Genomic DNA, 72,089 nt, shown 5'->3' on the forward strand with positions numbered 1-72,089 from the left:
AGACAAGCATTTAAAAAAAACCTCTTCCCTAGAATTCAGATTGTTTTTACCCTGTGCATCAAGAACAAATAACAAAAAATTCAGCCAAATTGCAATAGAAAGCATAAAGGAAGCCCTGAACACAGACTGCAGCTCAAGGCTGGCATAAGAGTGTTGGTGACGGCACAGGGCTGGGCATTGCACCCCTATGGGTGCACACAGTGGCACAGAGAAGCACCAACATCCCATCATCTTAACTTGGGAGCACCCTGTACCCTCTGCTCCTTGCTTGGGGACCAAACTAATCAGCAGTGAGGGCAAGTAGGAGGAGCTGGAAATGCCTGAGCCCTTCTCACCTCTGTCCCACCAGCCCTTCCAGCAACTGAAACTGGTCCCTATGCAATACTCAGAGCTTCTCTCCTTCCCTAATAGTGCCCTCGTGGGGCTGCTCCCCAAAGCCCAGGCCATGCTGGGCATTTGTGCTCTGCTCCATCTGTCTCAGAAATCAGGTTCAGGCAGGAGCTCTCCTCTAACGAGCTTTTATTAAAAGACTCTGTTACAAATAGCCACTTAAGCAAGTGAACCTTTGGAGCCTTCAGTCCATGATGTCAGTGCTGTGGCTGAATGTTTCCCAGGAGTATTAAACCCGATGCTAATATAGGTCTGCACTATATGACAGCTATAAAACTCCTTAAGCACGCCAGGCAAGAGGCCAGCATGGCTTTTTGTTGCCTATCAGGGCTTGACTGAAGGCCTCATGCACTGAGGCAGCAGCACGGCAGGAAGCCAGCTTTTGCTCACCTCTATTACAAGGCTGAAATAATCACAAGGATGGGAGATCCTTTCCCACACTTTCTTTTTGTGGGCACAACCCCCAGTACCATGCCATGCACCCCCAAGTTACACTGCCATCCTTCATCTTCCTGACCATGACTGTGGCCCCCTGCCACAGGAAAGCCCAACCTAAGCCAAGTAGGCTTCAACTGTTTGTCTAAAAGCACCTATTTTCCCAAGCCAGGTTTCCAGCCTCCCACTCAAATCTGCAGACCTGCCCTCTCTGCACACACATCCCCAGGGCTCTATGGGGCCACTGCCACAAGCCACATCACTGCCACTGCTCTGCAAATCACATCCAAGATACACGAGGAATGCAAACAATGTTTGCCAACAGTAAGCGATATGAAGACCAACAGTAGAACTGGTTTGACCCACCTGCCAGCTGGAAAATGAGAGGCAGAGGGCACAATCACACGCATTAATCGTGTTATAACCGACTACTTTCCGCCGATAGGTGGCACCAGCAATTTTTGGATAGGTTGCAACATGGTGCTCACGGCCCCCTTCCCACACAAAGATGGATGGGGTAGCATGACAGCACGTGGCCCCTCTCCATCTGTTTGAGTTAGGAAGAGGTTACAGTCCCACCAGTCTATTTCTCTTTCCCAGAGAAACCCATTTTAAAGAGCACATCTTACCTGAGTATTTCAGGGAACAGAAGCCTGGATGCAAAAAACTTCTTTAAAATGGAGGCACAGCTTCAGTGGAAGGGAAACAGAAATCATACAGCTCAGCACAGCGAAAGCCCAAGCTTCTTGTAACCAAGTGCTCTGACCACTTGTGTGAAAGCATCTAAACGAGAGACTAATGCCATTTAAATACACCTGGTTTCAATGTATTACCTTGATTAGCGAGCCCGAGAGAAGGAAGCATCAGGCAAACACGTGCTCCATCCTCACACACAACATAAAGGAGAACAACCCAACCAAACAGAGCTCGCAGCTCAGCAGCCTGACCCTGTGCTGGGGAAAACCCACCCAACATCCTCTGCCCTCCAGCCCCACACAGCCTACAGGTGCATTGGATCTAATGACTTCAGCTTGCAACACCACGCAGCTGAATCCAGCCAGTGTAAATTATTTAAGAGTCTGCAGAACATTACACAGTTCATGTAGTTAATGATTATAGTTCAGCGTCTAGGTCAGATATAATTAGATGTTACATTAAAATAGCTTCACAGAGCCATTTATTCTGATTTAATTACTTAAAATGATAGTATAATGAGCAGTGCTTTCAAAGAAAAAAAAAAAGAAATCTCTTAATGAGCTCATTTTAAGTTAATATAAGGCAAATTAATCATTTAACAGAATGTGGTGAAAAAGACAAGTTCGTGTTTTAAAGCGTGTTGTTCCCGTGTCACAGAGCTTGTTGTGATGGCATGCTGGGAAGGACACAAACGGACGGTGCTTAGAACAAGTGCGTGTGCTGTGCATCTGGAACATCTTTGCAAGATGCTTTCTGCCTTCCCCAGATGTACCTGGACGCCACAGCCCTTTGAAATGCAACCTGAGCGGCAGATTTACGACCATCAAACCGCGTCTTTATCCCGACGTGAAACAGAGCAATGGCTGTGCGAAGCGGTTATCCGGAGGGGGTGAGCTTGTGACGGAGGGTTAATCACGGGGAGTTCCATTAATCATTCAGCTGCTGGCTCGGAAAATTAGCTTCCACTTGTTTGTTTGCTCAAGAAGAGATAAGCCGGTTCCCTTGCTAACTCATCTATTTTCTTCCCCTCGCATTGTTTTAGAGATTTTAATCCTTTCCCATTTCTGTAATCAGTCACTTTGGTCTTTTAGCAGCGCGGCTTACAAGCAGCAGCAATTACTGCTTGAGAGCCGGCATTTCTCTGCAGGAGAGGCAGCAGGCACGGATTCCCCCCGGCAGGAGCAGCCCCGTCCTTCCAGCAGCCCGAGCTGCAGCGTTCACGCCGCGTCCCGGCGGTTTTCCTTCCCTGGAAAGCCAGAAAGTGCCACCTTGTAACCCTTCTCGCTCTCAACGTTTGAATAACCACCGACAGCGGGTCAAACCGCGACCAGAAGTGCGTTCCCAGGGTCACACCCCAGCCACCACTTGCCCTCCATCCTCCCCTGAATGCACGGTGTCCCTGAGGGCAGCCCGATGCCCCCAGCCCTGACCTGCTGTTCTCCCAGAGGAGCCTCACGACTTCTGCCCCAGCCCGCCCGTCCGCTCTGCTCCCAGCGCCCCGCAGCATCACTCAGCCTTGTGTGAACCATCCCTACCTCCCTCGGTTCGGGCTGTGAGAGCACCGGGCTTGCCCGAGGAAAGCCTTCAACCCTGGCTGCTTTTGCAAAGCTCCCCGGCGTTTCACACTCGCTCTTTCACAGCAAAACTAAGCTAGAAATGAAAAGCTGATATTTTTTTGGAGGGAGGCAGAGGGAGTCCTGCTCCCAGCCTGGGTTTCTTTGCAACCATCAGCAACAAGCCTCCCTCCATGAGCTGCTTGCGACCATTGCCATCGAACTGACTGCAAAATGAGGGGTCTTTAGCTTAGGCATTTGCTGGATACCTTGGCAAAAAAAAGAAAAAATTAAAAAAAAAAAAAAATCCATGAGCAGAGGCTGACTGCAAATGAGCAGTCACAGCTCCCACAAGGGACGTAAATAATTTGGGGCTGCACTCTTTTTTCTTAATGCACGGTGTCTGTTCCCAATTAGGGAAAACCAATGTCTTGCAAACGCTTTGCTTCCCCAGCAGCAGCTCCAGGGGCAGCAGTGTGGTGCTATGACAACACTGTGCATTGCAGGTGCGTGCAGCACAGTTGCACCGATCCATCAGCTTCCCACTCCATCCTTCCCAGTTGTTGGGGCTTAGATGCAGCAGAGCTGGGATATCCCTCTCCCTTCGCTTTTTTTCCATCAGGCTTTTTCTTTGCTTTCCCCCTGCCCACCAGCTGCACCCTGCCAGCATTGCCTTGGCACTGTTCCTGTGGCACCAGACCAGAGACGGCACAGTGCCGTAGGGCTGCACACCAACCCTAATTGCAGCTCCAAGCACCACTGCTTCCCCTTTGGGGGTTAAAACCTGGATTTCCAAGAAAAACACAACATTTCAGAGTGGCAAAACTTGCATCTGATAAGGATTTCCAGACAAAATCTGACTGGATTAGGAAAAAAAAATTAGGAAAAAACAAACAAACAACAGTTTCTGCAACAGAGTGTTTTCCTTGTCGTATTCTCTGTAATTAATTTCTAAAAGTAGATCATTTTATATGACGCAGGCAACAGCGTTCCAGAGCTCATCAGGCCGTATGTTTTCACATTTTGAAAGGAAAACTAATTAAAAAGAAATTGGAGAAAAAAAAAAGAAAAAAAAAAGAAAGAATGGTTGGTGAGGAGGGCTGTAGTTTGGGTCAGAGAGGAGCGGTGAAGGAATCCTTCAGGAATGTATACATTCACTCTGCTCTGCGTTTTGTTTTCGGAATTGTTTCTGGCAGAAACCTAAAGAAAAATATGAACCAGATGTATGAGGAAATAGTTTCTTCATCAGAGAGAAGAATAGCTCTCTGTCTGCCAGGAGGTTTCAGCCTCGACATTTTCAGAAGGTGATGTTAAAAATACCTTCCAAAGGTGGCTGCTTCTCCAGCAGAGTGCAGGACGTCCTGAACATGGGAGGATGAGCAAAGATGGAGAGTGGAGATGGGGAGTGGTGCAGGGATGCAACTGATGGATTTCTCTTCCATCACCATCTCCTCCATTTGCCACTGAACTGAGGACACAGAGCATCCAGAGCTCAAGGCAGACACAGCAAGAGGCAATGGAGCAGATGGTGTGATGCTCGAGTGCCACCGTGCCCCATTTCAGGGCATCACGCAGCCCCTGCTGGGGTCGGTGGCTGGGAACAGGGAGCTTAAGCAGGAGTTAATTGGGGCTGGAAGAGAGCAAGGGAGAGCAAACAGGGAGCTTTAATCTTGTTAAATTCACCTCCAGTGGCTATACCTGGTTCCCAGTGGTGAGGCGAAGAGGAGCCTCTCTTACTCCCAGCCTTCCCACAGGGGAATGAGACTCAGGGGGACTTTCCCCATCTGTTTGGAGCAGGTCAGAGCCTTCCTCATCCCTCCCCATGCACCCAAGTTCTCCCCTCACCAGTCGCTCTTCAGTGCCTCACAGAGAGCAGGCTGTATGCTCCCAAGCACCGATGCCCATCGGCACTCACTCACCACAAATATTTCTCACCCTTCCTTCCCCCAAAAGCCCCCTCCGTCCTGCTGCTTTCTGTTCACAACAGCACACACAGCTCCAGGATGAGTTCGAAAGAGGAGGGAAAACACACCTAACAAGACGAGTCACGCGTGGGTGATGCTTTTATCTCCTGAAACGGGGGATTTTGGGGGGAACACAACAGCGCACAGGAGCGGTGCTTCTGGTGAGGATTTCCCCGAGCTGCCAGTGATGGCCTCTGAGCTGAGGGCTCAATCTCACCCATGGCATCACCACTGCATCTGCAGCTGTGGGCTGCCTGGAGCAGAGGGCCGTGTGCCTCCCAGGCTTTCAGAACTAAAGGTGAGAAAATCTAAGGCTTCCCTCTGGTAGTATCACAGTGCTGCTGTGTTCTGGCCAGCTCTGCTAAAAACAAACAAACACTGCGAGCTCTGAGCTTGGCCCAGCATTTGCTTCATAAGTCACGGGATGGGCTAACCCTGACAGCCACGAGCTCCATTTTCCACACTTAAAAAACAAAAACTAGAGAGCTCTGTCTGTCTGGGAGCCAGCAGCGTTCACATCCCGGGTCCATCCCAATTCCCCATAAATTTAGAAAGCTTTGCTGTGTTTCGTGGAGCATCTCAAGCAGCAGAGATCTCCCATGGGACACCAACGAGGAAAGCTGAGCAGTTCTTGTTTGGTGGTGATTGGCAAATTATCAGCTCGCCGCTCCAACTTCCACAAACAGCATCAGCCAACAGCAATAAAACACAGGTCGTGGTCCCGGGAGCTTCAAAACTATTTTCCAGAGCTCGACTTCATGACAAGATGCTCACTGCGACACCACAGAAGCACTGAGCTGCTTGATTGGAATAACACAGATGCAGTGCAGTTTTCAAGTCAATCAGAACAATAAATTTAGAAGTGCCAGATTTCTGCAAGAGTTGCTCAAACTTTTTGTTTTTTTCCCATGCTTTTTTCTCTGTAACCCTGGAGAACCACATCTCTTCTCGGGCAGAGCAGCATTGTCAGCTCTGAGCATCCACATGTGAGCTGCTCTGTGGGTTTGCCTCATTCTCTGCTCAGCACCAGGAGATCTCGAGGCACACAGCTTCCATGCACATCCACAGCTGATGGCAGAGCCAAGGTAATTGTGGGGTGAATATGTCCAACCTCAACATTTCCCTGACAACGATATCAAGAAAACACTCTGGGGGTTTTGCTAACAGTGAAGCACTTCAAACACCTTTCATTCCTGGATTTGAGCAGCCTGTAATCCTGGGTTGGTTTCGTTGTAGCTGGTGTGAACAGATATCAGTGAGTTGTTATCCACAACCCTCACCACTGTTACCGATGCCTTTTATTTTTCCAGTCCTTTCTTGAAAAACATTAAGCTGTCCTGGATAAGCAGAGGAGAAACAGCTTTCCCCAGTGCTGCAGGTGCCACCAGAGCCACACAGTGCTTCCCATCCTGGTGCTGTATCCAGTGATCCCACGCCCTGTGCACTGCTAGGGGGACAAGGGAGTGCCATTGGTCCTGAAATTCCTGCTCAGGTGGAAGGGGAAACATCACCTTATTCACTGTCTCTCCTCAGATATGATGGCTGAGCATGCAATGCTCATGGCTGCAAAACCCAACCGCGAGCACCATCTTCTGCTCTTCGTCTCAGTACCAGCACAGCTGACCTGGAGTGCTGAGGATGGAGCTCTCCTGCCTTCAGCTGCGGAATGCTGGCTGCCCATGTGCTGATAGCTGGGTGACATGGCTTCATTTCCCCGTGCTGCTGCCTTGCAGCGCTGCCAAGAGGGCCAGTGCTTTTAGAAGTGCCCCTGCCTCCCTGCTTCACTTTCCTGCTGAAAACATCTGGTCCACTTGGCACCTCTGCTCCAGTAAATATAGCATAGCATCTTGCTGGCGGGCACAGTGCCACTGCGACAGATGGGGCTGAGCACAGGCAGCCAAGAGACCTTGTATCAGCATCAAGTGTGTGTGCAGAGGGCAGCATTTGCAGCCAGAAATGTCAGCGCGGCTGCAGCTCCGTGCCTTCAGATACCAGGGAGGCGAGACTGTGCCGAAGCAGCTCTGGGCAGGATTAGCTTTGAAATGAGGGAGGAAAAGCTAATTTCTGTGGCTGTGGAGCATAAGGTTCTGGTCGCGTGGAGTCGGATTAACTTCTGGCTGAGGGATGGTACCGCTGCCTCGGCTCTCCTCCAGGGGAGTGAGCCCACAGCCAGTGCCCAGAAGCCCCAAACCCCACAGTCAGCAGTGGGGTGCCAAGTGAGGTAACAGACTGTGTCCCACCAATGTCAGGTTGCTTTACCAGGCACAGGGAGATGCTTCCCATCGGGTGCTTGCAGCAGGGCAGAACAGCATGGTGCAAGCTATGCACACAGGTTTGCTGTGAATTAGGGGTAGCAGAGCTTTCTCCCCCCTCTCATTGTCATATCCTTTGCTTTGCTCTTTCTTGATACTCCAAGAAAAAAAAAAATACAACACAGGCCCCTGATTGAGAAAGGAAGGAGAATTGGCAAGAGCCAGCATGTCTGCACTTGTTTTAAGTTTTTATATTTATTAAAATACTCTGGAAGTGTCTTGCATTCCAGCAGCCTCTGGAACAGCACTGAAATGAGTTGCATATTGGAAACGCTCAACTTCCAGCAGCCCACAGCCCAAGGCAAGCATGGTCCCAGCAGGGAGCAGCTGGGATGGGCACAGGATGGGTGCTGCTTCATGAAATACCTGCACACTCTGTAGGGGTTCTGCAGTCTGAGCCCTTTGGGCTGGGGCAGATGTCACCCTAAGCTTGCCCTGGCATGCGGGTGATGGGACCATGGTGCTTCAGGAGAAACTTCCGTCCATCTGAAAGATTCAACCTTCATACCAGTGAGGTCTGGGCTCTGTTTTCACACAGAAAATTGGAGCCTATCCATGACAGGTAAAAGACAAAAGCCCATTGAGTCTGATGGGAATCTTTCCCTTGGCTTATGAGAACTTCTGGTTCCAGCAAGCTGCCTCCCTGTGCCTAAGCCAGGCTTGGTGCTGGTGCCTATCATTGCTGTCCTTCAGCCTCCTTAAAAACACCCCAGTTTCCTCAGCTTCATCATCCTCTGCATTTTCAGCCGTGGATTTGCAGACATTAAAACAGAAAAATATTATTTAAGAAGAAAACTAAAGCAGGCCCAAGGGAAGCAGTGAAGGCACATATGAGAAAAAGGAGATAAAAGAGCAGAAAGTCATTCATGCAGCGGAGAGGAAAGGACAGAAGGAAACCATTCACACAAGCACTGGATGAGGAAGGAGCATTTTGCACAGGAATGGCATAAGATTGTCTCTATCTCAGCAACGCATTTGCTCAAGATCCTGTAATTTAACACAGGCACCTTTAAAAATGTCTTTGCTATGTGAAACTCAAATGCAGAGCAGATTTGGAAAGTCCATAGCAGCCAATAGCTGTGTCCTGTGATGAGGATTGGTTTCCTTTGTCCCCCTGCAATTACCTTCACACAGCTCTGTCTTGTTCAGTAGCTTTGTAGTCTCAGACTTCGGAGATTTACCTCTTCCATGCACTTCCCCTTTTTAAGTTGTGAATATTAAAGCCTCTGAGATAAAAAGAAGCCAGTGCAAAAAGAAGACTTTACCTGGGAGGTATGAACAAAAGGAATAAGAGGGAAAAAAAAAAAAAAAGAAAGTTTCTCAGCACATCTTCTTTGCATCCATCACTTTTCCTGAGATGAACCAAAAATCCTGGTCCCAGGACACCCATCCACAAAGTGTCACAAGGAGCTGGTGCTGCTCACAGGCACAGAGAATTAGGCACATACAGCGAAGAGCAGGGATTTGTTCCTGAATGCCAGCACAGACCCAGGCATGCTACTAGAAAACATTCAAGCGAGACCTGGAAGGGCTGCAATCCCCCGAGCTTGGTGGAGCAGGCATCTAGCTCAGCTTCCTTCTGGTGCTAATAATTAGGAAGGATTGCGAAGCCCAAGGGGGAGATTAGGTTGTTTACAGTTTTGCCTTTATCAAATAAATTAAGGTCTATCTGAAGCCAGCACAGATTTCCCACGAGGGCCGCATCTCCCGCTGCGTGCGTTTGCACTGCACCTTGGGCTGATAGAGAAAACTGCGTCAGGGTACCAATGGGAACAGAGTTAGCATGAAAGCCCAGGAAGAAAAATCAGCAGCTGCACGGCTGCAGCCAGAGCGCTGCTCCTGCATGTACAGCTGGGACATCACCCAGCACAGGATAGCAATGGTGCCTCCAGTTTGCTACATAAGGCGAGACTGTGTTGCTTGTCTCCATTCTCCCCTCCTGGTTTTGCAGGCCTGCAGTGCTGACATATGATGAGGCTTGAGCAAGACCAACCTCAGGTGATCTTTGCCCTGAAGATGACAGTGATGCCGTGTGAAGGACTGCCCCAAAACTATGCTGCTGTGGCCTACTCCAGTTAACCTCTCCTCGTTAGTCCTTCATATCTGAATTTTAGAAACCAATTTTCTTATTCGTCTGGCTTTTGTGAAAGGAGCAATTATTTTTAATGGCCCTCACTGCTCAGAGAAGAAGCAAGTGAATATCCTACTGCTTTATGTCCTGCACCTCAGGTAACTGCTTTGCACTGCAGCAGAGGCTCACTCACATTTTTTACTCCATTGGCCCATTCATTGCACCCAAATTTGCCCAGGGAAGGGTTGGAGTCACCATCCTTGCAGATCTTCCTGAAAAGGGTAGATGTGGCACCGAGGGATGTGGCATAGTGGGAATGGATTGACAGCTGGGGCATGGTAGGGATAGGCTGACAGTCGGACTTAATGATCTTAGTAGTCTTTTCCTACCTTGATGATTCTATGAGTCAAATTAACACACAGCCCTGTTACATCAAGGCTCTTCCTTGCACACAGCTCATGGATCGTCATGGTAAGCAGGACACCCAATGGGGAGATGTCACTCAGCTCCAGATGGTCTGTGGGGTCCCTAACGCACAGACACCAGCCATCCCCACTGCCATACCTTTGAGTTTGGTCACCCTGTCGCTATCACACTGCATGGCTTCACTCCTTGAAAAGGGGCAGAAGAAAGAAAAGCATCTCCCCCTCCCCACCTCCCATCACCCTCCCTGCTGGACAGCAACAGAACCCAAAACCAGAGCATTTCTGTACTTCTGTAACCATTTCATTATTTTGTAAGCTGAGAACAGTGAGTGTCATTTGGGTCGATCTAAAAGCAGAAGTAAAAAAAAAAAAGTGCTAAGGAGTGGAGTCTGAGAAGGGAGAGGCACAGAGGTAGGAAACAACCTACTGCTTTGCAATAAAGCTTTTAAAGAAAAGAAACGGGGGTGGGAGGAGCGGTGGGATGGAATGTGGAAAGAAAAGAGCAGCAGGAGGCCATCAAAGACGATTCTGCCCAAATTTCTGGTGAGAGGCCCACCAGTTGGCCGGGGGGCTCCCAACAGGGAAAACCTTCAGCAGCTCCAAGAGAGGCATGTCTGCTGCAAGAGCAGCCCTGGGAGCCCACCCTCAGCACCGCAGTGATGGAGCCCAAAGGAGGATCCCAGTCCTGCTGAGGGAGGACCTGAAGGTTTCACCTATTCTCCTATTTCCAGAAAGGATTTACAAGGAGATGCATAGACAAGAGGTCTGGTTTGGCTACTGTGCAGTCAGAGATGAACTCCTGGCTCCATTCAGGTCAGCAGCAAAACCCAAAAGGGACATTAACCTGGAGTGCTGCTTGAGCAATGCACATTGCAGTGACCCTGGCATGAGGTGCTCTGACAGCAGTGCCTGCAGCCTACTAACACGCACCCTTTCCAAAGGGCATTAAATCTTGTGGGGTCACAGGAAAAGACACTGCATTAAAAGAGAAGAGCATAAATTATTGCAGCCTTGGGGCAGCAGGACTTGCCTTCCTGCCAGTGAGCTCTGGAGACTTTATGTATTCGTTTACTCTGGTGATTAATAAAACATTCTGCACTTAATGCAATGTGTCAACCTCTGCATCCCGGAGATCAGCAATGATGCTCTCAGTGCTATGCCTTCCCCAGTGTCCCGAGTGGCATTTGGGATCTGCACAGGGCAGGGCTGGAGCAGCATTGCTCCCATCTTACACCATTGCTGAGACATACTGTGAACACCCAGCATGGATGTGAAGCCAAGCCAGGGAGCTCTGACCAAGCTGCTCTGATACAGCCAGACTGTACTGCCCTGCCCTGTGGCTGGAGCAGCAAAGCCCCACTTACCAGGGACCATGGTACACAACTGCCTTTTTACTGCCCATATGGTTTCCAGCTAAGCTTCCCTCTGTGAGCATTCATCAGCCCCACGCTTATCTGCATCCCAGCCTCTGCTTGCTTCGCGTTTTTAAGATGTCAACAGAGGAAACATCACACGCAGGTACTTTAGCATCATCGTGTGCCAGAATCCCAAGGTCTGCAGATACGCTCCCTCCTCCCTGAGCTCACCAAGTAAGCAATTTTACACTTCAATTTTCCTTCCAAACCTTTCTTTCCAAGCTAATCTTAATGCTCTAGAGAGATGCAGCTTGGACAGCACACAAGAGCAAAACATTCTCTTTCCATAGCTGTAGGCATGCTGTTAGATGCCTGCAGCCACTGCCCCAGGAAAGCCTCCATTGACCCCGAGCATCCTTGTGTGCAGTGGGACAGGGAGGAAAGCAGCAATGCAGCAGCCCCATGGCCACAGCTCTGCCTGCTTTGGACTCGCCCCTCACCTTTGTCTGCAACTCACCCTACCGCATCCCTCAGCTCTCAGTTCAGTGAGCGGTGACCACAAACCAGAAGGCAACAAACGGGTTGCTGAATGCTCCTGGAGGCAGGGACTGCAGAGGGCTGTTTGCAGCAGGTTGTGGCCTGATCCTGAAGGAATGGGCTTCTTCAATCATGCAGCCTGTGAGAGGGAAAGGGTCACTGCGTGCACATGCCTGCTCTGGATTAAGACACACACCATCCAGGTTGGTGTTCAGATTGCTTTTCCTAATGGACCTCGGGAGACCTTTGTTCCCAGGCAAGAGGATTTGTAAGGGAATGGAGATTTAATCTATTATTGATTATTGCATTATTAAAAAAATAAAATCAAGTCAGTCTCTCTGAAGGACAAGGTAATTGATTTTAAGGAACTCTTACATTTCACAGTAACTCCTAAAAGTCTTTATTGCTATTCCCTTTGCCCAACACAAACCTTACTGCCTGAGGTGAAGTTTTACTCCTGCGTTGTATTACATCCCGCTCTGTGAATGCCCACTGTGGTCCCCACCATCACCAGCATTCTCCTCCCTTTGAACAACAGCTGGGTCACCTGCTGGTGCTGCACAGTGATTTGGAATAGGAAGAACATGGCATTGAAACACTGAATCGAGCCATCCAATGCATTCCTATAGGCAGAGGGCTGGAAGCAAGATCCCACCTGCACAAAGTTATGCACAATGCATGCTGGAGGTGGGAGGGTCCATCTCATGCAGGGCCAGCAGCTGTGCTGCAAGTTGGGGACATTCAGTGGTGCAAAAGCAGCCTTTCTCCCCTAGCCAGACCCACCCTGCTTACACTGTTCATTCTTTATGGAATGTGTCTTTACAAGCAAATTGATATTAAAGCCAGGGGTTCTTGGTGAAACACATTCAGGTTAATGTCATAAAGATACACAGGATATGCAACAGTTAGCTTACGGTGATTGGAACCCTCCCTTTTGGCATGCTTTAGACTTCTTTTCCCCCAGCTAAAGTAATAAAATATATTTAAAATTGAAGCTCTATTTTTGCAGAGTTCTTACTGCCCATCTCCACCAGTTCCTCCTCTCAGCAGTGGTTTGGGATAAGGGTGCAGCAGAGATCTGAGCCTTGCGCTGCATTTTCCCTCATCACCTGAAGGACCGCAAACAGAACTGCACAGCTCACCTCCAAAAGGCAGATCCTGGCACAGAGAACGCTGCTGGGGGCCCAGAACAACCTGCATGGATCAGAATGGACGTCACTATGAGATATCAGACTAGGAACATACAAGATCTCGCAGAGCACAACAAGGTAGAAGGAAGGAAAAAAGCAGAATGAGCACTGCAGTTGTTTGCAAGCAAGCATACAAGTGTTAACTGAATAAGCAATAAGAGAGGCTAGGTTTAAATGAGCCACACCTTGAGATACTCAATCAGTTAACTGTTAGCATTTGCTTCAAGCATTCTGGCAATTAGTCCATGAATAACTTCTTTCATCATTTTTTTTTAATGATCTTCTCAATTCCAGCATCTTCATTATTTGCCCTCACACTGAATCATCTCTCTGCAAAGGAACTAAAAGCTTTCTTCAATACCAACAGGTTTTCTCTTTTTTCCTCCCTTTCTCCTGCAGCACATAGGGTCTGTTGTTGTTCCTTTTCAAGAGTGAATACTTACTGGAACTGTAGTGAGAGCTTTAGGAGATTGTAGAATCATTAAAGTTGGAAAAGACACCTTGTCCAACCATCAACCCATCCCCACACACAGGAATTTAGTAGTAGATGCTCTTAGACAAACTGGGACATGGGTACCTGAGTATGGATACATGAAATAGGAAAGAATTTCTTTTCTCTATTTCATGTGGGCATTTCTGGGGGTCGATTTCCTTAATATATCAACATGTCTTTGAAAATCAGCAACACTCCTGCAGATGGAGGATTCTGCTGCAAAGATGTGCAGAAAGCAACGAGAACACCTCGGACAAGTTGGAAAGTGTCATTCACACCCTGATTGTTCTTTCTTGACACCAGCTCAACACAAACACCCTGGCTGTGTAATTAGTTCCCTCTCCCTCCTGTTGAAATGCTCACCAGCCCCAACAGGCCTCTGAGATTGCTGAGGGCTGAGCTAGCTCCACACAGCGCCCAGGGGTGTGAGACCCCACCATCAGATCCTTCCATTGACTTCAGTGGAGTTGCCTGTGGCCAAACCACTCTCAGCCCCCACAGGTTGGCTGGGGAGGAAGGCTGCAGTCAGCAGATCTTCTCCCATCCCAGTGAGAGCAGCTCTAAGTGAATGCACGTTGAGGAGCGATAACATCAGAGCCTCTTCTGAGACAGATTTAAGGCTGGCGTTGGGCCCAGGGATTTTGCAACTCGCTTCTCTTCTGCACAAAGCATTGCTTTGAAATATGTTTGCTCCACAGATACGTACTTTTTCCCTTCATTTCAACTTTGCAAAGAACGTGTCCCCTCTCTGCTTCCCACCACCCTCCTCTCTGCTCAGCCCTGCATTACTAAGAGCCCTCGGTAAAGCTCTTTTCCATGCTAAATATGCATCCAACCACTGTTAATGAGCTCTGGCCAGTGCACAAGGAGTTTTGACAGGCCCGTTGAACCAGCGCCAAGCAGAGATGAATGTTTGGCTTGGACCAGCACAATGCTCTGTTTGTCTCATTGTTACATGGGAAGTGTTAGCAAACTAATGTGACGGGATGGAGACGCACACAACTGAAAAATGACTGAAAATATAATTCCTTGTCAGCAGTGACTCCTGAAGGATTATTTGTCTCTGGTGACTTTGAGAGAACTTTTCCTTTCGGGCTCAAAATAAAGACAGGTTTGTGTGCTTGGGGAAAGCGATCAATTAGTCTTCAAGCTTGATGTAAGGAGCTGCACTCTGCGTCGCCTCCTAAGATTTACTTCCACATCAGCCAGGCACTCCGGCACAATCCCTCTTGTTGTCTTTCCCAGCAGCCCTGCAGCTTGCACAGCACAGTGATGGCCTGAGCTCTGCTCTGCTCCTGCTGCAGGACCTGCACCCCGCAGCCCCTAGGGATAGAAATCACCAGACTTAGGGCCAGCAGTGTTCAGACATTGCTGCACCAGCACTTCACTTGTGCAGCAAGGGACCACAGCCCCAGGGACCATTACCAGATCCTGCAGTACGAGAATCATCCTCACATGCATGTCTTCACTTCTGGCACTCAGCTGTACACGGAGACCTGGGGAGCTGGAGACTGCCCCACTGAACAGCCACTTGGGGATCTGGCTCCTTTTGATCGATGGCTTCTGGGCCTTCTGTTATTTGGGGTTTTTTGTTTGTCTGTTAGTTTTGGAACTGAGCTCAATCCTTGTCCCTGCAGCACTATTTTTCCCCCTTCACATCAGAAGAATTTTTCAAAAGCAGAACACAGCCTGGTGTTGTTCTTTCCCTTCAGGAAGGCAGGGTCACACAGGAACCTGCTCACATCGACCTCCTGACGTTTGGCATCTCCAGATGAGGAAGAGCAAGGGCTCCCAGCGCTGTGCTCTGGGATCTCAGCTGTGTGGAGGCCCCAGAAAACACAGAGCACATTTTGCCATTTGGATGGCAGAACAAATTGCTTGCATGGATACATGCAGGAGGGTAGCCTCTTTAGCAAGAAGCCATAGGAGTTTCAAAATCCTGCCCATCTGTAGCCTTGCTGCAGCTTCACCTGCTTACAACATACAATTTGCTCTCCATGTGTAGGAAAACAACTTTTCTTATGCTCTTATGCTAAAACTATTTGCAGAATGGTGACCTTATTGATAGGGTCCAGATTCCCCACTTAGAAAATGGTTTTGCTATCCTTCAGGCTGCCCTGCTTTGATTTATATGGTAAGAGGGGAGGGTCTGTTAGATTTTAGAAGGTATTTACACCCCTAAAAGTGTAGGTATAAAGTTAGTGAGACTTGCAGAAGGTACCCAACTCCTGTTGGAAGTCTCATTTATGGCTTTTCAGTAAATCCTACTAAATGCTTATCTATGGCTTTCAGGTCTCATAAATCCTTGTAAATCCAGACCCTACAGTAAATGATACTGTTTACGTGCAATAGAGGTGGATTACCACTCCTCTCCCAGCTCAGAATTACAAAGCACAGATGAGAGCACCAACCTCAAGGAGCTCAAGGACCTCAAGGAGCACCTCATTTGTTTCATCCATTTTTGCATTTTGTTTTCATCCATTTTTGCAGCCAACATTGCACAGATACATATTTAGCCAGCGGTGACATCGTCACTGCATGCTCCACAGGGACCGGCACAAAGCAAACCCTCTACAGTCCCACCAGAAAGGGCCACAAACTTGGAAAAGTCTCCATGAAAAGTGCCGTTTCCATCTTGCAAACCTCCGATCCACTTCTGCGGAGCTTTTCTGTGCACTTCTGATGAAAGCTGCTTCCCTGGAGCCCCGCGTTGCTGCTGAAAGCCTCAGCTTTGGTGAAATGGTATTGTATTAAAAAGATAGCGAATGGCAAGTATTAACAACACAGATTGTTTAGGCTTTCTTCCCCTTTTCAAAATGAAACACTTTTTAAATCAAGCCTTTGTTTTTTTTTCCCACTGAGAGCTTTGTGAGCACTTTTTTTCACCTGGTTCTAATATGGACACAACTGCACACAACTGAAAGCCAACAAAGTGAGATCCAGTGTGTGGAGCACATCCAGAGCAAGAGTGTGCTCTGAAAACTGCAACAGCCACTGCTCCCAAACTGCTCCTGACCCTGCATCTGTGCACACAACTGCACCCCAGAGTCTGCAGCTCACAGGGCAGAGCACCCCCAGCACTCTTAGAGCACAGGGAAAAGACCACAGCCATCACAAGTGGGCAAGGAGAGCAGCATTGCCACCAACCCAAACCCAACAGCATCAGAGGATCAGCTGAACTGATCCCTGTCCTGCTGTGCTGTTCTGCACCCTGCAGCTCATGTGTCCCATGCTGCCCGCAGTCCCCCACCACTTATTGAGCTCCGTCTTGAAGCGATTTTGGCCCCGAGCAGATTTGTTAAGTGGCATAATATGGAGATCAAGGAGCAAAGATGAGGAAAGGCAAAATTAGATTAATGCCGCAGAAAGCTTTGGAGTGTAACTAATGCCAAATAGCCAGAGGGCAACATGTCAACAATTTAATAGGGCACAACGTGAAAGAGTGTTTTCAAAACAAGCCCTTCATTGGATGCTTCCCTTTTGAATCAGATAAAGCGTATCACTGCAGAGAGATCGGCTTTGATCTGCTCTGCAGCAGAAGGTCAAGGGTGTTTAAACCAGCTATTCAGAGCCTGCGAGTAATGGAATTAAATGCTCAGATCACAAAGAGATCCCCGGGTTCTCATCAGCATCCTGAGCTCCTGCCCTGCCCACAGCGCTGCGGGAGGCACACAGGGTGCACCCCCACAGCACCCAGCCCTAATCAACTCCATTCTGGGCACAGCCAGAAAGAGCTGCAAGGAGGAGGCAACCCCAGGCTGCTTCTCAGCAGTACGGATAGTGGAGGTAAGGAGTGCAACTCTTTGCTGCTTGTTGCACACAGCTGTGCAGAGGATTTCAGCCTCACTGACCTCCTCTCTGTGGGTCGCAGCTGGAAAGGGGTCAAATAAGAAGGTGAAGGGTTAGAACATCAGTTACACGTGTCATTTCCATGCTATTTTGCTGCTTATCTCTGCTTTTCTCAGTGTAACGCATAATCAGAGGCTGGGCCAGCCCACCCAGATTAGAGCTGGCAGAAGGTGCAATGCAAGACACCACTGTGCCCAGCCCCAGGAGATGCCATCCTGCAGCCACAGGATCTTAGCATCAGGCAGGCACCACCGCAGTAGCTATCTGTGTACTCACACCCGAGAGGATGAGGGCAGCAGCCATTGCCACAGCTGTGTGGTGAAGCCTTACAGCCCCACTTGGCTCTGACACGGTCCTGAAGCTGTTCTGCAAGCACCATTTGCTGCTCCATGCTGTCATGTCTCAATTAGCCCACACCTCGGGAGCACGTGGCCAGGGGCTGCAGGGTCTCCAAGCTCTGTAACCGGAGCGTGAAAAGGTAAATCCATGCACAGTGCTCAGATGAACAGAGCTGTCCCTTCCCTGGACAGGAACTCAAGATGGGGGGCACTCCACAGTGATAGGAGCTGAGCAGGCAGAGAGTTTTCACTGACTGCCTGAGCAGAAGGGAACACAGCAGAGCAGCATTCAGCAGGGACCTGCCCCCAAGAATGTTTAATAACAGTGCTGCTAACGAGATGCTGAAGGCAGACAGCTGCCAGCCCTGCTCAGCCCCAGCTCTCTGCCCAACACAGTGTCACCTCCAACCAGGACAGTCACTCTCCCTCAGATTAGGGCTGTCAGCACCACCAGGATTTGCTGTTCCTCCCCCAGACTCAGGAAGGTGAAGGCATACTCTGCAGCACCCCAGGCTCTGTGGTGGCTCTGGGCTCACGGGGTTTCTCTCCCACCATCACCCACCTGCTGCACGCAGCCAGTAATCTGCAGAGATTTAGTGTGGGCTCTCTTAGCAGCCATCCCAGCCAGGCAGTGATCAGCTCTAACCACTCACAGCTGGGCTGTTCCTGCAGCTGGAAGTCGTTTGGGTTGGTCCCATCTCATGGCACTGTGGTTTGCTCCCTAAAAGCAAATGCAGACGTGAATAAAGGTGGAGGGAGGATAATGTGCCCAAAGGTAGTGTGGGACACTTTTCCTGCAAGATTGAAGTATACCTCCCAAACTGGGGGCCTGGAGGCTGTGACAGCAAACAGAGCAGCCCATCATTTGTTCAGGGATGTGGGGCTGCACTCAGTAACACGGCACTGAAACGAATGCGTGTTTCATCAGTTTGAGGGTGGGTTTTCTTTAAAGCTTTCATCCTAGCAGGGATGTTTGAGGAGCTAAAAATAGGCAGCAAAGTCACGTGCAAACCTCCGGATGTGAGAAATCACATAAAAGATACAAGTGTGAGTCCTTGTTTCCTTGGAAATAATAGTAGTAGTAATTCTTGAGCGTGAGGTTGTAACGGTGAGATCCAAAACCACCCTGTTGTTCCCTGGGTGCAAGGAGTCTGAGCTGCAGGATCTGGGTGCTCACTGGGGTTCAGGATGCAGACTTCATGCTCTGTGCCAGCACAGCTATGTAGAACTGCTGAGAGTTCCACCTGGAGGTGCACTGCAAGAGGGAGCAGAGCTTTGGGCAGAGGGAAGGGTGTGGGTTTCTCCAGGCCAATAGTGCAGCTTTAGTCGTAGATCTTAATTTGGGATGAGCCTAAAAAATCCTCATCCACTGCCTCTGAACTGAATGTGCAGGCAGGATGGCAGTGCTGGCTCTGGTCCCAGGGCTCAGACAACTCTGGGGAAAGTGCAGACCTGGAGGGAAGTCTGCAGCACATTCCCATCCCCAGCAGCAATCACTGAGTAAGTGGCAGCGTTTCTGCAGCAGTAAAGGGCTCTCACCCATGCAAACAGAAATTGCTTATATTTAAATGTTAACATCCTCATCCCAAGTGCTGTATGGCACTGCACAGCCTTCAGCACGAGTCCATCCCTGGGGATCCAGCAGTGCTCAGCAGCATTAAGAGAACAGTGGCAGCATGGACAGCACTTCCCCCACCGTGGGGATGCAGCAGGTCAGCAGGGAGGGGCTGGCACAGGTATGGCCCTGGCACACACCCATACCACAGCCCTGGTTCCTACACCCAGCTTCACGCTTAGGTTTCCATCTGTGTTTCACCATCTGGAGCTACACCCTACTGCCCATAAATCCTTTCTAAAGAAACATCAGCACTTCGTTTATTTCAAAGAGACTTACAGAATGTCAGAATCATTAAGGCTGGGAAAGATACCCAAGATCATCAAGTCCAATCTTCAGCCCATCACCGCCATGCCCTCTAACCACCACCCTGCCCACTTACTGTATTGTATGGATGGACTCTGCAGAGGAAATACAGCTGAATGCTGGTATTCGGATCCTAAAGGCAAATTCTAAATGATAAAATTAAGGTTTTTTAACCCACCCTGAGCCAAGGCTGTGCACCGCCACTCAGCCATGCTCAGCCTTTCCATTGACATAGGTTCCAATGCCAAGCCCAATGCCAGCCTCTGCCATAAGTCACCTCCAGACATAACAGCAATGTGGGGTAAAACCCTTTTGCAGACTTCATTCCTTGAAGGCCCAGATCCGTCCTATGCAGGTGGCACACAAACCACCATTTTAGACTCACACATGAAGACTTTAACTCCTCCTGCTCACCTGCAGCCATTCCCATGCCCATGGCAGTGTGCCAGATGCCTCCGTGAGGTTTTGTTATGGATGACCAGAAACTGAATTAGGCTGCATCCAAAGAGACAGCGCGACGTTGCTAGGCGATGCCGTCTGGCTGAAAGGAGCCGACAGTCACAGAGTTACTGATCTGCGCAGGGTGCAGCGATAAGGTTATCTAATTCTGCACGTGGGACTGGGGTAAATTTGCACTAAGTATGACTTCAGACTGAGAGGTTGAGAAGGCTTGGGTTTGGCTGCTGCTGAGGCTTCTCCAATGCTCCAACAGCCGTGGCCAAGGCAAATCCTAACTGCTGGAGTCCCACTGCATAGGCACATGCAGCCCCCATAGAGCCCCGGCCAGGGGGCAGGAAACCACACACACACCATCCTATAAGTCTATCTTTTTTAACATCCTTCATTTTCCCATGCTTAGTGGGACAAGAGGGCAAAACCAAAGCACAGCCTTCACACTGCCTAAAAGCTAAACCCCCTTCCTCTGCCAGGGCAGCCCCCAGCGCCCCCCTAGCCCACTGTGAGCCCCAGCACGGCGCTGGGCCCTCCAGCTGCCGAGGAAGCAGGAACGCACCCGCTGCTGCCTCACAGGATCTTGGCGTGTAGCAGCAATTGGCACGGAGTCATCCTTATCAGCTCGCACATTAATCTTAATTAGCAGATCGACAGCAACAGTTCCTCCCTGCAGCTCCCCCGAGCATTCGCAGCGCTCGCTGCCTCTCGCAGCGCTGCAGCCTCGCAGCAGCAGGGACTCATCCTGCATCTGCCTGGGGTGAGGGCACCCTGCTGCCTCTGGGATCCCCCACTTCTTTTGGGCTGAAGATGCACTGGGGTTCAGGCAAAGAGGTTTGCTTCAGACGTTGCCTTCTGAACGCGCTGACTCGAGTGTTTTTCCAGCACAGAGAGGGAAAAGCCTGTTTCAGCTGAAATACCGGGGCTTTAAAAATTAGTTGCTGTTCATGTGCAGTAGCTCTTGTTATTAAAAACATCATAAAAGTTTTACTGTGCTGACTTAGGGTGCACGTAAAGAATTGAGTTTGTCTTGACAGACCGTAAAGGAGCATTTATGACCTATGGGGTCAATGATTTGCGAGGCAGGATTCAGCCAGCAGCGGGCAGGGATGTGGCACAGCAGGAAGAGTGCTGAGAGGCTCCCCATGGGGTTGTGCTGGAGAATGGGGGGGACGTGCAATGTGACATCGCACAGCAGCAGACCTGGGTGTCAAACAGCTGTGCTGAGGCAGGGGACACAGCATTACGTGATGATGGGCCTTGATCACTTTGGGGTCAAGAGGGGCACTTCAGCCGAAAAGTTCCCAGTGCAGCAGCTCAGAGCTAAAGCTGAACTCTCAGTTGTGCAGTCATTTTATTCTCTGTTGCAAGGTGCTGGGAAAACAACAGCTCCACTGCTCAGCTCAGTGTGCTGTGTGGGGTACAGCACAGGAGAGGGCTCAGAGCCATTCTGTCAGGTCCGCCTGGGCAGGCTCAAACTGCCCAAGGGAAGCCATGCTATGCTGGGGACTTTGCAGCAAAGCCATTTCCCTTCAGCAGTGCTCACTGCCCTTTACAAACCAGGGCAGAGCATCACCGTTGCAACATAAGCGCTGCTTAAATCGCAGTGCACAATGCTCCTTCAGCCGTAGAGATTTGGGAAGGCACCCCATCCCCTGCGTGAGTGACAGAAGATCCCCTGGAGAAGAGAACCCCCAAACTTGGGGCCGGGAAGCAGCAGAGCACTCTGCATGTTTGCCTTCCCAAAGCTGTTTCCTCCAGTTCTTGCCATCCAGACAGACAGAACCAGCTTTGCTACACACATGGCAACCAAATGAAACGGTTTCTTTAGCAACAACAACCAAAGCACAGAAAAATTTTGCTTTCTCCCTCCCGTGATTTCAGCAGCCCAGGTAACGCAGAGAAACTCCACGTGTCAGAGTTAAATGACCGCCTGCAGTGGGAACCAGACGTGCAACCCAGCGTGTGCTGCACTGTTATTTATTTATTTGAGGTCTGATTGATTTAAAGACTCCCCCTCACCCGAGCAGCACCATGGCACCATAACTCACAGCAGCTCTGATTTATGGTCTGCGTTGGAGTGATGCCGGCCGCTTCTGCCTGGCACAGGGCTGTGCCTCACTCCCTTCTTCTCATCACAGGGATCATTGCAGGGAGCAGAGTTAGGAACTGTTGTTCCCTGCACTGCTGTTTCCTGTGCTGCTTCCCCTTTGGAAATGCCCCATAGGATGAAGGAGGACAAAAATAGCAGCAGCCAGTGCAAGAGAGCTCCTCAGAAGGAGCTGTAATCATACAGAGCCAGATTCTGAGCTCCAGGTCACAGCACACAAACCACCAGTTGGTTGCCTTTAAAGCAGCACTGAATGAGGTCTGTCTCATGACTTCAGGGGATGGAGTCCTTCCTGAGATTTAGAAGATCCATATTCTCCTGCTCTGTTATTTTATATCACCTTCTCCTGGATGGCCTCATTAAACCAGAGGCCCCTCCCTGCCCCGTTATGAGGGCCCCTTTCCCTGGTAGGAATGTTATTTGTGCTGCACAAAGAATTTACCAACTGCCTTTATAGCCCTCCCTGCACTAAATCACACTCCTAATGGATTGCCTGAGGTAAGTGCACCACTGTTTATTGTATTATTTTTTTTAAACCCATTTAATGGCTGGGTCACACACAGCAGAGCTGCCAGGCTGATCTCTGCCTCCTGCTGCGACAAATGGGACATTCTGTGGGGCTCCCCAACCGTCACCCTGGGCTGAAGCACGAGCAGCAGCCCCAGGTAAGCGGCCTTTGCCACGTGCATCCCATACGGCAACATGACTTCCACGCTTCTCAAGTCTGGAAGATGCGTGTTTCTTCTGCCATTTGCACAGAGCTCTGAGGCACGGCAGTCCTCCTCCAGCCCCAGCCAGCTCTAGGAGCTGTGACAGATTAATGCTTCCTAAAAGCTCCTGATGTGCTCTTATCAGCGTGTGCTACGCTGGGAATTTCGCTGGGAATTTCACGGTGTTGAGGCGAAGGCTGTTGGCATTACACGGCTCGCGTGGTGCTGACTCACCTGCTGGCACTGACACGGGGCTGAGCTGGGAGAGCAGAGCAGGGCAGACCTCTGCTCTGCAGATTTTTGGTATGTAACGTGGAGATGTAAGGACGAGGTGATCTGTGCTCTGGAGCGTCAACTTCTGCAAGTTGGAAGAGCATTTGCACCTCCAAACGCTAAATAAGTTGAAGAAGGAATATGGCTACGGGTGATAGAAAATCATGACATTTTCAAGGTAGTGGAAATAGCCAATAATCGTGGTGGGAGCTTCCTCTTGATATCTAGATAGAGACATACAGCACAGGGAATAACACCATTATTTTCTAGCCTCATACTGTATAAAGACCAGTGTTATATATAGATTCCTCTGTGCCATCATGAGTTTCCATCTTATTCCATAAGCAGGATCATTACACAGGTATGGCTTGTAATGCTTTGGACTCAGGATTTCTATGACAGCCATTTGGTGCTACTGATGATTTCAGTGCACACTTTGTTCTTTGCAGAGACGCAAACAAGCAATGAGAAAGCACAGCAAGCACTTCCAGCACATTTCTATCAGACAGGTGTGGGCAGGATCAGCATTGGCCTCAACCCTGCCTAGAAAAGGGCTCCCTGCAGTACCAAGCACTCATCCGTAGAATCGTATAATAGAATCATAGAATGGCCTGGTTGAAAAGGACCACAATGATCATCTTGATCCAACCCCCTGCTATGTGCAGGGTCATCAACCAGCAGCCCAGGCTGCCCAGAGCCACATCCAGCCTGGCCTTGAATGCCTCCAGGGATGGGGCATCCACAGCCTCCTTGGGCAGCCTGTTCCAGTGCCTCACCACCCTGTGTGTGAAAAACTTCCTTCCATCAAACCCAAAGCCAACAAAGGGGCCTCACTGCACCACCCAGCAGCAAAGTGGCACAACAGGTGAGTCTTGGACACGTGGACACGGTCAGCCCAAGCGTTCCCCACCTCTGCCCACAGCATCCCTCAGCTGGCCTCCTCACTGCTCTGCTGCTCAGGCAGTCTGTGCCACCCGCGCTGCTCGAGCCGTACCAGCACTGCCTGTCCCACCATCACCAGCTGCTCACGGCCGCACCGCACAGCGCCTTTCCTGCCGCTTCTTATTCTTGGCACCCGCCGCTCTGACTCGCTTCCAGCTGAGGTTAAGGCATTTAGGAGTCTGTTTGCACAGTGTTTTTTTAACGCGACCTCTGGTTGTAACACACACTTCCCCCTGCACACACAAAAATACCCAGATTGCTCTTAGGTTAGTAACTGTCTCATATTCCCCAGCAAAAAAGAAAAAAGAACTCTGGATAAGATTTCTTACTTTGCATTTTACCAATCACTTGGTTCCCATATTTCAACTTCGTATTTGGATTAGAGTGGTCACAAAATGCCTCCAGCCAGGGAACATCAGCCTGTTTCCTAGCAGAGGATCAAACTACTGCTTGCAAAATAACAGCACTTCTATGCACCAAAAATACAGCGAGACCCTCAATTATGTTTAAGTTCCATTAATCCCACTCGTGGGAATTCGTTAGCGCACGGCAACCAGAGGAGCTCCCAGGGGCTCAACACCTCCTGCACGGAGCTTCACCGCTTCCATGGCCACAGCACAGGGAAAACGTCACAGGAAGAGGACCCCAGTTCTGCAGCCACCACCACAAACCCCAAACCCTACCCTCAGGAACATGGCGGATTCACAGTCGTGGCTCTGCAGAACTGGGGTGCTCCAGTGACAGCTCGAAGGGAAGACAAAGTGCTTCCCTGTTACCAAACAGTGGCATCTCCCAAAAAAGAGAGCTTTCAGATGGAAGTAAATTTTACTATTTTATTTGTGAAAAAACTACAAGCAGAATTCATAAATAGACATTTCTATTTAAAGCAGGAAAATGATAAAGTGGCTTCTAATAACAGTCGTGCACATGCCAGTAACAGGAATATATTAACATCTTTTATTTGCTAGACAAAGAGCAGTGTCCAATATAAATTTCTCGAAAACATTTAAGACCTGTGAATTTCTGACCAGTTCACAAAACCACCATTGACACTTTAGCATGAAGATTAAAACAAACCTAACAGGACTGTCAGCTCTAAAGACTTTACAGAGCGGAAAAACTTTCAGAAGCGTTATACAAGCTGTCTTTCTGGGCAAATGAAAAATATAGCTCGTATAATACATTAACATAAAAATCCACAAGATAAGATTATGTTTTGACATACTTAAACAAGCATTCTATATTTGTCTCCAACAAACAAAGCTAAGGAAATAATGTAACCATCTTTACACAGTAAATTAAGGTTACAAGTCATACACAAGAACAGAACTGCTTGCGCATTAAAAACTGTTCAGCTCCATTGTCATACTCTAAATGTTGGCTCTTAAAACCATTCGGTTACATACAAGCAAAGGTTATTATATAGTCAGCAATTAATAAGTTTTCAATAATTTAAGTTTATGGTAGAGCTTAAAAAAGTAGACTGAGAATGATCTTGGTAAGGCAGGTGAAAAATCTCAGTGGAAATAAACTCATGGAAGCTACCGCCACGTTTTAGATCTGTCCAATTTGAGACCAGCCAAGTATTCCAATTAAAATAAATAGTCTGTTTGCCTGAAATGCTTTTGGATTCTTCCTTTGCATAACTACGTTAAACTGAGTGAGTCGGGCAAGCTGTGTTGGTATGTGTGTGTCTGTGCCAAATTGAAACTTAGCGAACGTAACACTGTGCTTTACTTACCTGCTTCTGTGCCACTGAACGCCCAGAGCCCGGTCCTTCCTCTAGACTAGTGTTTTGTTGGCTTGGTTGTTAGCCACGCTCCCCAACAACAGCAGGAAACCTACGGACGCAGTGTGAACAGAATCCCATTTCTGGACGCGTGCCTTGGGGTGCTGAGCTCAGAAACCAAGTGCAGAAGTGAATGCTGTCCTTCAAACCCACGGCACAACGAGGCCGGCTGAGCTGGATGCTTTGCTAGCAGTTCCTACCAAATGCAGAATTACAAGTCACTCGTCCCAAAGACATTTTCCCACTTATTTACAGTAAGCTGCTTTATCAAGGAGGCACTCCCAAAACCAGATTTTGCTTCCTGAACCAGTAGTCGATGAGTAGCCGGGTACCGCGTTAAAGCTCACCTACAGGTCCATCCGTTTGAGAAAGAAGCCATTTCCTGGTACACACAATGCTTTTTTTGCACCAATTCCCAGATTCAACAACGAGTGGGAGCACACGGCTGACTTGAAGCACCAGGAAGAGCCCCACTGGAGGGACGTGCCGTGCACTCGCACGCGCCGCCGGATCATGGGCACCATGCGCGCAAGCCTAATCGATAATGGATCATTTATAAAGCAGTGCAAAATATACAAGTTCGGGGGCATCTTCAAAAAATCTCTCTTAAAAAATTATTCCAATACATTTCAGTAAAATAAATAAATATGGCTGACCAGTTTACCCTCCCTGAGACCCTTAAAGGAATAGTAAAAACTGGAAAAGGAATGTCTTTGCAATATCCCACTAATGTCAAAACGTGGATTGAGAAATTCATAGTATTTAAAACTATGTATAATAAATTGTCTTGATGCTCATAGGAAGCATCCGGTTTTCCTTTGGTTCTTTAATAAATACTTTAAAAATGCTTAAAAAGGTAAAGACGGCCCACACCGCGGGTATCAGCAGAGTTACACTGGGGTGCCCACAGGAACGCACTGGGGACACCGCCACCAAGGCGCTGCCACCGCGTGCAACCTTGGGCAGAGGCTGGGAAGGAGCGGTGGCACCGCACGGCTTTGTGTCGCTGTGTGAAAGGAACCTACACCTGCTACTCACAACCACGCCGATTTTAAAGGAAAGGTTACACCAGTTGCCTCCATAAAGAGAAACGCCTCTTGCTGAGCAAATAATTCACAATGTAACAGCTGGCACGGAGTTGTCAAACAAGAAAAAAAAAAAGAAAAAAAAAAGTGGCACTCTTTCATCACACCCCAAAGTTACTCATCAATGCTGACCAAAGCCACCACCTCTGTGCCTGAAATTACTGCAAAGCACTCTGGGGCCACTAAACAAAGAAAAAAAAAAAAAGGCAAAAGAGGTTTTTTTTCTACCTCTTCAGACTAGTGTTTTAGCAGGATAATGCATGGAAGGTAAACTGTAAAGCAACACTAACAGGCCAGGAAAATGACAGCCTGAATACATCAGAGCACGAAGGAAGGAGGCGCTGGTCACAAGCAGTGCCCAGCACCAAAGTTTTTCACTGCTTCTGCAGCAGGATACCAGGAGCATCTGCCTAACCACATGCCTAACATCCCCGCTGGGTGCTGCTCAGCTGCTCTGGAGTACAGCTGGAATTGTGCTGAACAGCAATCACACAGCACAGGACATGGAGCTGATGGCACCCAAGCATATGCTGCAGTGAGAAACAACCCCACAGCACTGCTGCCTGAAATCCCAAGCACAACTCCAGTTCTAGAGCTACCTCAGTTATTGATGCAGGTTTGAAAAACAGCCAAAATTCATTAAACCTAGGAATGCTGAACTTCTGTGGGACTGGCTATGCATGATACAGGGATGCTCGCGTTACCAAAGCACGTGGATCGAGGTGTGCTGACACCAGCCTGGCTCTGAGCACTGGACACAAACCTGCAAAGTGCTGAGCCGAGTCCGAGTCACTCCAGTGCAAACACGAGCTGCCCCAGAGCGATCCTCTGATTTCACATCCCAAGGTATAAAAATCCAAACTCTGTTCAGTACACTTTAGCCATTGCTTAGGGAAGAAATGGGGAAGGAACAAGTCAAGAAAACGGGTCCTGTCTAGGTTCAAACCTCCAGGAACGCTCCTCACCTACGACCAGTTCCATTTCAGTTTCAGCACTTTCACAGAAGGGGACTGTCTCAGATCTCTAACTGCTCAATATTTTGTTTTCACTTCACAGTGTTTCAAGCACCAGCGTTTCCATGTATTGGTTTCAAATAACCCTTTATATATATTTATTTATATATATATTTATATATAATTTATATCAAAACTGATAGTACACAGTATAACTGGAAGAAGAACTGAACTTAAAAAGGATATGTTGAGAGAGGATGGAGTTTGTGAATGCAATAAATAAAGCCCCCTTCCCTCCCCACCCGCTCCCTATCCCAAAACAAAAGTCGTAACGTTCATGGAAAATTGTGCACAGCAGATATTATAAAAAGTAGATTCAGGAGCACATCCAATTATAAATGATTGTTAGGAAAATCATATAAAACAATGGAATACATAAAAGTGTCAAGAGTAATCATTAGGGTGAGAAATTCCTTGGTGGCCAGATGCCCACGGCAAGCAGAAATTATCCTGGTTGCATCAGTAAGAGGTCGATGTCCAAGGAAGTGTGTTCAAGCACAGAAGAGGCTCTCCAGGATGTGAGCAACGTGGGCAGGTGGAGTGTTTGAATTTCATACCCTGATTCATAGTTTCCACAACTCCATGTGCAACTTTCAGAAAGATTCATCATTGACTGCTGACATGTCCCCCTTTGGCGTGGAGGAGCGGGACGAGCCCTTGTCTGTGCTCTCAGAGCCCGAGCTGCTCTGATTTTGTTGTTCTGAGCCTGCACTGGAGGTCACTGTAGAAGATGACGTGGAAGAGGAGCGAGTCTTTTCCTTAAAGTCTGTGATAATTACCGTGACGTTTCCCACTGTGACTGCCAGCTGTTGTGCAGTACTTCTGTCCACATTTTTCAGTCTGGGTCTAGAATAAATGAGAAAACGTTTATGGACAAAATGAAAACAAATGAGAAAGTAAGAGTTTATTAGAAAAACAAAACAAAACAAAACAGCATTCAACAAGTTTGGTGGCCTTCCTTCCACTTGCCTGCACAGACTGTAATAATTGGGAAGAGAACCCAGGCAGCAGCAAAAGCTGCGCAGCAGAGGACACAGGTCTGACCTCCTGCTCTCTGCAGCAGGGTGTTCCATCCCAGGGGGAAGACCTGTCATGTAGAGCAAACGGTGCCATGCTGCTGACAGTTATCTTCAACCATCTCTGCCAGAAAGCAGGACACTAAACCAGAGCCAGGCAGACCCAGGGATCTCCTCCCTAAAGGGAGGATGAAAGGGTTCTGTTATCTAAATTCTCCATCTCCCCATGCTCCCTGATGTTATGAGACAAGGCTGTGACTCCACAGTACAAAGCCACATTAAAGCAGTTGAACACTGCTCTTTCATTCCCATATTGGAGCTTTGCAGCTGCAAACAACACGGGCACTGGGACAACTTGGCTCCTCTTCCAACGGCTTCAAGCTTCTACAAATCAGATGCCCAATCAGCCTGTGTGTGAAATCGCTCAGAACATTCCCTCTGGAAACAAAGAGATTGGAAATAACATCCAGAACACACAATAACATTTCTTACAGCTAGCTCTTTGGGTTAGAGGAAAAAAAAAAAAAAAAATAGAAAAGAAACTGATATTTATAGCTTAGGATTATCTCAGTAATTTGCATGCTGTGCTATCTTTCAATTAGTAATGCAGCTAATAAGGGTCTAGACTCTAGGAAGCTGACATCCACGTGTGCTTCAGGGGCTGGTCCAAAGCTCTGATACAAGAAACCTTGGACACTCCTCCAGCTGCCAACCAATTCCAAGTCAGCTTCAGCAACTGCTGCAATTTACTGCTTTTCCTCCTAATTAAAGGTCAGACTTAAGCAGTGGAATATTCTCAGTAGGGAAATTAAAAAGGAGAGTCTTTATACTTCAGTGAAAAGTAGCTTGCTGAGAACTGCCTTATTCCAAGAGATGGAGGGAAGGATAGCTGCAGCTTTTAAACCAATTTTCTCTTTGTCTGCAGCATATTAGGCTAATGCAGCCTAAACAAAAAAGAAAATTAAGCTGATTTTGTATTTGCCATGTATACTCGTTGGCTCGCAGTGCTAAGTTAACAAGAAGGAAGTCCTTAAAAAGTTAATCCACGTGGTATTCCAGAACTAGACAGAATAGAAAGAAGCATTAAGGATGAATGTACAGCTTCAGGGATAGACAACTGTACTGCTGCAGACTTCCTTAACAAAAATGAAGCTGCTACAGCACAAGCAATATTTTCATATCAAACCGAGAAGGTGTTTCATACAACAAGTTGTATGTTTCTAACAAGTACAGCAGGAGCAACAATTCTAATAGCTTTAGAACACAACCAGAATGCTAACCACACAGAAATACCCACGGGTAAAACTTCCCAGTCTTCTCCACCCGGCAGCAATGAGACGCACGCCCACATGCACGCGTTGCACATACACACTTGCTAGAGTGAGCAAGTGTAACGTAACCACAGACCAGATGAGATGATGTCACCTCATTTGTGGGTGACAAGGAAGGGCAGCCAGCTCAGCAACTTCTGGGGTTTCCGTCAGCTTTTGATAACATCTCAGATGAGCGCTGCCCCAAAGCATCAGCACTGAATGCAGTGGTAAACGTTCCCGGAAGCGTAGTACACGTACGTATTTTCCTCCTGAAACCCTGAGTTCCTCTAGGAAACCCAGCTCTTCCTGTAATTGGGCTGGGGCAGTTGTTTTCTCTCTTACTCAGCCCAAGAAATGCTGGCCCAGATAAACAGACCTTGCCGCCTCCACCTCCTGACAGCACCAAACACTCGCTCCTGCTACAGCTTCTCCAAAGCCACCACTGACCAAACACGCTGATGCTCCACATCCTCTTTTATAGCTGAAAAAGTTTATGGCCGAGTAAGAAATGCAATTCAAAACAAAGAGTGCACGACAATGCATAATGAACAAAGGTTCTGTCAGAAATAAGCACGGAACCAGGAGTTCAAACAGGACTCCTTCAGAGAGTTACCAAAAAACGCTAAGGAACTTGGGCATGAAAACCAATAAAACAGGTAACCTGGAACTCTGTAAAAATCAGGGCCTTGAAAAGATGACTGACAATTGCTCTTGAGGGCACTGAGCTGTAAGCTGGGTTCCACTTCAGCACTTTGAAAGAGAGTTTAATATTCAAAGAAGATTATGTACCCCCTTAAAAATAGTCCAGGTAGACCTGATACTACTAAGGATTAATTAGAAATGACAAAGTCTTGTCACAAAACATGAATCAGATAACTCTGCAGTCGACAGAATGACTCCTTTAAGGAGTGAAAACAATTATTTGATGCAATCTATCAACATAACATTATCTCATTAGTCAAGTGCATTGAGACTCGAGCATCCTAAGCTTTGAAGGAAGCACTGTTTCGAACAGAACAAGAAAAAAAGAAAAATCACTGCAATAAAGCTGTACTTCTACAACCAGCCCAAGAATACAGCCTTAAATCTTTGGGCACTGAGGAAGACAGTTGGCAGGAGTCACCACAACAGCTCTGTCTTCTCGTTTTAGCACAACAAATCTCACAACACCTTTCCTACATTCAAATGAATTACTCTATAGAGGACAGCCACTGTTAAACATTTTCATTCTATTATTTACAGTCTTCCAAGACAGTTTTCTGCAGCCACGTCTTGCCAATCTTAATGCCAATACAACAGTGGAAATCATACTTCCCATGTACGTCATGACTGTTTGCAGCTAACTAATGTTGCCTCGGTTCACCACAGCGGCTCTTCAAGAACATAAAACCTATGATTCCCCATTTTTGATTTATGAAGTAGAGCACAAGACACTACTTAAGGAAAACAAGCACGGAGTATCAGTGTAGGCAAGACTAGGATCAAACCTCTCTCCAAAAACAGCTGCTCATTTCAGATAGGTAAACAAAACCAACCACTCATGCTTTTTGCTGATAGCAAGATTCCCACAAATCTGCTCACACAGCCTCAACTCCAGCACACTCAGGGAATTACCCGACAATTACCGTGACTTAATTACAGGTAAGGAAATAAAAAAAAGTTAGCCTTCATTACTGGTATCAAATGGTGGCAAGAATTTGATCAAGATCAGTACGATGACTGATGAATTCAGTCCGGCCAAGACACATTACTGCCCGAGTGTCATATGATTTAAGCAATGAAATGAGAACTGAGTGGCTAACAGAACAAGCATTTCCAATGCTTGAATCTGTCCTCACCAGAAGAGCGTTTGAGAGCTTACACATGCACAGCCAAGGAAGGTCTTGTCATACTGACTGTACCAGAGCCTGTCCTTTAGACAGTACTGTCAGCCCACCAAAAGAGCAGTGTCTGCTATGTAATACAATTCTCAAATATTTAGAGCTTAATATTGTCCATAAAGTTACCTTGAAGTGTGATTTGAGTCGCTTGTCTTCGTTGTAGTATTCCCAGACTGTATGCTGTTTGCTTCACTAGGAGGATCTTTCACAATATCTGACTTTGGTCTGTAAGAATGGGAAGGAAGAGGGGAGATTGTGTTAGATTAACATTCAAATCAATCAATCGATGCACAGCACTGCTGAAGTCACACCACATTTAACACTGCATCCTTGAAACTTACTTAGTCTTCTTATTAGTGTTCTTCTTTGTGACGCTGGGACTGATTTCCTTCTCTTTGTCAGGTTTTTCTTTATCTTGTTTTTCCACTTTCTCTTTCTTCTCCTTCTTGGGTGGTGGTGGGGTTGCATACTGCTGGGCAACTTGCTGTGCCACCAACTGAGAGTTTATCCTAGGTTTTCTACAATGGTAATAGAGATATCTGTAGTCAGACTTTATAAAGCAACAATTACTTTACAGAAAGCACCGCAAAGATTTATTTCGGCAACTGGGGAAGAATACCTCACTTAAGAAATACCACATGGATGCCCTCATTTCATGTTGAGTACTACTGCTGCTACCAAACAAGACACAAGTGTTCAAATTAAGAAATGCTCCCAACTGCTGTTCCACCATTTTCAGCCTCATCTAATACTCTTCAGTATAATGCTCCCTTTCTCCCACCCATTTCATGAAAACACAGCCCAAATTTAGACAACAGTGAAAAGCAGCTTCCAAGAAGTTGCCAACCACACTGCATGGGCTACTCTTCAACAGAAGGAACAGAGGTAAAGACAAAAGTCAGTTCCCTGATAAATACCAGGCTCCAGCTGTACTTTTTCAAATGAGTTTCTGGTGCACTGATGCAGCAAGCAGTACATGTAACAAAGAACAAGAGAAGGTAACTGAGATGGCTTTGTCCCAAGTGCCAGGATTGAAATTCACAGAAAACAAACAGGCATTCAGTACCCTATGGGGAGAAAGGCTGTGCCAGCCCCCGGCACGTTGTCCTCACACCATTGTCTGAAAGCCCTGAGTGGAGCTCTGGGATATAGACATGGGTTGAAAGAGAAGCAAAAGAGTCAACTCCTCCAAATCACAGTGAGGTCCTCAGCACAGGGCAGGAGGAATGGCTGCTCACCATCACAACATGTGGCAACCCAAGGCAAGGCACCAGCTTATGCCATGACTGCCGCAAGAGCTCGAATCTGAGCAAGGACACCAAGCAGTGCACAGGTCAAGCAATGCACAGCAACACAATTCACAGGCTGAAGCCAGGAAGAGAGAGGGAACACAACACAGGTAAGCAAAATGTCTTGCAAAGACAATTTCAAAATATGATTTATACAAAAAACTAAACAAAAACCACCAAGGCATGCAAGAACCTGATGCTCCCACAGTCCCAACTAATTCATACCTTGGTTTCTTCCGCATTCCTCAACCAAACTTTTAGCTCAGCAACTTGCCAGCTCACCCTCTGGTCCAGTACAGAGCAGTACCATTACACCACAAAGACCTACACCCTCCCTGTGGCTTTGGAGAGGAAGGAAACAGAGCTGTCAAGTCTATTAGGAGCTGAACTCTAATTGCAACAGTTGTTGTTGTTCGTCCACGTTGTTACACTGCTTACAAGCACAGCTCAAGCTTCATGCAGGTTAAGGGAAGACTCTCAAGGCAGCACACAGCTGACATCTGCACCAACTTGGGGACAGTGGGAACTATGGGGAGCCATGACCCTCACACAGCTCCCAGGTTGCTCTGCACTGCAGTTATACCACTGACTGCTGCTGGAACCCTGACACAAACCCTATTAGTCTGATCATCACCTACATCATTAATGCTGCCCTGCTGATTACCTGGTCCCTGGTCTTTGGTCCTGCTCAGCATTACAGGGCACAAACCCAAGCACGCAGGGGGAACTCGTAGTTGCTGTCCTGCAAACAGGGAAGCCTGGTCAGCCCGCTCCAGCAACACGCATCACCAACCTCCAGAGCCATCTCTGGTGTGGCTACTCTTCCTACAAATGTATGCTGAGCCACATCTACCCTAACACTTGATTTCACAACAAGTTTTTTGCCAAGTCTACAGGCTGGAATCGGGGAAATCTATGTTACCACCACCACCATTTGCATTTTTCATGCAGTACAGAAACTATTGTGCAGATTGTAGCACAAAATGCGTACGTTTTCTAGAGGACAAAGAATCTGGATTTCAGCCTTCAGTAAGTATGGTGTACCAATAATTACCGTGCTGGAAAGCTCTGCAGATCAGACCACACAGTTCCCTGTTCTATGCAACAGTTTACAGAACAGCAGAGGTGTTCAGCACCCTGGCACCTAGAATCCTGGTATACAGCAACTTGTGTCTGCTGACTGTGAATAAGCATGCAACAAAGCCTTCTGTTATACAGAGAAGTTACTCAGATGCAGCCACATGCAGCTGGCAGCAGCAGCTCGTCTGAAGCAACCTGCTGACCCATCACTCTTCCAGGAACAGAAAATTATGACATTTTTCCTTGCCAGCAGCTAATTCAATTAAATAATAATAATAATAATAATAATGAAGGATGTTCGTGCATTGTTTCCTGATTTTCACTTCCTATATCTTAAAAAGTAATGTGAAAAATCTCAAGCATCAAGGAACCTCGAAAGGAAAGGCAAACACCATCTCCCTGCATGATTAACCCCACAGCGCGGAGCTGCCTCCCGTGCCACATTCTCAGCAATATGCTGTTTCCCTGGGCAGGTAAATCAGAACCTCAGGCTGTGTGTGGGCAGTCCCAGATCAGGAACCTAAGAGCACCACTTTCCATGTCTCCCTGTTTTTAATTCTGTTGCTGTTTGTGATGTTATTCTCAACCTTAACAGCTACTGAGGCGTACACGGTTCATGTTGCTTGAATAAAGATTTGAATTTTAAAGGGGAAATTACTTCTTTTTAATGCCTGGCCTTAGTTGACAATAGAACACAAGTCAGAACACCAGTTCAACAACTGGCATAATAGCAGTAATAGCAATAGCAGTAACCAACACCTTGCAGTCAGACCCACAGTGCTGCCCCAGCCAGGACCCGCTGGTTAGAGGCCTTCACAAGAAGCCAAACAAAGCAAGCACAACAGCATGTTTCCAGCACAGCAAGCCATAACCATAGTAACCACAACTGAAAGATGTGTATGCAGTACCCCAGCCTCACTCCAAGCACAGCCCTGTCCTGCAGCTCGCCGGCTGCTCAGCCTTCCAGGAGCAGCAGCAGCAATGTTGGGTGACAGCCCACACTGGGCACCACTCACCTTGCCTTCCTGAGTGCAAGCAATGACATAAAGCTAGTGGGAAGAACTAAGTCCTATTCCCACGAGGGCTACAACAACTTCGCATCCCTTCCAGAACATGAACTCATAAAAACAGAAGGAACCCTCTTTGCTGCCTTTTTTTTTGTTGTTGTTTTCCTCCAAATTTCTTTTTCCTTTCTTTTTGAACATTACAATGTGGCTGAGTGTCCCTTATTCTGTTCCCATCTGGTACTTCTCTTTTTTTTGGCACTCTCCAAAGAGAATGCTTCAACTCTAATACACCACTATTATCTCAATATAAGTTATCATTCGAGCAGAATAACCTGAACAGAAACTTAAAGCCCCTTCCAAATTTTCTGTATGACAGAGAGCCTCAGAAATGAGCATTAACCATTTTAATCCCAAATCTGCTCACCAGCTTGCTGTCTGTAACATGAAAACAAATCATACAAACCATGAACATATTCAGGCGACAAAAATTAAACCTCATCTCAGCCTCTTCTAAACAGAACACCAATATCTATCTCATCATTTAGTCCAATGTCATCATGCACACAACACAGCTAACAAATCCCAGTCTCACAATAAATGTATTTGAAGAGATGCAACACTGCATAGTGGTCTCAAACGCATCCAAGCTCCATGCTAGCAACAAAAAGGGCAGAATTACTGTAGTGATGCCAACAGCTGAGCATAAGAACAATTTGTTAATGTATGTGTCCAGGACAAGATGGTTTCCCTTTACCTGGCATTAAGTTAGGCCTTGCTTGGGCAATTTCCCTCTAATTAAGTGACAGTCTGGGTAAAAACCCAACTGTGAAGATACAATCTCGATATGACATGAGTGATATGATATAAGTGAACACTGCCCGTGTTTTCAGAATCCAGTGACAAGAATTGGCTTCTTCCACCCTAAAAGTAAGCACAATTAAACTATGCTTTCAAAGGTGCATTCAATCAATTGCTTCACATTAATTAGAGTGTTCAACTGCAGCTGACCACAGGAGAAAGTATTTTCAGCAAAGAAATTGTGATTCATGAGAAAGCTGAACATATTTGGCTATTCAGAGTATGATTCAGGCACCCAAGTCTTCACCTTGTGCTGCGCACAAATACTCCCAGCTACCACAGAACATCTCAAGTTGTAAGGGGCCCACAAGGAGCACTGAGTCACACTCCTGACTGCAGAGAGGACCACCCTACCCTTCCCTAACAGAGCTGGGCTGTACCCTGGACTGTCCCATTAAGTGACACTGTGTGAGACCAACAGGAAGCGCCCGAAGCGTGACTCCTTCCACCAAGGGCTCCCACACGTTGCTGTGCTCCCAGAACAAGGAAGCACCGTACTCCTAAGGTTCTGCCAAGCATCTCCCAGTGCACTTCCTTCCATATCTTCAGGCTCGCCTTTGGAAACTCGTTTCAGGGCTGAAAATAGAGCACAAGCGCTGCACGCAGATCACACCACACGTTCAACATGTGCTATTTACTCGGAGCTGGATTTGCAGGGGGATAAAGGAGGATAAGTCTCACTGTATTTTTCACGTGACCCTAATTTCTGTATCTGTTTGGGATTTCTCTGATCCTGCTTCCTCGACACATCACAAACCACCCATCTCTTGAAGATGCAGCGTGGAAACTGCAGCCCGCTTTACAGCCATAGCAGCACACACAGGGACTCTGGCAATCCCAGCAATGTGGATCTAATTATAATTGCTCTTACTTTCCTACAACTCTGTTATCAGAAGAATGAAAGTAGCATCAAGTGGGATTTCAGAGTCAAAAGCCTCATGTAACATGAAGTACTGAGGATTTGGGTAATTTCATGCTGTTCGAGCTTTGATGCAAGTGGTGATACAGCAGACCTCTGAGAGGCTCTCTGCTTCTTTTGAGGAAATCTGTTTCATATGCAGCACAGTGTAAAGTTGAAGTACATGATTATTTTAATAATCCCAGCAACATGAGTGTCTCTCCTGCTCAAAGGAAAAACGAGGCTAAAAGTATTGATGTGTTTATGAAACCACTAGTGCCAGAACAATGGTACAGAAATCCCACTTCAGAGAAATTCTGCAAGAGAGGTTAGGAACCAACCCATGGACACATCCAACAGAAGAGAATAAAATTGCCTCCTTTAAGGAACGTTACACCTGAAAGAACCTAAACTTTAGAGAAATTAAGCCATAAAAACAACGGGATGAGCACTCCATGCATGTGTTTTCCAGCTCAGTTGTGGTGACCATACGGCCTTTTTCAGCAGCAAGAAAAGGGCAGTTTGTCCGTTCATCTCTTAGTGTACAACTACACAGCGTTACAGGGGCTGTGCACAGATACCTCAGGTTCCCTGTGTAATGCAAGACCACAGGACAGCAGCAGTACCAAAAACAAAAGGTCAAACAGCAAGAAACATATGACTGAGCAGTACTCTGTTGAAAAAGGGGAGTTTTCCTTCTGCACTGACTGTTTGAAGTAGACGTTTAAAAATAAGTAAATTAACCCAAGGAAGATCTAATTTTGGGTTGCAGGTTTGGGGTTTTCATGCGCAAGACACAATTGTGTCTACAGGAAGGACAGGCTTTGCTGTAAGCTGTACACACGAGGACACAGCAAAGCATTATGTACGACTTCCAGTGTTAGGTCTGAATGTTTTAGAAAGAAAAAAGTGCAAGAAAATGACTTCACACACACAAAACCAGTGTTCATCACATAAAGTCCATTTAAAAATGCATGGCCACCTACGGTGAGCTTCCAGCAAACCATGAGAGACTGCCAACCCCCACCTGCTGCCTCCTGTGTGCTCTGCAGCAAAGGGCAGCGATGTGCAGAAACAGCACAGCCAGGACTGCAAAGGCAACCCCTCCTTCTTCTTCTTTTTTTTTTTCCTTCCTTAGATTAAGAATTAAAAGGTTATTAAATTAAACACAAGCACTACTGGAGAAAGCATTTACTGGAAGCTGCCCGCTTGCTGCCCATCCGTCACTCTGTGGTGTCAGAGGCTCTTTCAGTGATGCCTGCAGGAACGTGCAACTCTTACGTCTTACCAGGAGCCTCAGCATTGGCTTTTTCCTTACTATTTGGGCATATTTACAAATCGTGATGATCACCAGTTGGAGAAGGAGCTCAGCAGCAGGAGTATCAGCCCACAGATTACACTGAGGAGAAAGCCAGAGAGCAGGGATGTCTGAGGAATAGCTGGAGTATTTGTCACTGCAGAAGCACCCTCACAACTCTCCCTGAAGTGCACCTGCTTGCCGCCAAGGGACAGAACTCGAAACCCCGAACACAGAGAGCAGCAAAGAGAGCTCCTGCTGCACTCAGGAGTGATGAACCATCCTCACAAAGTCCTCTGCAAAACTGCACTTTGAGAGCAAAACCCCTCCTTTTGCAACAACTTAAAATTGTTTTTGCAGGGAAGAAGTTCTACAGCGGCAGGACAACTGCGCCGTCATATACAAAACCCACAACCTAGTTCATACAAAACCAGATGCAGCCATAAACGTAAAAACACCACCAAGTCTGAACTTGAGATGATGGCCCTGAGATCACTGACTCTTTTTCCTTAGGCTATGTCCTTTGGTCACCAAAACTGCAAGAGCTGCAGCACTGTTGCTTCTGGCACCTCCATCCAGACACACCTCACTGCAGAACTACCAAACGATCCCTGATTTACAACTTCTAAAATTGTCAGGGAAAATCCACTGATCTCAGCACAAAATTTACTCACCTGCTATCACCCAAAGGATGATAAAACCAAAGCGATTTCACTCACGTGTCAGAAATAAGCTGCTCTCACTAGCAAAAATTGGAAAACAGTTCATAAAGCTGGCAGCGACCACAATGCGTGTAATAAAATACTCAGATTTACAACAAAACAATTCCTTGAATGCTCCTTCCTTTTGGACTCGTTATTGAGCTGTGTGTAATCCTGTGGAAAGCAAGCAGTCCCCCAACTTGCTATCCTGCAGCAAGGTGCACCGGCAGCACAAAGGCTGACAGCTCTGTGCTTACAACAGCTGAGCCATTCCTCTGGAGTCCCCGTGTTGCAGAGCTACCTGCAGTGCAGGGATGTGCCAGTTCATTGGTGTGAGATCGTGCTGTGCTCATGGCACAGCAGCACTCCGTATGCTTGGGGAAAAAAAAAAAGACTTCTCTATCATTTACCAGCTAGGCTCAATTCACACAGCAGCACAATGAGATGCTACCTGTTCTGCAGCAGATGCTGAACAGTCTCTGTAGGCCCTAAATCTCCAGGGATGCCATGAGAAGGAGCCAAGTGAGCAAGGTGGTGATTTTAATTCAGCTACGTCAGGAAGGCTTTATCTCACGAGAGAAGCTGAGCTCTGTCACAGCACACTCTGCACAGAAACAGTTGCTGCCTGTGGTCCGAGAGGAAAGCTCCCTGCCCAGTGGAGCAGCGTGCTCTCCTAACGCTGCATGGAATACCAGATGCTCTGAGACAAGGATGCAAGCAAGCATGCCTTTTTATAAGGAGACCATGTGCCTTAGAGCCTTATTTCTTGTTATGAGATACACAATGAGAACAGAGCATAGACAGGCGAGTGAAACCCACCGTGCCTGAGCACAGCACTCTGCTGAGGAAGCCCAGGGAGCCCCCAGCTGCAGCTCTGCCACTGCTCCCACACCTGCATCAGGCAAATCAGCGCTGCAGCTCCAGGAGCACCACTCTGGCTTTTCAGAATTATTGCTCCTGGGCTGGAGGAACTGACTTCAATTCAGCTCTTCCTCACCTAACGTTTATTTGTATAAAACAGACCCACACAAACATACAGAGATACAATCAGCTGCCCTCCTTCTGGACTCCAAGGGGGGAAAGAGAGCAAGCTCTGTTAGAAGTTCTTTCTTTGAATTCTCCAAAACAATCCTGGTGTTCCATCACATAGCACTGGTTATCACTGCTAAAAGCTACCAGCTCAGCCAGGAACCCACGCCAGCTGCAAATCACCACGACCAGCCCAGCACCATCACTTAAAGTCATTTTCCATTTAAAGAGCCTCCCATCAGTGCCCGAGCAGCCTTTCATTACCCATCCCACTTAATACCCACAATCTCTCCACAGCTCACTTGCTCCCTCTCCACTGACCGAGCAGCACAGGGACTGCTGCGTGCATTATTGGGATTCCTGATGCTTTTTCCCTGCCGGCACAGAGCCACCCTTGGCTGCGTGCCCGACCCACAGCACATTGAGGACTGGCAGCCTGATGCAAGGCAGCAGCTGAGTGGACACACTGAGCCCAGGGCACTGCCAGCAGCTGCACAGAGCTGCAGGATGAGGAGATGCGTGCACAAATGCTGCGGCTGCCCACTGAGAGGTGAGCACACACGGCAAGAGCAGTGACAGCACTCAGCATGCTGCTGGAGCTCCAGGCTGGTCCTGCAAGTGAAGATTCAGGGGTTAACTCTATTGAGAAGGAAGCAGCAGACCACGTGCAATTAGCAGATAGGCGCACGTTTAACGTTCTTCCTAACAAAGATGGGCAATGAAAGGAAAACTGGTTTGTAGACGAATGAAGTACAGATGTGCCAGGGAGAGCTTTCTTGGAAATGGAAGAACACACAACGTATCTCTGAAGTTTCACTTCCCCCATACGGCAGCACACACCAGAAAGCCCAATCACAGCACACAGTGTATCCCTCCCAGCCTCTCATACCCCGCATGCTGTACCACACACCAAGATTTTCTATGCTTATATCTGATGTCACATTACAGATTTTTATGAGTACTCAGAAAATGATAAAAGGTTCCTAACTCCACAGCTAAATACAAGAATTTTTACGCAGTGTTATAGAGTATTTTGCTGCTGATAAACACTGCTCCTTGTTTTTATAATACCAAACACAATACCAGAACTACTAAATGAAAGTCCTGACAACCATCACTGAGCAGTCAGATGGGGGCAGGTTTGGTGCTTCACGTGTATTCCCACAGCACATCACCCAAGCACCTGTATATACAGGTACCACCTGTATTTATCAATTTGGTTCATCTCCATCTAGCAGTGGGGAAGCTGTGGCAGTGACTTACCCCAGGATGACTACAGCAGAGGAAAATACGTAGAGGTCTTCCAATCCTCGAGATCACACCACATCAGAGATGCACATCTACCAGATTACAGAAATTACTCGTTGCTACAGATTTGCAGAAATGAGTCAGTGAGATACTGCCATCTCACACTGCTTCCTCTTCTAATTTCTTCCTGGATTTGTGTGGCTAATTGTTTATTCCAAGTAAAAGCAAGCTAAAAACAGAACCATGTTCTTACTCAAATACAATGCACAAAACAGCATGCACTGCCTTGAGCAGCCAACTCCTAGGAGTGCAGCCCTCCACACCGCACCAAAGCCAGGGAGAAAATAGAGCCAAAGCCTCCCAGGTCGGCCCAATGGTTCAACAGACCGTAGAGAAGAAAAACAAAATATTCCTCCCTTATCTTAATCACCAGAGTGACTCCCAGCAGCACCAAGTTGCAGGATCAACGGAAGGCTTTTGTGCTGGGACAGGGACAGCAGCACCCTGACATGTGGATACAGTGCCCAGAAGTCTTCAAAGATTCAGTGGAAACTTAGAAAGCGGCATAGGTTTAAGTTTGCTGCTTGAAAATCATTACTGTACCAGGAACGCTGGAGGCACACCAAGTCAAAAAGGCAGAAGCAGCCACTTACAGTAAATGCTGCAAAAACAACTTAAAGAACCACGAGCTTTTCAGACAAATTTCCTCAAAATAAACAACCTTGTGAGGATCACAAAAAAGATGAATGGAAATGATCACTATGGCACAAGCACAAAAGCAGAGAGCTCTGCTGCACGTGTTCATTTCAACAGCAGGCAGCGTTCACTCGGAACCCGCTGCCTCACTGCCCTGGGATGCACAGGGGCCGGCTTTGGGTTGGTGCCTGTTTACTTTGCAGCTTCCCTGTTTACGTAGCTCCTTTCCTCTGCAGCAGCAGCCCAAGAGAGCTGGCTGTGTGCTGCTCAGTGCGGGGTGAGCAGCTCCAGCCAACAGCTACATGCGTCCTGTGGCTGGCTGGCTCCTGCTGCTGGGAGCTGCTCCTCCCAGCCTGGGGAAAGACCCCATAAGGCAGTACGTCATTTCAGAAGCTTCTTAAAACATACATTTATACGGAGCCATCTCCAAGCCTCCGGATGCCCGAGGTTGCTGTGCATATGACAAACACGTCCTGGTGTCTCAGATGGTCTCCCAGCTGAGGCTCAGCCCTCAGCCCATCCCTGCCAGCTGGCTCCTCCTGCCCAGCACAGCGCGGAGGTCCTGCAGGGCTGGGGCCGAACCTCCAGGCATGTGTGTTTGCAGTAGGAAGCCTGGCCACAAACGCCCTTTGTAAACAAGCGTGCTCATTTTGCAGCGCTGGTAGAGCTCTTCCGTGGGGATTTCCACTGCAAAGCAGCTTTCTGACACAGCACAGATCTGTTTTATTTCCTCTGGGACCTCCATGCTCGCATGAAGGTGTAAATCCAGCTTTACGGTCCTGATCTCAAACGCTCCCATCTGGCACTCCTGTCCTCATCATCACCAACAGCAGCTCTGCACCATGGCTGCACCCTGCAGTATTTGTACACCTGCAGCCATACCAACAGCTTTCCATCTCCCACACAGAACCAACAGCCACCAAACCCCTCCACAGTGCACACAAACACCAGCAAGTTGGCTCCTTCATACCCTGCAGCTCTCATACACTGCAAGCCAGCACGAGATGTTTAAGAAAAGGCTGTTGCACAAGTTCACCACTTCTCCATCCCACCTGCTGCAGCAGTGCCCCAGCACACCACAGCCCTGCAGACAAGCACGGCAGGCACCCACACCTTGCCCCTCTCTCCTGTAGCAAGATAAAATACCTGAAAGTAAGTCTGAAAAGGGCATTACACAGCCAAGTCTCATGAACACGGCCTGTCAGAGAGCAGCAGAGCATGCCTGTGCACAGAGCCCACTGGAAATGCAGGACCCATGCTTTCACTAATTACTTGTTTTTACTGCTATATAAACAAACAAAACCACCAGAGTGGTTTCACAAACATACTCATCTGTTGTTTAAATACGGCAGGCTCCAATGACAGAATTGAGCAGAACAGGTCTTCTGTCCTGGAGACAAGTTTGAAAAGCTGTCAGTAGACAGCAATGCACAGGAAAAAGGCAGTGGCTGTGACAACAGCCTCATCTTATGCCTCCTGCGTTCGAGTCAGTCTTCTTCTCAGACGTATCCCATTAAAGAAAGCACTCAGAGCTAAACAGATAGACTGCATGAGAACCTAGTCGGAACATGAAGTCTGCAAAGAAAGTAGCTGTGCAGCATTTCACGCAGAGCTCTTATCCAGCACCTCCTCCTACCAGAGGGCTGGCTGCACCAACCTTCGTGTTCATCAGTGGCCACTCCTCGCACACAGAGCTCTGCAGCCAGTGCTCAGCACCCTGTGAGGCACCCGAGTCGTGCACGGGCAACTTCAGGGCACAACGGCTCCAGTGCCTCTACAGCCCCAGCAACAGCCATTCATCAACTGCTGCTGCTTTTAATTCAGATTGTTCAGGAAACTTTCCAAGTGCACCAGTAGCAAAAGAAAGGAGAGATGAATATTCGGTGTCTTGTCTACAAAGTGACTTATTTCAGGATGGGTACAGATGGGTGGAAAAAGGACTCAGAACTCAGGGTAAGCAGTAAATCCTCAAGTGAGATGCTGTGAAGTGAGGTATGCGCATATTTCACCTAAGATTTTGTTTACTAAAGATATTCCAGGAAAAAAAAACAACCACATACACCTACATAGATCAGCTTAATAGGTCTGTGCTGATTTCATCTGCAACACAGTCCGTGCACTTAATCACTATTTCTCAGAACTGGATGCATGGTGGGAATCGAACTTCTTTGTGGAAACAGGTGTGAGTGTTTGTGAGAGCTGCTCGGCTCTGCCTCGCTCCTGTTATAAATAGAATGCAACTTTTGTTAAAGCCTCTCTTCATTAGAACGCTTCAGTTGTGGGATCTATTTTGTGCCACTTGAAGCCTGAATTTAACATACAAAAACCCACTTTTTTTTTTTTTCTCTATAGTACACTTTACACAGTTGCTGAAAAGAGACTGCTTGCATAACAGACATTATGCAATTTCTGAAATAAATAATATCCTTGCAGGGGGGGAATATTACAAAGTCCTCCAGATTTTCAGGGCTACAGATTTGGCTTCACAAGCAGAGTCTGTAAGAAGCACATGTCATCCCCAATCCTCCTGGGTGCCCACGTCCAGAGATCCCATCAGGGACAGTGCCCTGCTGGGTGCAAACAAAGCAGCCCAACAGAACACTACTTGCCACCACTGTTCTGTCTCTCAAGAACACAAAGGAAGTTGACACCAGCTAAAATAGTCTGGCATGGATGCAGCTGTATTTTTAAAGCTATTCTTTGGTTTGATTTACTATTACTGCTAAGATGGTTTTATTATACCAGTAAGAAGAGACCAGAAAGAAAAAAAGACAAAACAGAAAAGCAACTTACTAGCCATCTCTGCCTCTTATAACTATTCCAGGACAAGTGTAGCACTTTATCCTGAGTGAGAAAGGAAGCCCATGCAAAGCAGTTCAGGTGCTGGAGCCCAGGGAAACCTTCACACAAAGCTTCAGCTCTGGAGCACAGAGGGACACAGGGCTGTGCAGGGCAGCATCCATCCTGCCAGCAGCACAGAAACTACACTTCCACAGCTGAGCTAATCAGTCATGTGCCAAACACAAGCAGCATTTATCTCCTCCAAACAGCAGACTTCTTAATTATCCAAGGTCAGTGGCAGTGAATATTGAACAAACTGACACAGGGAACCCACGCAGACCCAGAAGTGGAGGGCAGCAATGCCGCATCTCAATACTAAGTGGCTCTTTTAAGACATGGGAATTACTTTCTAAACAATCAATCAATACATTTGTTAAGGTGCCAATTTTAGAAACCTGTATCAAGTTACACACCAGGATAATTATTCTCTTTTCTAATTAACTAATATTTGGAGTACAGTACGAGGCTTTAGACAACTAAAGTAAGCAAATGGCACAATTACACCAACCTTTTATCGGACTCCTTCAGCATTACAGCAGCATCTCAGCATTCTGATCACTGCGTCCTCAGGACATTCTCATTTGAGCTTGTCACAGAACAGCAGCTACTGGGGAAATCTCAAAGACCATGTCAGTTTCCCCAAAACACAAGTGGTGAGAGGCTGTCAGAGCTTAAGTAGCAGTGTATAACACAACGGCACTGCACAAATTCCCTGAAATTTCTCTTCAAAAGAGCAGCTACACAAACGCTCAGCCTCAGCCTGAAGAGCTGTTTCATGTAGTACCCATCCTTACACAATAAAGGAAAACTTCTGCAACGTAAAGACAAACAACAGATCCAAACCAAGCAGGATCCTTGGTTTGGACCTGTGGTGATGAGAAGGGCACCAGGGAGGGGAATGCAAAGGGCACCAAGAGGAGCTGCCCCATGGCCTGGGATGGCGCTAGCCAGCAGCCATACCCTGTCCAAGCAGCTCAGCCTCCTGACCAGTCACTGCAATGCCTCTGTGTGCCACTGAGTCCCTGTCCCTTCACACAGCAGTGCAGTGGCCTCACTCTCTACCTCTGGTAAGCTGGCAGAGCTGAGCATCACACAGATCACACAGGTGGGACCACCTCCCACCCATGAAGGAGCACATTGCCATTCACGCGTACACCCAAACCCAGTGGGCACCACTCCATCCCTCCCTCTGGGGCCAGAGCAGCCACCAGACCAACCTCAGCACATCCTGCAGCAGTCCCACATAAAGCCTCACACACCTTTCTTAAGCGTGTGTGTTTTATCTCCAGTGTGCCACACCAAGGAGGAAAAAACACGCCGCTATGAGTTCATCCGCTAAGACACCAAAGATTTCCTCCTGAAAGTTATCTCCAAATGAGCATGAAAGAAATAGAAAATGCTTTATTTTGCCCCCTCTCAAGGCTCAACAAGGCTTCAGCCCACCAGACCTTCCCTGGCAGGAGCTCTATCTGTGCTCTTTCCCCCCCTCACTCTCAGCACCAACCTCCCTTGCAAGCTCCAACACAATTCTGCATGCATTATTTATCCCTCTTGCTAAGTCATGCAGTGGGATAATTACTTAACTATTGTAATGCTATTTTGCAATGGCTGTACTCTATTATTCTAATTGATTTTCATGGGATTGCTTTTGCTGCATGTTTTGAGTGCAAGAACTTACATTCTGCAGAATAAGAAGTTTAGCTTTACGCTCACCTGTGTGCCCGTGAACTGAAAATCAGTACTGAATTTTTAGGAGAATACCAATGTCTTTTTAGTAAAAGCAATGTCAATACTTTGTTCCCGTTTTTGCTCTCCCATCTAGCCACCACAGAAGACATGGGATGTTTTTTCAGAAATCTAGTGAAACAAAGTTATCCATCAACTCATACAGCTATTCATCAGAAAACTTCTCCCTTACAAGAGGATTTCATTGGAGTTCAGCACAACATTTGTATTCACCAACAAAAATTTTAAGCCAAAACACGTTTGCACATCTCACTTAATTTAGCACACTACATTTCACTAAGATAAATGCTCAGTTTCAGTCTGGGAGAATTCTTACAGTAAAGAACTGATTTTCTTCAGTGCTTTGCAAATACTCAACACAATATAAGCTACATACCAGAGCAGCCCAAGTAAAGATTATTTAAGCCTCTTTATCCCCAGGATATTCTTCAGGCTGTACATGATTCAAGTGGTACTTGTAAAAGTTTTGTGAACAGATGAATGGGATTTCAAAAAGCACCATAGTCCCAGCAGCTCAGGACAGGTAAGGAAACAACTTCTGCCTTGAGCAAGAAATTATCTGAAGAGAAGACTTACTTGGAGCTGCTGAAGCTAAAACTCACCTGCCAGCTCAATGAGCAAAGGCACAGACACAGCTCAGCGGAAGGAATGTCACCTTTTCGGTCCACGTGAGCAATAGGAGGAAGAGGACAACTGTATTTGTACACTAGCACCAAAACCAAGAACTTCTCTCAGTTGGCAGCAGAAAGAATACACTTTGGACAGATGAAACTCATAAAGAATTATGGCCCTGCAATATTTCATGAATATATTGGACTGAGCATTTTGTTTCCTCCGACGGAGTAAGAAGAAGTGGTTTGGCCTTGGTTTGATTACCATCTCTGACATGTATATAAATGCTTAAACGATAAAATCCCAAGTTTCACCAGTCTCAGCATTGTTCAAACTCCATAGGATAGAGGGATGACCAAGGCAATGAGAAATCCAAAGAGGTTCTCTGCTTAACAGAATTTGTCCCTGCAGCTTCATTTAGGGCTTCGCACAACACAATTCATTCCTTTCAAATAGATTAAAAAGAAAAAAAAAAAAAAAAAAAAAAAAAAAAAAAAAAAAAAAATCAAAAAATGCTCCTGGAACAAAGCAAGACCACAAAAGTTACCTTCGGTTTACTGCCAGCTTACTCCCTATCTTCGCAGGAATCAGCCTCAGAGATCCTGCTCTTGCAATTGCCAGCAAAGTGCTGCCCTGCAGCCCTGGACACGATTCAGAGGAGCACGATGCAAACAACAGAAGGTCACCGTTTCCATGTGTCACCTACCTGCCAAACCACCATGACATTTCAATGCTCTCGCATTCAGAAATACAGTCACCAACTGCTATTAAGCTAATTTCTTACAGCAGCATTCCACATCCCCACATCCGTGCCTAAAAAGGCATTTCCTTATGCTGTGCTCCTTCGTGTAACAAAACACAACAAGGAAACCACGCTGCTCATGCCTGTGGCAGGCTTCTAGAAATGAGCAAGTGCTACATGTTACCCCTTAGGAAAAGACAGAGAACTGGTACAGAAACACAACAGGTCCCTTATTGCGCACTGCTTTCTGTGCATTGCTTGACACCGAGGCACCTGGCACACACTTGGATGTTCTACCACTCTGCACTGCTGACTTTGTATCCGCTGGTTAATGCGTAACTGGAAAAAAACGTCACCCTCTTCACACAGGTCAGGAAGCTGTTGTTTGTGATGCAGTTTCACTATCACTTTGAATGCTGGATGAGTAATAGCAGACTCAGCACAGCCGTGTAAATTCCCAGTGTGTTTCAACCCGGAGATACAACCGAGGAATCGAAGAGGCACTCCTAGGTCTGAACTTCTGCATGTAAATGCAGTCCCATCTCACAGAGGCCTTTCAAGCTGTAATTATAAATAAATGAGCTAATGAACCTGCAGATGTCCCAGCCGGTGCTCTGGCATTGCCACCTATCCCCACACAGAGCCCCCAACCTCAGGGACACCAGAACACCCATCTGAATGCAGGGATTCTCCTAACTTTGTAAGTGAAGCAACTTGCAACCAACTTGAGTCACATCCGGCAACAAGTGCTTCCAATTAATGATTCTTAATTGCTCCCAGAGTACTACGTTCCCACACCCATGCTGAAGAGTGTTCCTCACTGCTGTCCCACATGTGAAACCATGTGCAGCTCTAACAACCCTATGGCTTCAGTAACACAGCTGTGCCATACCACCTGAATTCTCCAAAAATTAACTTCCCCCCACATACATACCCCTGCATACCCTGTCTGTCTGAGCAATGCTTCTCAATACCACTGCCAGACACGGTGGCACTGTGTGTATATAAGAGCCCCAGGAAAGCCCAGCCCACTCCCTGCTGCAGAGTGCAGATACATGCAGGGACTCCTTGCAGCCTGGCATGCCACACGAACACACTACATACAGAGGAAGAAATACATAAGGGCGTATCCTTCCCACAGCAGAATTCATTCCTCATGGTGCTTTAGGATGAACTCTGCTGAGAATGGGAGAATCCCACCCAAGGATTTTTCCCAGAGACATTTTGGCATTTCTAAAGACCAAAAAACAACCACTGGAAAAACTGCCAACAATTTGAGCCATATACCATAATAAGAATTAATAAATAATGGGAGAGCAGCTTTTAGGAGTGCAGCTCTGTTCCCCAAAGCTTTATGCCCATTGCAGCCACCTGAACACACTGCCCATTTCTCCTGGTGTCACACTGCTCCATGGGCACTCAGCTGCTCCACGCCAGGGATGCTGACAATTTCACACTGTAACTCCACGTGCAGCAGAACACACAATATTTGATTGAATCATAACATACCTTTCTCACTGACGAGAGCAGTCTCGCTACAGAAGATGTAACCTAGGTAAATTAGCCCCACTTTATTTCCTTGTTACAACGAGGCAATGAGACACTTCTCGATGTCCTTACTCTTTCAGTTCTTCACTTCTCCAACAACAGCAGAACCCTATTCCAGCAGCTCCTTAGCAAGTGTGGATGGAGCACCTAGCACAGGCTTAAGTTCCCTGGGTGAGCTCAGGGAGACAGCAAATACAGCCAGGCAGACTAAAGAATGGAGCTTGAGGACATTCAGCGAGCTTGTCACTTAAAGGTGACTCCCAGCTACTTTTACATAGACTCAGATTGCCCCAATGCCACATCCCCACTGGCACCTGCAAACAGAATCATAGAATCATTAAGGTTGGCAATGCCCACCATCACCGTGCTCACAACAATGTCCCTCAATGCATGTTCTCTGGACACCCCCAGGAATGATGCCTCCACCACCTGGGTAAAGTGAGAGATGACACACATCCTTCTGTGTATCTCTCCACCACATCCAGAATAACATTAAAAAAAAAAAAAAAAAGAGGAATCCTCTTCAATTAACAGCTTCCCCATAAACCCTGCAGCGCTCTGGCCATCTTCCTCACACAGCACTTCTGCATCCTCCATCCACCTCTGTGATTTGGCTGTGTTAAATTGCACATGAATTACCCAGACGTCGTTCCACCCGCACAAAAATAATTTAGCTCAGGAAAAGTATTTCAAGATTATAATCAGTCTCACGTTTGTCTACTCAACAATATAAATCTGAAGTAGGCAGCTTTATCTCAGTGAGATATTTTGTCTCACTTAGCACCTCTGTGTGTTACAGGCAATCCATCATCACTCAGAGATCCCAAAGAGCACTCTGCTTCGGGAAACACGTCCAAACATTTACTCCTTGTTTATCCCTAAACAGAACCCAAAATCGGCTTGTTTTACTGCCACTGGATTTAAAGACAACCAACCAGACAAGATCCTAAAGCTGGAGTTTCTGCAGCTTCCGGACACACTCAGACATTAAGCTGCAGATAGGTTTTTTTTGGTAGTTTGCACCTCCGCACAGCAAGTGACATAAAGCATACGCTGTGCTTGCTTAAATATGGCACATCTCAGCTCTCAGCAAATTGCTGCAAAGTGTGGGTTTCGGGACGTACAGCCGTCAGAAAGCTAAAATCAATTCAAAAATCAGAAGGCTTCTGCAGCACACAGCCACACGTGCTCCTGTCAGCCCTACAGCACAGGCTGCTCCACAACCCCAGGGCAGCCCCTTGAGCCAGGCAACGCTCTTCTCACAGCCACCCACCTGCTTTCAGGATCTGTGCTTCCAGTCCATACCCTCCTTCCCATGCTCTTCCAGCAGGGCTTAGAGCTACAAAATAAGCTGGGTCCCACACATACCCCTCTGCTGTGAGCAGCAATGCCTTATGGCCGAGCCACTCAGCATCACACCACTTCCAACGCTAAGCTGACGGTGATTTGTTAGCATCCCAATTAGTGCTCTGCTACAAAGAACACGCTTCTAATTAGCAGCTGGCTTATGGGAAGAAAGACACCAAGGGTTTGGCCGTACTTCCAGATGTAACTAGGAGTTTAAATGGATTCGTGGCTGACAGGAAGGAAATCAAAGTATCTAGCACATGGAACCTCCAAGAGGAACTTGCACACATGGAACACGGGCACTGTCACCTTACTTCTGTAATCCTGACATCTGCTTACAGTACGAATGCGATTTTCAATATTCATAGTCTGCTTTTTTTTTTTTTTTTTTTTTTTTTTTTTTAAGTGTCTTCAGTTAAGATGAGGCAGCAAATAACAGCAGTGTGCCCTCACCTGTCTGAAATATGCATGCTGTGTAAAAGCTCCTAAGCCTTTCTGCAAGATCACCTCCCTCTGAAATGCCCAGATTTCTCCTTCTGCCTTGGGAGGAGGGCAGTGCAAAGAGATGAAAAGCACAGCCGCAGGACGCAGCCACATCTATAGTGCATGTGAATCTGATTTCAGGTCAGAGCTGTGTTACGAAACTCCGGCGCACCTTGCAAGTGACCTACATTGTGGAACTGAAACCCACTAACCTACAGAACCACCTGAAAGCCCACAAAATAGGTCAGTGGGTTTCCTGGTAGGAAGGTTCACACAGACACAAAGGCCTGCATGTAAAGGAGAACACAGAGCACGTCCTCTGCCCAGCTAACACAGGAGCACGCTGCCAAGTCTACTTCTCACCATGCTGCCGTATTTGTGTACAGGCAACTACTTTGATTCTCACCAATGGAAGGCACTGCCTGGCCTTCCAAGTGTAGAAGCAAGGAGAAGAAGAGCAGCACTGCAGCAAGAGAACACCAACAGCAAAGCTGTGCAATTCCCACTCCTAAAGGGGAGTGGACACCTGATTCATAGCCTGCAGCCAACTAGCCTGGAGTTATGGCAGAGGCATCCAAGCACAAAAGCTGGAGCGAGCCAACCAAAATAACTCATCTAGCCCTCAGCACATTGCCTGACACCTTTCATCCCTCAGGGGCTGTGGGTCACACGCATTGTTTGCACAGATCTAATAATTCAGCCCCAATAGAGCTCCACAGCTCCAAGGGTTGCTGGGAACATTAACACGCAGCACAGGACAGTAAGTCAAGATCTTGCACGAGTCAAAGGTGTCTACAGAGAACTGCTCTTTGTATCCACCACTTCCTCAGAGCGACCCTGTACAAAAGCTTTTCTATTTAGACAAGGCTCCGTGTGCTTGATGAAGCCACACCAGGGCACAAAACCCACACACCGAACTTGCAGACATACAGCCCTTCCACGGGCAGCTGACAGGAGTGTGAAACAATCCTCTCAGTATAAGGCAGGCATGCAGGCAGTCACCCTGCATTCTTCTGCCTACAAGCCATCCATGCTGACCTACAGAGAAGGAGCCCAATGTCCCAGGGAGCCCAGCAGTAACAGAGTTGCGTGCTCTCTCCTCCTACATGCACATGCATGCTTTGACTTGGATTCCTGTCTCCAAAAAAAGCAGCCTACAGAGGAAGGAGAAAATAAATAATACCCACACTGGTGTTATCAGTGACAGATTAACATGCTCAGTGCTGCAGTTTATCAATCAGACCTTTACGCCATCACCAGCAGAAATTAGGGGTAGATCTTTAAACCCCCCAGTATGCCATCATTTAACCCAAAAAGGCATTCTGCATGAACGCTATAATACACTTCATCCACATTAAACACTTTACTACACTGTTAAATATGCTTTTTTCCTTCCCTAATACAAAAGCATCACAATAGATACAGTTAAAATTCCTCACTAGGATCTTGAGGAGCAAAAGTGGTAGAAGAAAAGTGAGCCTCAGAAGCTAACACAGAGCCTATGGCATTTGTCACCTACCACACTTCAGGGACCCAAATTTGAAGACCATAGCTGAGTGCTATCCCAAGACGTTACACATTAATAGAGGATCCTCCCTGAGTGGAATGAACCCAGAGGTGTTGAAGCCCAGGAGAAAAATCTGGGATCAGGGTAACCAGATCATTAATGCCAGATAATGCCAAACAAAGAGCAAATCAGGACATGGCTCTCACTCCTTCCCAGCTGCCAAAGCACAGGAGCCTGATCCTGTGCCAGTTTTGTGCTTGCACCAGGATGACAGATAATAGATGATCTGCAGCTGAAGAGCTTCATCCGCCCAGACAGAGCCTAACAGACCAATTCTAGGCTGGTTAAAACAGCAGCTGAATGTGTACCAGTAACAGTTTATAACTGATGCTGGCTGATGCACTTGAAGTGCAACAACGTAAGTCACGAAGTCAAGCGGTGTATCACCAAACCACAGCCTGAGAACTCAGGTCTTGCTGTGAACAATCAGCATTTTCTGCTTGTAAAATGCTAGATTCGCAGAAGGCTCCTCCTATTTTTAGCTCCCACACCACAGAGGGTTTGCCAAACCTAGTAAAAGTGCTCTTCAACTACACATTCAGAAAGTAACAGCCAATCAGTTTCAGACAGTGCTGGTAAACAAGATACAAGAAAACTGGGGTCTGAAGAACTCCTTGCACGTGGACAAACATTTACCAAACACGTACTGTGAATTCCAGCAACTGAAGTGACTGAGGCAGAACTATGCTGATCTCACTCCCTACCAGCAGTCAGCTCCTGAGGGGACACGTCCCCAGGCCCACAAGGTGCAGGGACATCCTGGGCTCTGGGCTCACACAGACCCCATTGGCTGCCACTGAATTTCAGCCACCAGCTGGACAAGCAGAGATGATTTCACTACAGTCCTAAACAGCCAGGAGGCAAAGTTAATATTCTAGAGCAGAAGCACCGAGTTCCCCTCCCCAACAGCTTTTTTCCAGGAGAGGCAGATACTCATTGAGAATAACCCACTTAAAAGGCCAGACATGATGACAAAATAAAGCCCACCCTAATGTGGGTGAAAGATATTTAACATTAAAGGACTGAATGAAAACCACTTTGTTTCTAACCTACACCACAGCTACACAGCAGCAAGCATTTTTAAAAGAGCAGCCCTGCTAATAGGTGGCAAATCAGCAGGGCATGTATCAGTCCTGCAGAGGCTGGGATCAGAAGCGATTCCTCATTCCAGGAATAGCAGGGCTATCTGATGTCTATTCTGGTCAGCCCAGCCAGGGTACAGAGCAGGAGAGCACTCAGCAGTGGGGCACAGCAGTGGCTCATGTCCTGCAAGGTGTGAGCACAGTACTGCGGCACGCAAAGCAAGCTCCTGGAGAAGTGACAGGGGACGAAGGCCAGCATCCAGACACTTGTTCCACAGAGGACAAAATTCATTTTAAAGCTGGACTGAATAGGCTCGACTTGGCCTCCCAAAAACAAGGATGGCTGAAGAATGAAAATCCAATGATGTAAACTCTTTGAGTGCTCCACAATGAAATGTACGTTATCCCCAAACCATGTGCTTTGGGTATACACAGATACTAGCAACAGGCATGCAGGAACACTTACTACTAAACGCATGCCTTCCAGAGGACACAGAGACTGCAACTTGTCTGACTTCCAATTTATTAAAAAAAAAAAAAAGAGACAAGACTTTTTAATAGAAAGCCATCTAATCACTGCTTGCGCATCTTCAGGTGATATTTTCAGAGCATTTCTCTATAATCAAGGCACACTTACAATAAGGGACACAAAGTTCAGATAGTGAAAGCGCTTATCTTAAAGTTAGACAAATAGGAACATCAGAGAAGCCATCACCTCTGCTGCTGCTATGTTTACCAAAAGAAAACTTCAGAAAACAGTAACTTTCTCTGTGAAATACAGGGACATCCTACTCCACAGCACAGCCTTAAAGTCACACCTGGAGAAGAGGCAGCTCCAAGAAGTGCAGAGGAACACGACATACCTGAACCTACAGAGAAAGAACGGGGGAGTGAGAATGTGGTGATGCCTCACACAGGGACATACAGCTCCCCTTAACAGGGAATACAAGGCCAAACACAGCCTAACGTTCTCAGGAAATCCAAAGTAAACTTTCTTTCCACGTCGAAGAGGGAATGGGTATTGGAAGGGAATGTGTGTTAGTGGAGCAGAGCTCCCAGCAGCAGCTTAATTCCATCCCTCTGCGTTCTGGAGCAGACAGCCTCCAGCAGAGCAGCCACCCGAGCAGCACAGCACACACGTGGGAGCGGTGACAGCAGCAGCTCCTGAGCCACTGCACCAATGCAGAAACCTCCAGGAAAGAAAATGATTGCAAAGCCCAGCAAGCACGTTGCCATTACTCATTCCCAAGCCAGCCAATTAAATTGTCACCTCACTGAACTGGATGCTGCGGCACTGAACACAGCTTGCATCTTCGCTGCTGTCCTCACAGAAGGAACACTTCAGAAAAAGTCAGTGTGCTCCACGCTCAACATACTTGCCACAGCAACGTTTAACCATAGAAAGCGAGAACAGAGTTGGGGAAAGTGAGTCAGTGACAACCTATATCAAAATATAATCCTCAAGTAAATACTACAGGTTTAGAATAATGTTTGCACAACTGCTCTGCATTTTCTTACTGTAACTAAAGCTCCTTTTCTGAGATCCTATGGAAAGGAGATAGCTGGAGCTGAGAAGGTCCAACTCGTCAAGGCTGCCAGCCCCTCTCTCACACACCACAGCAATCAGATCAAGCCTGAGAACACAGACACGGTAAGAATTAGCTAACATCTAGCTAGTTCTCAGGTAGGAGAATATTTGTCAGCCAAAATTCTACAGCAAAGAACTGATTCTATGGGGGAGGAACAGGTCGTATCAGATCTTCATAGAAATGCTGGGCATCCTGTAATTTCCCAGTAAGATCTGATGAAAACAAGTTGCCTCATCACATTTATGATGCTCTTCTTTCACTTGGGTTTTTTAGAAAGTGCATTTGGTAAGTTTCTGATAAATGTTATCAAAGTGAGCCTTCACGATGCAAGGCAGTTTCAGATGGGGATAAGTATCACCAACTTGTCAAATTACAACTCAGAAGTCAAGCTCATCATGTTTCAGGTAATAAATTATCAATCACAACTCACAAGGTTTCCTTACATCAGTCATTCATTTAAAAAATCCTGACGAATTTCCCAGCCATCGACTTGTTCATCACACACAGTAACAGTCAAAGCAGAACCACAACAAAGTGCTCTGACCCCCACCCTTCCCACCATACAACTGAATGTTGTTAGTGAACTTGGTATTTATTCATAAATGACATAAATATGCAAGAAGGCATGATGGTCCATTGAGTATTTAAAAGACTTTCTCAAATTCTACAAACAAAAGCAACTTAGAAAGTGGCAAAAATGAATAGAAAGCTGATGAATTAAATGAATTAAAATTAGAAGCCATTCATAAGTGCTTATAAAAAAAAAGCGAAACAGACACAGCATTGCAGACCCGTGGATCACATCTGCAAGCAAAGCTGTAGTTGTTAACGTGAACCATGAATCGCTTTCCCTCTGAAGAGCCCTTTAGAAGACAAAACCTTCTTACTACCTCAACAAACCTTTTGAAATTTCTCATTTAAAAGGGAGAAAAAAATTACAGCTCCTGCTCTCCAAACGAGCATCAGTATGGTGGCCAAATGACAATGGCCCGGTATGATACCAGCCACGCTCCATGTGGGCTCCTACATCTCATTACGACTCCCCTCCTGCAAACACTCTGCACATGCTCCACGTTATGCTGAGAGCGCTCTCAGTGACTGCAGGGCTCCACGCTGTGCTGGAGCAGCACAGTTTGTACCAGAAGCTGCAGGACCAACGTGTTTTACCTGCATCAAGGTGAAGCCAAGAGAAGAGAAACCCACAGCACTCAAGCATGCTTTGAAGGTTCAGCTGCATGACAAAACAAGATTGAACAAAGCTAGAGAAGAATCAGATCTATGCATGTACAGAGTGCCGCTGTCCCGAGAGCTGGACTGCATTCAACGACATGAAGCAACTTTTAAGTTCAGCATCTCAGTATATTTTTGTAAGAAGTAGGGCTACCTGTAATCAGTTCACAGTGAATATCAGACTGTAACTTAGAGAGCTTCAGTGGCCCAAAAGCATGCTCCCATTAAAAACACTGCCACCTCCCAGTGCTTAAAGCACAGGCAAACAACAACCAACAACGCCGTGAGTTCCTTTGTCGATCCCATCAAGACACCCAACTCACAAGAACAGCCTGCCTCTGGCAGCACCACAACACACTGCTTCATCCTAAGAAGGAGAAGGATGATGCTTCCCACAAGGCACATCTAACAGACCACTGCCTTGACGGAGAGAGCAGTAACGTGAACCAAATATGGGACATGCACATTCAGGAAAAGGAAATCAGGAGACAACACTGTACAACAAAGCAGAAGAAGAGCACCACGTGGCTGTTTCAGCACCAACTGGTCCTTCTGGAACAAACTTTTTGAACCAACTAACAGAAGAGTACAATCTGGGGGGTTTGGGAGTTAAATTAACCACTCCATGTCAGCTTCACAACTGCACAAAGTTACTGGGCAGAAGGCAGTCAGAGAGCTGACAGTTCAAGCACTCCAAAAGAAACTCCATCCCCACAACAGCCACTCCCTTCCAGGTGACAACAGGCAGAGATCAACACCTCAGGGTGGGAGCTGTGCCCTGGTGACATCTCCAGACCCAGCTGCTGCCCTCCTCAACTCCTGGTTATTGTCACTCCAGCACAACACACAGGTACATCTTCCCCAAAAGCCATCTGTTCTAAAACACCATCTGAGCGCTCCTGGCTGCCTGCAGAGCTTTAAGAGCTCTTTCTCAAAACAGCAACAGAAAAGCAGAGAACAAAAAGATTCAGGTCGCTGCCACAGCCACGGAACACGCTTCCTGGGGCTAATTAAGCGCTTGAAAGAGAATTTTTAAAAACCACACTATTTCAAATGGGGACAGCTGAAGCACATGGTGGGGGGTTGCACACAACTGGGATCAGGGAGCAGCAAAACCAACCATCGCTCTGTGTGATGAAACACAACCGGAGAGGTGCAGCATACCTGGTCGAGGTGCCTTTCCGGACATCACAGATGCTGCATTTGAAGGCTTCAGCGCTGTTCCTGAAGGTGCACACACTACAATCCCAAAAGCCTTCGTCGGCCGCAGGTTTGGCTTGCCTCTTCGGCCTGGAGGAGGGAGGGAGAAGCGTTGTGTGTGTGTGTGTGTGTGTGTGTGTGTGTGTGTGTATGCGTGCGTTTGGGGAGGAGGAGAAAAGCAGCGGGAGGAGGAGAGAGAGAGGAGGAGGAGAGAAAGAAAACACACACATTAGAAACCATATTACAGAGCCCTGAAAACCCAGCGCTTTCTCCGCTCGCCCCGCCGCTCCCCAGCGCGGCCCGAGCCCGGTGCCGCGGTTCCGCTCCGCTCCGCTCCCCGGGATGGCCGCCCCGCGCTGCCCCGGCCCCGCCGGGAGGGCCGCCCCGAGCCCCGGGGCGGGGGCAGCGGCGAGCGGGGGCCGTCTCCCCCTCGCCCTCCTTTTTCGGAGGGGCGGCGTGGCGGAGAGTTGGAAGGCCGGGAGGCGTGTTCGGCGCCCGCCCGCCGCCTCCACCTTGTTAAATCTCCCTTTGTCTGGGAGAAGTGAGTGTGCGGGGCGGGAGTGCGTGTGCGAGCCGAGCCGCCATGGCTGCTGCTCTCACACCAGATCAGCCCGGCACCGGCGGGGAGAGCCGCGCACACTTCTCCTCCTTCTCCTCCTCCTCCTCCTCCCCCCGCTCCGCGCTCCCTCCATCTTAGCCGCCTCCCGCCCGAGTCCCGCACCTGGCGCCGAGGCGAGGCGAGGCCGGGCCGCCCCTCCCGCACTCCCTCCCTCCATCTTAGGGCGCCCCTCCGCCGCCGCTCCCCCCCGCCCCACGCGCCCGCAGCGCGGGGCCTACAGCCGCCATCCCCGCACACGGCGGCGCCGGGCCGGGCTCCCTCCCTTCCTCCCTTCCTCCCTCCCCGCGCTCCCTCCATCTTAGGCGCCGCTCCCCGCCCGCCCCCGCGCCCCCCAGCTCACCTGGTCGGGCTCTTCTTGTCGCCCATGACCATGGATCGGGGCCGCCCCTGCCCTGCGCACAAAGAAAGCCGCGAGGGAGGAGGGCGGGCGAAGGGGAGGGGGGAGAGAGGGGGACGGGGCTGCCTCCGGCCGGCGGGCTCCGGCTGCCGCTCACCCCCGCGCCGCCGCCGCTCCTGCCGCTGCCAGGCTCCGCTCCAGACTAGCAGCGCAGCGCAGCCCGGCGCCCTCCCTCCTCCTCCGCCTCCTCCTCCTCCTCCTCCCCGCGCCGCTCCGGCGGGCGGAGCTCTCCGCCGCGCCGCGGCCAATGGTGGCGGCCCCGCCGCCGGCCCTGAGCGGGGAGCGCCCCCCGCGCCGCGGCCGCCCCGCCGGGTTCCCCCCGCCCTCCCGGCCCCGCGGCTCAGCCTGCCCCGCTGGAGCCCCCCGGCGCTCTCCGCCCGCCGCCCCCTCGGAGCGTGCCGCGGGAGGAGGGATGGGTTTCTTGCGTGCGGAGGCGACCCCTTCCCTTCCCCCTCGCGGGGCTCCTGCGGGAGGGGCGGCCCCGGAGGCCCTGCTCGCCTCGCGGAGCTGCGGGGGGCGGCGGTCGGGCAGAGGAGCTGCGGTGCCCGCTCCGAGCGCGGGGGGAGCCCCGCCGCTTCGCGAGCGCTTCACGAAGTGCCCTCGCGAGTTGGCTTTTCTGCTCGGATCGAGCCGCCAGCCCTGCGCAGAGATGGCTCTGAGTTAAAGTCTTCTGTCAGCGCGCCCGTAAAGCGACATCCTCGCGGACCCGGTGCCGATCCATAGACGCGCTCCAACTGAAGCAAAACTCCTGAGGTGGCAATGAGTGGCGCTGCCCAAAGCAGCTCCGAGCCCCCGGCTCGCTATGGTGGTCGGGCTGCACTCCTCCACGAGCAGTAGGTTTCATCCCACCCCAGTGCCCACCGAGTCCCCCCTCCCTACGTAATGGCTGCATGGAGCCCTTCCTTGCCAGTTCTCGAGCAGTACAGCAAGAAGCAGACATACTCCGAGGGCAGAGCTAAGGTTGTGTAATTATCACAAGTAGGAAGTGTCATTTTCCCGCTGCATCTGCTGTTTTCCAAACATCTTTGCTCTTTTAGATGATAGCATCAATGTTTGCTGCGGGGACGTGTGTGGGAACAGGCGCCCGGCGGTGTGTGTGGGGCACGGCGGCCTTTGTGTGATTGCTGCCAGGGCTTCCACCACGACGCTGTTACGGACAACAGCAACATGTTTGGGGACAACATCAGCAAAGGAGAGCACATAGAGGCAGAAAGTGCCTGAAACTTTGGCTTGGGAGCAGCCCAACTCCATTGGCAGCCTCAGCCATTTGCCATCCCTCTGCGTTAGACAAAGTGGCGCAACAAAATGGCACTTTCTCTGTGGTACCGACAGTGCTCAGATGCTCTTCTGAGAGCCCTCACAACTGCAGGAGGACCATCCCTACTCCCGCTTCCTGCCGCAGCTCAGGGAACAGGGGTGGTTCCTAACTGCAGCACACACCTCCCCCTGAGCAGAGGTGCACCCCTCTGGCAGCGCCGCAGCCTGGCACCATCTCCTGAACCCCGTGCTGAGAGCATGGAGGTGTTTCCACGCACCTGGACCACTGGTAGAAATGGATATGAAAACAAAGCGGGATGCTACGCACGTGGCCGAAGTCAGTATTTGTGCGTAGGTTCGATGCCAAATATAAATGTTAACTCAAGCTCTTCGGCCCCGTTAGCTGCTGCAGGAAAGATGCATTTTTGTAATTTCGCATCAGAGCAGCGTAACTTCTCAGAAGTGACTGCTGTTCTCAGCAGCCCGAACTCTAACCACGTGTAAATGACTTCTCTGTGGATTTAATGGGGAATGTGTTACCCAGGAATGGGGCTCGGCACATAGGTGTTTCTATGAGTTTCTGAGCACCGGGAGCACCAGAAGCGATGCTGCTGCTCTCCGGGGCAGGAAGGCTGCGTCTCACCACATGATTAGCACCTTTTAGTGGAAGTGGGTGGAAAGAGAAGTTAGCAATTGAGGGTAGGCAAAGGGAACCATCTGCACAGAGCCTATTAGCGGCAGCCATTCACTCTGCAGCATCCAACACATCCTGCTGAGGGGTGAAGCATTGGTTTCCAAGCTGAGAAGACATTGAGGGGTGGAAGAAAAAGGCTGTGTGAGAGCCGACGGACTTCACACAAAGCAGGGCAAGGTTTGCCACAAGAGCATCCTTGGCAAAGGAAGCAGGCATTGTACACTGGAATTCTTTGCCACAAACAGCCAGAACAGCCAAGCAGAGGGCAGGCGGTGGCCAGAAGCACGGTGGCCAAGTGGCCGCACCCCGCGCTGCTTCCAGCACAGTTCAGCTGCCGCCGGCTCTCAGGTGCCGCTGCCAGCAAGCAGGCAGGAGGAAGCTGCTCTTGGAAATCTCACTTAGTGCTTGACAGGATCCTTAAAAATGTGGCCCAGGCTGAGTCCATAAGCTTTTGGGGAAAGCGTTGTGTGAGGAATTGTGTAAACACAGAACTCGCTAATGGATAGCCCTGGTGCACCGCTGAGATTTATGCGCACTGCTGCAAAGCGTAGCGAGCTAACAAGTGTGTTGGGTTAAGGAAGAGACACGGAGAGACTTTGCTGATAATTGTGAGGGAGAAACAAGAGATAAGGAAGGGTTCCTGCGCAGCGTGCATTTTCCAGACTTCAGTAAGGACACTGATAGCTGTCAGTTGGTGTATTTTTAGCTGAGCTGAGAGCACGGGCAGGGGATGAAGTGAGGAGCTCAGCCAGGCTGGAGGAAGGTCCTTGGCAGAACTCCTCCAAAAAACCTGCCTTGGGATGAGCATGACTTATCTTTTCAGTAGTGACCCTATTAGGAAAATGAGGGGTTGTATAACAACCCAAAGATGTGAAGCAGATGTCACATCTGAAGCAAAGAATAACTTTGAGATAAAGTGAAATGAGGCGAAATGCAGCGTTAGCTGACGGTTGGGTGCCGATAATAAAACTTTCTGACTTCTCCTTGGTTTGGCACACAGGAGGCAAAGACTCAGCTGTTCATGGATGGGAGGCAATCACCTCATGTTGCACCACAAGAGGTTCAGGTTGGATATTAGGAGAAATTAATTCTCAGTAGGAGCAGTCAGGCAGCTCCCAGAGAGGTGGTGGTGTCACTGTGTTCCAGAGCTGAGGAGATGTGGCACTGAGGGGCATGGTCAGTGAGCACGGTGGGAATGGCTTGGGGTTGGACTCAGGGATCTTAGAGGTCTCTTCCAACCTTGACAATTCTATGATTCATCTGCCATGAGTGTGATTTAGCTTCTGGAAAGACAAATGTCAAGCAGAGGGGTCCAAGGTTCCAGCAGAAACAGAGAAACAGCAAGTGGCATTGCACAAGGCATAGGCAAGATCGTATTAGAACTGCCATTCTCCATGTTCTCCAGAAAGTTCTGCAGTTGAAGACAGAATGCATTTGGACTGGAACAGGCACAAAGGAGAGCTTCTAGGATTGTCAAAGGGGCAGAAAGCCTATTTAACAGAAGTCTCTGAGAATGACTTGCACAGCCTGGGGAAACAAAGGCTGAGGGGGGTATGGCTGCGCTCTGAAAGCACAGCGGGGAATGGGGGAAGGATACAGCATGTCAGAGCAATAAAAGAGCTCACAGACAAGAAGGAAGAGCACAGCCGAGCTGTGCTGGCCATGTGGTCTGGAGATCTGACATCTGCTTCGAACCTTCACAGGGAACAGCCTTATGAAGGGAGGAGCGAAGCAGGAGGTGTCAGGATGGACCTCGAGTGCCTGCAGAGGGAGTTGCACAGTGGAGCGGCCACCATGGTTCCCCCTGCCCTGTGCCCCCCTGGGCTCAGCGTCCCACAGAACACACACATCTCCCTGCTCACCCCCAGCACCATCTGAGCTCCTCTGGCTGCTTCCTAGCAGATCTCCCCTGGAAGGGGAGGATAAAGGGGAGGAGAACTCTAGAAGTGGATTTCTCAAATACCCAGGGATTTCTGACTTGCTTCTAAATTTGGTGTGTGTTCTTTGCCATCCCAGAAAACTTAAAACTTCCTCTGTTCAGCAAAGTAAGGGTCTTTTAAAAGTTCTCCTTTAATATATATAATCTATTTATAGATGGTCTTTCATGGGTTCTTTGGGAAATAGTTTTAGAACTGAATTAGCAAGCGATCAAATGCTGACTATCAGGGACTTCAAACAGCAAGCCAAAAACTTTCTATCAGAAACAGCCTGCCGAAGAGCGACTCAGGAGAAAAAAGATCTGAAAGATGAGGAGCAATGTGCAAGCACAAGTCAGTGCCAAGAATCCCCCGGACTGCAAACCCTTGAAATGCCAGAAGGCAGGAGCAGAAAGCAGCCCAGAAAGGTCTAGAGAGGCACACAAAGCTGAGTGTGCAACAGCGTTAAATACAAAACTCTGCTGAGAGAAAAGAAAGGCAACAAAAAGCAGAGACACAGCTCAGCATCCTGCACACTGCACTCTGCTGATAGCGAAGGCTGCGCACTTTAAATCTGTAATCCCTTCCCAAGCAAAGAGGCTTTTGCAACAGCACAATCTGGATGTCACCGGCATATGAATAGGCATCTTGGGACTGCTCTGGAGAGCAGAGGTCAAAGTTTAGTGATGTATGTAGTTGTCTGCCTAATGGGTCTTATTGATTATTATCCATAGAAACAAGCATCATCGCCAAATCTGCCTCCCCCCTTTGTGCTAGATGCTGGCAGCCAAGAAAAAGCACCTTGATATTCCAGCCCACGCAGCTTGCGGAACACTGAGGCTTGAGGCAGGGGAGGACACTGCGCTGCTGAGACACAGGCAGTGGGAAACAGGGAATACATCTGTGCAGCATCTGCATAGAAATGATACCTGCAAGCAGAATGTCCAAAAAAATCACATTTAATAAAATAATAAATAAATAAATGGTAAAACAGGAAAGAATGGAGAAAATAACAGTCTGCTTTGGAAATCAGTAACTTAAATAACTTCTGTGTTGTGGAAGAGGCTGAAAACCCCACTATAGAGAGATCTAAATCCTTATTTGTCCAACAAACAAAGCTATCTTAAATATTGCAGTGAGATTGTCAGTCCTGTGATACAAAATGGTGATAATAGATGGGTATCTTCACAGATAGGTACAGTTCTGTTGTGGAAACTCCTTGGGAGTGCAAAAAACCAAGAAAAAACTGCTGCAAAAATGGAACTAAAAGCACTGATGTGATTTTTTTCTCATTTTTGTGACAGTGCAGTGGTTGCCAGCCATCCCACGCTGGACACTGGGAACCCCTTGGATGGAGGCAAAGCTGGCAAAGAACCACGGGCAAGGTGGTAATCAGGAAATGTCCTCAGCTCTCAGGACTAAGCTGGGAGGTGCATGCTCACATGGGAAATTTGGGTCCTTCCAGCCCTGGCTGCACCCTTCGGTGTCTGGGAGCTCCTGGCCCTGCAGCTCACTGTGGGGCTGCACCCTGCTGGCTCCATAGCAGAGCTGAGGCATTTTGGGAGCAGGACCCATTCTGCACAGCCCACACTGAGTCCTGCCCGGCCTCAGGCACTGCAGATCCTTTGCCAAAAAAGGAATCTTTGTACAGGAGGCATCTTCCCCAGCAGAACCACATCCCAGCCCTCCTCCTGCGGTCAGTGAGCTCATACGAGCCTTGTGTGTCTGGGTTAGCATAGAACACAGACATCCATCTGCATGTCCTCGTGGAGACATTGGGTCTTCCCACCTGAGAAATAAGAAAAACACAGGGGTCTAAAGCAAAGCACAGAGCGTGCCATCTGTTCTGAGGCCACAGCACACATCAGAGTGCAGTAACCACATTTACTGCATGGAGCCACAACACAACACCAGACCCTGCCAGGGACATCATTACTGAGCACACAGCCGGGTGACAGAGCAGCACCAGGCCCGTCTCCTGCTCCATTTCCTTACAGGTACAGTAACTCAGCCTTGGCTCTGCAAAGGGAAACCCATGGTGCTGCACTCATGCAGCTGGCATTAAGATACCAGCATCTGGTGTGAGCACAGCTCCACAGGACTCACTGAAGAACAAAACAAGACCGTCTTTTCTACTTGAGTACAGCTGAACCTCTTCCTCCCATCTCCTCAACGCATGCCAGAAAAGAAGCACGAGGGGCTGCGGCCGTGCGACCGACTCACAGCTCACACACTGTGCAGAGCAGCTCCTGCACCCGGGTCTGAGAGGGGCTGCTCTCCCAAAAAGGAAAGCAGAAAGGAGGAAAAAAAAAACCCTTGAACACTTCATGGCAAACTCCTTCAAAAGAAAACTTGCTTCGAGCCAAAAAGCATTTGCCAAGTTTCAACTCAATGTAAGTTTTCACAATGCTGTAATAAACAGCTCAGGATGGGGGTTTCCAGATGAGAATGCTGAGACAACTTTGTTCCAACCAATTAAAAGAATTTGTGTGTGTATATGTATGTATACGTATAAATCTAAAAATCAAAACTACCCAAGGAGAGATTTCATGGTGTTTTTCATACATACGTATGTGTATCTACACACACACACAACATAAGGACAAAAACAAACAAACAAAACCCCAGCTGGTGGCAATGGCACTGCCCAGAAACGTTCTTGGGCTGGCAGAGCTCCTGCGGTGCTCGGGTGCCAATGGCTTTCCTTGCCCTGGTGCACAAGGTGGACACGCAGAGCTTTGGGTGCACAGCAGTGCTCTCAGGGCCGTGTCTGCCTGCTGGCTTACAGACAGCTGCCCCTTTTGGATTGTACAGAAAGGACCTTTTTGTAACCTTACACTGAGAGTTTCCCTTTCTGCTTCCAAGTGACCGCCTTGCTCACGTCTGAGGGAAACCGAGTGGGAGCATGGTTAAAGCAACCCGGGCCGTGGGCAGCAGGCAGAGGGCTGGGTAGGGCTACAGCCACACTGCAAGGTGCGGCCTCGCCGGGGGGAACTGCTATTAGCTATTCCACCTAATTAGATCATTAGATTAATTATGTAATTAACCGGGATTGTTGTTAGACAAAGGCAGGTAGAGCCTCAGAGGTGATAAGGAAGATACCAGGGCAAGGTTATGCTGTGATTTGTATTGATTTCTTTAACTGTTCCCTTGGTTCCCACATCTATTTACCCTCATCTTGTTCCTCCAGGATTGTTTAAAGGCGATTAAAGCGGGAGGGGGGCGGAGGGAGTACTTCTTGTAAAGAGAGCAAAAAGAACAAAACATCACTGCAACTTCATGCCCCTGTGCTGCGGCAGTGCAGGGCTGTGTGGGACCCTGTGTCCTGGGGCTGGGTTCTCCTGGGTTCTGCCCAGTTTGTGCTTCAAGGAAGCGCACAGCAGCTGCGTGTGTTCCTGCCGCGTTTTGCTCCACTGCTCGCTCGGTGCCTGCAGTGCTGGTGGGAACCACAAGCCAATTAAGGAGCCCTTGTTGCGGTAGACGTGGTATAAAAGCAGCATTAAAGCATCCTGCCCCAGAGACCCGGCAGCCCGAAATACCCAAGGGCGAGCACAAGGCACGGCTGCAGTTTAATAGCCGAGCCCTCCTCGCTCAGGCGTGAAGCCGGGCTGGAGAGGGCATTGTTCAGATCCGAGCATCGCCCCGACAGAGCTGGAGCTGAGCCCGGGCTGCAGCACGCAGTCACCAACCCTGCCCCTCCCGTCCCACGGCTATCGTTGGATGCATCGAGGAACTTGACCCACTTTGGGAGCTTCTGTTGGTTTTTCGCATTCCATTTGTCCCTTCTGACCAACGCTCTGCCCTTGTGTGTCACCGCTCTGGCTCTGCTCCCTGGGGTGGGTGCTCAGATTGCTGTAAGAAGATCCAGCTGCTGCATACTGCTGTGCTCAGAGCTCCTGCACGCTGGGCAGACTTGCATGGGGTTTTGGGGAGTCCTCTCCAGCATCCTCCCTTCTCACCCAGAAGCTTAATTTGGACAGCAAAACACTGCACATTTGCTCACACCACCAAATAATTGGAAATCCAGCAGTGCTTCTCACTGCTGCCTTGGTGTTTGGACCAGAGAACAGGGAGCTGGGGAGCGGCACATTCACACTCCTTAGCATAAATATCAATTTTCACACTGCGGTCAGGTTCTGTAAGTGTGGGGAATTGGTGTGGCAACACGATTTTAAAGGTCTGGCTGAGATGAATCCCTTCCCCGGGAGCCCCTCGGCACAGCTCAGCTCCTCACCATCGCTCAGCGATGAAGAGCCAAAACCAGACTGCAGGGGACCACACTGAGCACAGAGCTACCCGAGCCTGCAAAACAAAGTTACTTGCAGGGAATTACTACAACAGCATATTGCCACAGAAGTTACCCAGAATGGGGTAACCAGCCTACCAACAACCTGAAGCAGCTTGAATTCCTGTGCTTCCATCTCTGTACCCCGTGGGCAGGGAAGGTTCTGTGCCTGCAGGCAGCGCAGCCGCTCCCGGAGTGGAGCAGTTTGCAGCCCCAGCAGATCTCCATCTCTCGCCATCTGCCCACAGCTGATTGCAATCTGTCAGGAGGCAGCGGCTGCAGCCTGGGCTCAGCACACATCTGCGACAGCACGTCCTTTTCTGCATCCCTCCCAAGAGCGGCGATGGGCACGGGGCTTCAGCCAGGCAGGGGCCGAACCGAGAGAGGCTCGGGGATGGGCTCAGCGTTAATCACATTACTGCAGAAACCCAGCACGGCTCCTGCAGTGCTGGCGGTGAATCCTCCCGGCGCCCAGTGAGCCTCACTCCAGCGTGCCAGAGGTCCTTTAATTCATTAATCACATTTGCTTAATAACCCCGGATCGCTCCGGCGGAGCGCTGCCAGGCTGGCAGGAGGCACTGAGGGGTGGCAGGGGGGGACCGGTGCTCAGCACACAGCCCTGCGGTGCCCCAGGGGCAGGAGGCACCTTCTGGCAGCGCTCTCTCTGGCAGCAGAGTTTATGGTGGAGGATTTATGGTGTTCTGGGTGTGCGCTGCCATGTGATTGACAAGCTGCCCTCGGCAGCAGCGTGTTTATTGCAGGTAATTACTGATGATGTCAAGGAAAAAATTGCAGAGAAGATCCTGCACGCAGCCTGCTAATTGTACCTGTTTCTCGCACTAAAAGTTGTGATAGGTGTAATCCATCAAATGTGCTTTATGCAACTTTGCAATGCTTTGCTAAAGGCCCATTTTATTGCTTTGGCAATCAATGGGAGCAGTGCTGCCTGGAGCATCATTCCCCTGCAGCCGCCCCACATCAGCCCCACGCTGCTCCCATCCCACCCTGCAGCCCTGGGGCTCAGCAGTGCGCTGCTCACAGCAGAGATTGCTCCATAGCTGACGTTGAAACCTTCCTTTGGATTTGCCATGTGGATAGTTGGGATCTCCAGATATCCTGTGATTACATCCTCGGAAATCCTTACCTGGGGTAAAGAGAGCAAACTGGTCTGTTCCATCTGTCCGTGTCTGAGCGAAGGCACCAGAGCCAGAAGCTGTGCTGGGTCTGTCTCTATAAACGTGCTCAATATTTCAGCAGCTGGATATTTGTGCCTTGGTTCTCAGAGAGAAAAATACACTCATTTATTTCCCTGAAATAGCATATTATGATGGATGCAACTGCCAAGCTTCAGCTAATGGATGTAACATGATGGAAAACATCATTATTTAGGTGTGGGAAATTGTTCTTTAGGAATCTGGTGTCTGTAGCAAACCTGCACTCCTTGAACCTCAATCCCACAACGTGTTTCAGATGTGGATTTTAAGTGACTGTTTCTAATTAGTGCATCACAGAGTCCTGTCAAAATACCTTTTGGTGAATGGCAATAGCATGTGCACGGGATTTTAAACGGCATCTCGAGCTCGACTGTGTCTCTCTATGTTTTGAAGGCACGCCACCAGCTGCAGCAGTAAGGGGCTTCTCCCTGAGGCTGTGCATCCCTGCTCACAGCCAGACCGCTGCATGGTACCTGCAGGCCATGCTGCACGATGGGATGTGGGCATCATGTAGCGATGCTTCTTAATTCACAGGGGCACCGTAAGCTCCCCGGTGCTGCATGACATGGAATTAGGGCTTTTTGTGCACAAGAGAGGGCAAGCAAGGCACAATGAACACAAGCAGCCTGGCTGCCGCAGTGAACATTCCCTGCTGTTTTGGGATTTCCCTTCCTGCCCAGACTGATGGATGCTCCCTGCTTGTGGTGGCTCAGGATCAGCCAGCACTGAGCTCTCTTCACCCGTTTATTGACATTCTGGCACTGCTCATTGCAAGCACTGGTGACACAGCCCAGAGCCCCGCAGCCCCATCCAGGCGCCTGCACAACCTGCACAGCACTCATGGCTGCAGAGGAAACCAGACCCCGTTCCTTGGGCAAAAGCACGAGCACAAACATGTGCAGCTGGTTCCCATCAGCCCTGCCGAGGCGCGCGCTTCAGGTGCCTGATAAATGCTCCTCACTTCCTACGGGGAGGCTCTGCTGTATCTCAGTAGAGGCATTAAGCCTCCCCCGCAGCGTCTCTCAGGGGCACTGCCGGCCGTGTCAGGGGAATGCAGTGCTCCTCCTGCACCACTGCTGCTCACAGAGGTGTACCCACTGAGTGCACTGTGCTGCAGGCTGGGCTTCTCAGCACGCCGTGCCAGGTTTCACGAGTGTGCAGCACAGCTTCTGGTCCCTCTTGGCCATGAGCTCACTGTGCACTTCCAGCAGCACTCAGTGACCCTGGCGGTGCCCCTCAGCCTGACACCTGTGTAGCTGGAGCAGGCTCAGGCACCTGGCAGCATTCAGAGAGACAGGATCGATGCCCTCTGCCCCGCAGCAAACCCGGCCCATCAATTCTCTGTGCCGACTGCGGGGATGTGGATTTTGGCTGTTTTCATGGCACAAACCCATCATGCTGCGCAGCCCGATGGGGACAGCAGGACAGTGCTGCCATCCCCAGGTCCCCATCCTGACACCGCTATGCCCAATGCAGCCCGAGCCCCGCTGCTCAGGGCAGTTCATGTCAAGCAGTGAACGTGTTTATCACAGCCCAAGTGTTAGCAGTGCGGCTACAGGGTCTGGAGCAAGGACATGGCCATGACAAAAGGAGAGGCTTTTATTTATTATTCAGCCATCTCCAGGGTTTTGGTGCCACAACACATTACTGTGCTTCCTATGTACATTATTTATTTCCTGGTTCAACACGGATAAAGCTAAAGCAGATCTGAAAGCTGTTGGAAGCCCTCACACCAAAGCCTCGTGCTCCCTAGGCTGCGATCCCTGCTCAGAGCCCAGGTGAAAGCAGAAACCCTACTCCTGCTGCAGGCAGCACGGCTGTGGGCAGTGCATTTCCAGGGGACTGCACTCACAGCCCTAGCAAAGGGCTGAGCGAAGGGTCCTTTTCAGGGGGACCAAAGGATGTCCCCACCCCTGGCTGCAGTGCCCACGTCCTCGGGCAGAGAAAAATGGGGGTCTCATAGCAGAACCCCAGGTGGGGTTCTGTGGGATTTGCCTGCACTCTGCCCACTCAGACAGCCCCCAGCCCTCACCACATCAAACACAAACAACTGCAAGATGTGAGACAGCAGGCTGGTGGAGCAAAACCAGCCCTGCAAAAATCAAAACATCATGGGATCTGGCTACTTCTTCTTTCCCTTTCTTTATTTATTTTTGGCATCTGGCGCTGGAAGGACAGCAGACACCTGAGCACCTTTGTTAACACCACTGTTTAAACAAGGGTGCCCTTGAGCCGGGTGTCTGGGACCCGTGTCAATATTGGCAGCTGATAAGCGATAAGCAGGGCCGTAGGGCTGGGTGTAGGACACAACTCCGGGCCTCTCCATCTGCCTGTAGTGCTGGGACCTCACCCTCAAACCTTTGATCGCTTCCCACAGTTGTCTCATCATCAGAAGCAGCATGTGACTCTGTATAAATAGTATCGGCTTTGATGTAAGATCTCCAAATTTTGTGCTAATAAAATGGCCTTGATGCAGCCCAGCACTGAGCACCCATTTGAAGCCAATAAATACGGCTCTGCCCATCTTCAGAACATGCTCAGGTCCCACTGATATCAAAGGAAGCGCACATGCTGCCGAGCATGGGGAGGATCCATCATGTGCTGCAATTTAGCTGTGTACTGAAGTGATTTGCTGAGACGGAGCATTAAATGGGAAGCAGTGATTTCTTTTAACTGCCTATAAATACCACAACTTCTTCTCGTAGCCGGAGCTATTTTTTAATGACTGGTGCTTGGCTACATTGAAGTTTAAAACCCCATGGCAGAAAAAAAAAAAAGAAAAAAAGAAAAAAAGAAAAAAAAAAAAAGCCTTACTTCAGCACATGGGTAACACAAAGGCAACATTTCTTGTCCATATGGAGAACATATTGGTTGAACTCAGCTCTGAATCGACCTTTATCTTCGTTCATGAGATGAGACCAATCAAGGCGTTGGTGGCAACGCAGCGCTGAGTTATGGCTCTCTGTCCCCAGGCAGAGAAAGGTCAGGCAATGCAGTGATGATGGCTGCAGGATGAGCGGGATGTGAGATGGCAGTGGGTGCCCATGTGCTCCTCATGTGTCCCCTGTTCCAGCTGACTGCAGGTGGTGCAGCCCCGGCTCTGCTGGCTGCTGGGGAGAGGCACAACCCTGATTCCAATTCTTCTTAGAGACACACCGGGGAGATGGAACGCATGGCCAGGAAAGGGGTATCCTTCTGCTCACTGTCTCCAGATGGGCTGGGAAATGTAAGGGTTGGATCATTAGCATTGTGATTAAAACAGTAAAAGTGACAGAACAGGAGCGTTAGCAAAGAGAAGGCTTTTCCGACTCAGAAACTGGGAAGGGAGAGGTCTCCAGCTCTGTGCCCAGAAATCCCTACACCTCTGGGGCTGGGGGTCGGGCTGGAGCCAGACTGCAGTACTCCAAGGGCTTCTCCTGGGGAGTTGCATGTCTGAAGCCAAAGTATCCCCCAAAAGCACTCTTCACCCTCCAGAGAAGAAACTGGAGCATGGAATTTGCTCTCTTT

At 48.6% G+C, this 72,089-nt stretch overlaps 1 protein-coding gene across 1 annotated transcript; it reads right to left on the reverse strand.

Annotated features, from left to right (window-relative positions):
- Positions 1–28,494: 28,494 nt before the first annotated feature.
- On the reverse strand, positions 28,495–59,191 carry RYBP (RING1 and YY1 binding protein; the record flags this gene model as incomplete). Its single annotated transcript, XM_079540138.1, has 5 exons — positions 28,495–28,747; positions 32,237–32,335; positions 32,452–32,628; positions 58,165–58,290; positions 59,160–59,191. The coding sequence occupies 5 exons, from the start codon at positions 59,189–59,191 to the stop codon at positions 28,495–28,497; spliced, it is 687 nt and encodes a 228-aa protein (XP_079396264.1).
- Positions 59,192–72,089: the final 12,898 nt, after the last annotated feature.

Source organism: Tetrao urogallus, assembly GCF_951394365.1.
Source record: "Tetrao urogallus genome assembly, chromosome: 10".
Classification (NCBI taxonomy): domain Eukaryota; kingdom Metazoa; phylum Chordata; class Aves; order Galliformes; family Phasianidae; genus Tetrao; species Tetrao urogallus.